Source organism: Megascapheus bottae, chromosome 1 (assembly GCF_031878675.1).
Source record: "Megascapheus bottae isolate mThoBot1 chromosome 1, mThoBot2.hap1, whole genome shotgun sequence".
In the NCBI taxonomy this organism is placed as follows: domain Eukaryota; kingdom Metazoa; phylum Chordata; class Mammalia; order Rodentia; family Geomyidae; genus Megascapheus; species Megascapheus bottae.
The window spans coordinates 31,405,664-31,476,598 of record NC_143509.1 but is presented as its reverse complement, the minus strand read 5'-3'; the positions used below and the strand labels follow the sequence as shown (position 1 = coordinate 31,476,598).

Sequence of the window (70,935 nt, the reverse complement as noted above, 5' to 3'; positions counted from 1 at the left end):
ATTGCATTGAATTTGTAGATAGCCGTTTGCAAGATTGTTATTTTCACGATATTGATTCTTCCAATCCAGGTGGCTGAGAGGGTTTTCCATTTCCTCAATTCTGCTTTAATTTCCTTTTTCAGGGTTTTAAAGTTTTCATCAAAAAGGTCCTTTACATTCTTAGTTAAGATAATTCCTAGGTACTTGATTTTCTTTGAGGCTATTGCAAAAGGAGTTGCTTTCCTGATTGTTGCCGTATTCCTCTCACTGTTGGCATAGAGGAAGGCAGTTCATTTTTGAGGGTTAATTTTATAGCCTGCTACCCTTCCAAAGTTTTGAATCAGCTCAAGGAGCTTGGGAGTGGAGTCTATAGGATTCTTTATATACAGGATCATGTCATCTGCAAAGAGGGAATGTTTTACTTTCTCTTTCCCTATTTAGATCCACTTTATACTTGCTTCTTCCCTTATTTCACTGGCTAGGAATTCTAAGACTATGTTAAAGAGGAGTGGAGAGAGTGAACATCCTTGTCTCATTCCTGATTTTAGAGGGAATGGCTTTAGCTTTTCGCCATGAAGTATAATACTAGCTTAGGTTTGTCATACACAGCCTTTATTATGTTGAGGAATATTCCATGGATTCCTAGTTTCTGCAGAGCTTTTAACATAAAGGGGTGTTGGATCTTGTCAAAACATTTTCTGCATCTATTGAGACAATCATGTTATTTTGTCCCTGCTCCTGTTGATGTGTTGAATTATATTAATTGATTTGTGTATTGAACCAGCTTTGCATCCCTGTGATGAATCCTGTTTGATCATAGTGTATAATTTTTTTGATGAGTTGTTGAGGATGCTTGGCCAGTATTTTGTTGAGAAGTTTTGCATTGATGTTCATCAAAGAAATAGGTCTATAGTTCTCTTTCTTTGATGAATCTCTGTCTGGTTTGGGGATGAGGGTTATACTGGCTTAATAGAATGAGAGAATAAACATTTCTTATAATTTTAAAAGCTGTGGTCTTATGAGGACAATTGTGTGCTTTGATGAAATGAGATCAACGATCTTGGCATGAGATGATTTGAAATGATAGTGGGGACATTCTGTTTGTTTTCTATCTTTTCTTTCCTTGGTACTTCTTGTTCTCTTTTCTTTGGACTTCGTTGCTTCCTCTGCACATCTTTGGGAGGTCCGAGGGGATGCAGCGCATAAGGGGAACAGGGTGGTGAACAATGCAGCATTGGTGCTCCTTGGACATGCACCTAGGGGTGGGAGGGGTAGGGACCGAGGGAAAGGAGGACAATTTATAAAATGGAAGGCAGTGAGGCACAGCGAGGCCCAAATTGGACCAAATTGGCCCGGGTCCACCTCAGCTCTAGGGGACTTCAGAACACCTGTGAGGCCCTACTGAGGAGTCCAGTGAGACCCCAAGCTCTGGGTCTCCCTCTCCTGTGGGGTAGTTGGGGGCAGGTACAAGGCCAGACTCCGGGGGGAGGGGCCGGCGGTTTCTCCCTAATTGCTCTACCCACAGGACTTCAAATCCTGGGCTGACTCGCCCCTAATCCCAGCAAGAGGTGAGGTGGGGGAGGGAAATGGGAAGTAAGACATGAGAAAGGGAATCAATGTTTGTGAAGTAATGCACCTTCTATCTGGTAAATACAATGTAACCCTTATATTAATTACAATAAAAAATACATGAAATAGCTGCCATAAATTGCTACCACTTTTTACTTGATTTTAAAATGTGCTTTCCAGAAAGTTACACTTGGATATGACCAATCAAACAGGACTCTGAACATTCACACAGTGAGACCCAAGGACGATATTCTTAGGAGAGGATCACAAGGGCTCAATAGCTATTTGCATATGATCATGTAAAATGATGCTTAAAAAATTTCCCCTTTTTGGCCGAGAGTTTGGACTAGTGGTAAAAGTGCTTGCCTAGCATGCACGAAGACCCGGGTTCGATTCCTTGGTACCATATATATAGAAAAAGCCACAAGTGGTCCTGAGGCTCAAGTGGTAGAGCTCTAGCCTTGAGAAAATCCAAGGACAGTGCTCAGGCCCTGAGCTGAAGCCCACGACTGGCAAAAAAAAAAACACTTTTGTTGCTGTTTTTGATTTCTGTACCTCTTGTTCTGTATGTAAGTTTACCTGATTTGGACAAGGGAAAGGGGAGAACATAGAAATGGTAGGACAAAGGATGAACTAATTCAGCAGTGACACTCACTATGTTGAGAATGAACTAATGATACAATTCCATGGGGGGTGGTCTGTGTGGGAGGGGGTTGGATGGGTAAAATCTGGGAGAAAAAAGATGTACTCATTACCTAACGAACTCCTCTGTATATCACCATTAAAATAAATTTTTTAAAAAATTTAATCAGTGAAATATGCCTTTCCCTTATATATTGCTTCTATAAGTAATAAAATCACTGTATTAAAATAAAACAAAAATAGACATTTCCTAGTAATTAATGTTTCTCCTTGACTTTCTTCATTCTGACTTTCAGAACCTTGGAGACTAGAAAACAGAGACTAATTGGTCTAATAATTGCACTAATTGTGTTCTGTGCATTGAGCCACAAGGTCAGAAAATTAGAAATAGCCCATTCTACCCTCTTGCCCTACAGATTGCAAGTCAGAATCTAGACTAATCTGTTTCTCTGTCTCCAGGGTGATCTGCTTGAGAAGGCTCCCGAGCCATTCTCTCTTCGAGTCACCTCTGAGAACAGAGCCTGAACTATCATCACAGATGAAACAAGGGAACGTCATGGCTGCAGCAGGACAAAGTACATCTCAGTAAGTCCCAAGGTCCAGTCTGGATGCACAAACTCAGAGGCAATCCTGGCTTTTCCTCATCAGGGCCCACTCAGATGTGAGGGTATCAGGACGTACAATTCAACTCCTATGCTTAGGAAATTTTGTGTCTTTATTGATGTGAAGGCAGGCATTCCTGTCCTACTATGTCTTGGCTATGTAGGCAATCTATCTCACCAAAGCAAGAAATAGGTACGTCTACATTGTCCCCAAAGCCCTGACCTAGTTATGAAGATGAGGGAGATGATGGTGATGATGATAATGCTTTGAAGGTGATAACTATGCTATATAAGTCACATTCCCAGAAGATTACAAGGACCCAGAGTCTGAGATAAGGTAGTTTTGTTTGTTTTATGTGTTTGAATGGAGCTTGTTGCCTTTTTATCTGTATGATTACACTTTCCTCTCTCTATAATAAAAAAGATCAATTTACATTATCATGTTAATTTTTAGAAGTGTAACATGTTTAAGAGAGAGAGAGAGAAGGAGAGAGAGAGAGAGAGAGAGAGAGAGAGAGAGAGAGAGAGAGAGAGAGAGAGAGAGAGAGAGAGAGAGAGTGTGTGTGTGCTGGTCCTGGGACAATGCTGAACTCATGGCCTAGATGCTGTCCCAGAGTTTTTTTTTTGCTGAAAGGTAGCACTCTCCCACTTGAGCTTAAGCTTCACTTTTGGCTAGGAGTATACGGACTCTGTTCCAAGCCAAACTGAGATAAAAAGTAGAACACATTCTTAAGACCAAAACCAAAAAAAAAGAAAGAAAATAAGAAAAGAAAAGCACCCACAAGTCACAAATGCAGTTACATACTGAAACTCTGTCTTCCAAAATCCCCATCCCCTAATATTCCTAAATATTGAGTGAATGCTTCCTTGGTCTGAAAAATCAGAGCATATGCGATTTTCCATCTGTGAACTGTGCCTTCACTTACCTGTGCCCTGAGTCCATCAGCTTAGTACCAAGTAATAACTAATATCTGTAACACAGATTTCTTATAACACCACATATTTCCCATTTGATAATCTACAAATGTAAAAAATTGTGTGAATAATTTGTGGGGTGTGTGTGTGTGTGTGTGTGTGTGTGTGTGTGTGTGTGTGTGTGTGTGTGTATACCAGTCCTGGGGCTTGAACCCAGGACCTAGATGCTGCCTCTAAGCTAGGTTACCCAAAGCTAGCAATCTATCTCTTGAGCTACCACTCCATGCCTGGCTTTTTAGTGGTTAATTGGAGAAAAAAGTCTCATTATCTTTCCTGCCCATACTGGTTTTAACCACAATCCTCAGACCTCAGTCTCTGAGTAGCTAGGGTGAAAGGCATGGCCACCAGTGTTTGGCAAGTCATCATATATCTAAAAAGAGGGGGAATGAAGAATGTAAGTGTGTCTGATTGTAAGATCTTTCACTCTTTCATATAGAACCACCTATAAGCACCATGACCTCTGATCCCTCGATAGTATAATCAAACCAAAGAGCATTTAAGCTGTTCTCAGGATTGCCTTTCACCAGTATACTTCCACCTTCAACAGTGGTTCAGTCCAGGTGAGGCAACACGTACCTCTACTGCCCAACAACTTAGATACAGAAGAATAATTGAGCCCAGGAGTTCAAGGTCGTAGAAAAAAATCTCATATATGTTGATCAAAGTCAGATACACCAGAAACTGAGGAGGAGAATCCTAAGTCCGAGTTCAGCCTAGAATGTATGGCATATTCTAGGCTTTGCTGGCTGCATAGTGAGTCCCTATCTTGAGAAAGTAATATGACATAATGTAAAATTCATTCTTATGAATATTGTTGCCCATCTCATATCTACAGCACCTCGGAACTGTGTGTTTCTCAGAAAAAAAATTGTATGCTGCTCTATTTTATATGCAAAATGTAAATTTCTGTGTAGGGCTGGATGCTATTGCTTCATGCCCCTAATCCTAGCTATTAATGAGGCTGATAACTGAGGATCAGTTATCAAAGCCAGCCAGGGCAGAAAAGTCTCCATGAGACTCTGTCTCCAATTAAATCACTCAAAAACTGGAAGTGGTGCTGTAGTTCAAGGGGTAGAGTGTTATCCTTGAGCACAAAGAGGTTCAGGGACAGCACCCAGGCCCTGAGTTTGAGCCCTACAGCCAACAAAAAATCTGTGTAGCTGTCTCTGAGACAAGACCTGAGAGATAGTTTTGATTGTTTAACTGGGCAAGATGGTCATATATTGGATAGAGTAACGATTCTTTCCTCTTGGGAAAAAATCAATGTAGAAAATTAATAATTGCAGAGAATGTTTCAGACCTTACAACCAAAACCACTTTATCTGTTGCAAATATATTTCACGGATTCATTTGAAAAGTAGGAGGCGCAAATATTTTCTTAAGAGTGGTGCCATCAATTGAAAAAAACTGTAGAAATGAAATCTACTCCCATAAGCAATAGTGAGAGTTCTTCTTTTGTTGTTGTTTCTCTAGTCCTGGGGCTTGAACCCAGGGCCTAGGCACTCTCCCTGGCCTTCTCAAGGCTAGAGCTCTAGCACCAGAGCCACAGCACCACTACCGACTTTTTCCATGTATGTTGTACCAAGGAATTGAACCCGAGCCTCTGTGCATGCTAGGCAAGTACTCTAGAACTAGGCCAAACTCTGTCTGATGACTCTCTCTTCTTTATTTATGTATGGTGTATTCTTGAGTACACCTTTGGAAGGGTTGGTGGGAGGATAGAGAACTTGAGGGAAAAGGGAGGAAAAAATGCAGCAGTGGAGCTCGCTGAACACTGATGAAAATAAACTATACACCTTATGGATACAGATGGGAGAAAGGGACTGGGAGAGAATAAGGGGACAGAAGACAGTGTGTGAAAGGAAATCTACTTGCTACCTGCCATGTGCATTTGTAACCCCTCTGTACATCACCTCTACAACAATACACCATATTAATAAAACAAAAATAAAAAGCTGCCTGGGATCTGGCCGAGTGGTAGACTGCTTGCCTAGCATTCACGAAGACCCAGGTTCGATTCCTCAGTACTACTAACTAGAAAACAACAAAGGCGGTGCCATGGCTCAAGTGGAAGAGCTCTAGCCTTGAGAAAGGCCAGGGACAGTGTCCAATCCCTGAGTTCAAGGCTCAGGACTGGCAAAAAAAAGATTTTTGAAAAAAAGTATTTAGGATGCTGCAAGCTCTTTTTAAAGAATACTTTTTGATGTTTAAAACACAAAGTGATAGCCAGGAAGCCAGTTGCTCACACCTATAATCCTAGCAAAGCCAGCCCAGCAGCAAAATCTATGATATTCTTATTCCCAAGAACCCCACGAAGAACAACAAAGAGCTATAGCTCAAGTGGTGCAGGGCCAGACTTGAATGAAAAAGTCAGGCAAGTACAAGGCCCTCAGTTCAAGTCCTAGTACCAGCACACACAACACACACACACACACACACACACACACATACACACACACACACACACATACACACACACACACACACACACACACACACACATCTTCAGTCCTTTCCTCCCTCCCTCCACTCTTTCTTTCCTTCTTGATGAGACATTCAACCTAGGACATCAAGGTTGCTAGGAAAGTACACTACTATTGAATGGCATCCAAGCTCTGCATTCCATTTCTTTCAATATTTCCTTTTCTTTTACTTTTTTGTTCATCTTGGGGCTTGAACGCTGGGCCTGGGTGTTGTCCCTGAGCTCTTCAGCTCAAGGCTACCACCCTACCCATTGAACCACACCACCACTTCCCTATTTCTTTTTTTTTTTACTCTTGTTATTAAGATGTTGTACAGAGGAATTAACCATTTTATAAGTCAATTTCTGTTCGATTTCTTAAAGGATCCATAAAACAAAACCAAAGGTGTCCATTCTGCTCTGAATGTATAATGCTCTGTAGAAAAACATTTACACCTTTCCCAAGCTATTATACTGCTTAAGTTTAATGTGTATCAGACTTGAAGATTCAGACTTGAAGTCTGAATCATCATCCCAAATTACTGGAATCCAGAAGATAGAGCTTTAAACATGTGACCCCTACCCTGCTGCATTTATTCCATCCATCTCTTCCCTCACACAAGGTATCCAGGAAATATGGAGGCACAGAATGAAACCGCCATCTTGGAATTTCTGCTCCTGGGACTGTCTAATGATCCAGAAGTGGAACCCATCCTCTTTGGGTTACTCCTGTCTATGTACCTGATCACTGTGCTGGGTAATCTGCTCATCATCCTGGCCATCACCTCTGACCCCCACCTCCACACCCCCATGTACTTCTTCCTCTCCATCCTCTCCTTGGCTGACCTGGGCTTCATCTCCACCACTGTCCCCAAGATGCTGGTGGACCTGAGGAATCACACCAAATCCATCAGCTACGCTGGCTGCCTGACCCAGGTGTCCTTTCTCTTCTTTTCTGGATGTTTGGACAATGTGCTGCTGGCTGTGATGGCCTATGACCGCTTGGTGGCCATCGGCCACCCTCTCCACTACTCACTCATCATGAGTCTCCGCCTCTGTGGCTTGTTGGTTCTGCTGTCATGTTTTATTAGTTTTTTAGATTTCCAGGCACACTTGTTACTGGTGTCACAACTTACCTTCTGCAAAAGAGGAGAAATCCGTCACTTTTTCTGTGACCCTTCTGAATTAATCAACCTGGCCTGCAAAGATCCATCTACTAACCACATATTGTTATATCTGTTTGGTGTATTCTTCAGTAGTGGTCCGATTTCAGTGATATTGTACTCTTATATTCGAATTATTTCTGCCATTCGGGGAGTCCAGTCATCCAGTGGGAAATACAAAGCCTTCTCCACGTGTGGCTCTCACCTGTCAGTGGTAAGCTTGTTTTATGGGACAGGCCTGGGGCCTACTTCAGTTCTATTGTCTCTCACACCCCCAGGAAGGTGATGGTGACCACTTTGGGGTATACCGTGGTCACCCCCATGCTGAACCCCTTCATCTACAGTTTAAGGAACAGGGACATCAAGAGAGCAATTTGGTGGCTTGCCTGCAAACCAGCCAATCGTCAATGCCCAGGCTCTCCTTCCTAACCTGCTGGTCAGAATAGACTGCCAAAAGCACACCCCTGATTTTGGAAAGTATGCCTATGCAGCTAGCCTCATTTCAGTCACTCTTATGGGCAACCTTATTTCACATTCCTGCGTGAAGAGGAGAGTTCCTCTCCTAGGGTTGAGACCAACATTGTTCTTGGAAGCCTTAGAGATTCAAGATTTGGTTTGCCTCCATTTGGAGATGGTGGTAGAATGTTTGGAAGATGGGGAGCTGGGGCCATATTCCTCCAAACTTTTACCCTTTCATGGTCTCCCTTACCCTAGAACCTCTTCTTAAACTTTTAGTGAATAGAATGACTTTGTGAATATAATTATGCTTTCATCCAAGGTGTATGTGTTCGTACACTTCTTCTCTCATCCTCTCACTTCCTTCTCCCAAAGTTCCACCCAAATAGTCCTTCGGTGTCTATGCCATTGTATGCTACAGGTTTAGATTCTACTTGTGATTGAAAATGGATGGATGCTTGCTACTTTGCTGAATAGGATGTTCTCCAGACCTGTCTCTTCCTCCAAGTGACCTAATTTTCTATTTCAGTACAACTGAATAAATAATGTTCATATACCAACTAGATTGTCTTTATCCACTCATGGGTTGATTGATCCTCAGGATGAATCCAGCATTGTATATTATGAATAGTGCAGCAATAATCATAAACGAGAAGATACCTGTATTGTTTATACTCTTTCCAATAGAAGACCATGAAGAATTTCATGGTTGACTCATAAGAATTTATAGTGTACAACTATTTTTTTGTGCTGGCAGGGGTTGCTCGTCCTGTGGCTTGAACTCAAGGTCTGGGCACTGTCCCTGAGCTTTTAGTGCTCAAGGCTGGCATTCTACCACTTGAGCTCCATTTCCAACTGTCTATTTCCTTTTTGCTAGATAACTGGAGATATGAATCTCATGGACTTTTCTGGCAGAGATGGCTGTGATCACGATCCTCAGATCTCAGCCTCTTCAGTATCTAGGATTGCAGGAGTGAACCACTGACACCCAGTTCAAGAACAACTCTTTTTTTTAAAGTTATCTGTAAGGGGTTTTGATTCAACATGTATGTTTATGAGTACAATGTATCTTGATCAATGTCACCGCATCTTCACCTCTCCTAATCCCACTTCAAGTTACCTAGTTCTATTTTCACCTAGGTACAGTAAATATGAAGACTGTCTTGCCCACGCTCCCTCTCTTCATTCATCTGCCCCTCCTTCCTTGACCTCTCCCCACCCCAATAAAACATGGTCCAGCATCCTGATACTTATTTCATTAGACTGTTCATAGGACATATAGCAGTGATTCCACCATTAGGCAAGCGAGCCTGTAATGAACTTGTGTATGTACACAGGTTTGTGGTTCAAATCCAGCCTCTGCTCGTGGAAGAAAACATGTATCCTTTGCTCTCTGAACCAGACTAACTCTACTTAACATAATTTTTCCACACGTTCATTCGTTTCCTTACATATGACTTATTATTTTTCCAGATGGGTGAATGAATGCCTCTGTGTGTGTGTGTGTGTGTGGGTGTGTGTGGGGGGGGTGTGTGGGTGTGGCGGGGTGTGTGTGTGTGTGTGTGTGTGTGTGTGTTCATCACACTTTCTTGATCCAGTCTTACATTGGAATGTTTCTGGTCTGTCTCCATAACTTGACTTGGCTATAGTGAATAGTGCAGCAAAGAACATGGCTGTACATGTCTGCTGACTTCCAATCTTCTGGATGACTACACAACAGTGATATCGATGGATCACAGGGTACTTCTGGGTTTAGGGTTTACTTTTTAAATTTTTTGAGTAACTTGCTATCTGCCATCCGCAGTGTTTGCCAAAGTTCTCAAAAGTTCTGTTTCTTGTTAAAACTTTTCATTCAGAGATGAAAGGGAGGATGTTGGTCTAGATGCACTGTACTAATGTATTGACATATCGAACTGAAGCCCCTTTGTAAAATTACTTAAAAATCAAAGGAATAGTAAATTACATTTTAGCTGAGCACCACTGGTTCATACCCAAGTACTAAGTAATCCTAGTTACTGAAGAAGCTGAGATTAGAGTTGATGAGATCCTTATTTCCAGTTAATTATGCAAAAAAGCCAGAAGTGGAGCTGTGGCTCAAGTGGTAGGGCACTAGCTTTGAGCACAAAAGTACAGGGACAGCACCCAAGCTCTTAGTTCAAGCCCCAGGACTGGCATGAAAACACATACGCATACTGTCTCTCTCTCCTCTCTCTCTCTCTCTCTCTCTCTCTCTCTCTCTCTCTCTCTCTCTCTCTCTCTCTCTCTCTCTCTCTCACACACACACACACACACACACACACACATACACACAAACACACACTCGAATGTTTCACTCAAAGATAATTACTATGTCTGCATTCTGCTCTTTTCATAATCAGATACTGAAGATTCTAGAGCAGTCATGGCATAGAAAGGAGAATGCACCAATAAGGAAGCCTAGGCCCTAGCAACTACAGAGGTGTTTTTTCTTCTGAACATTTATAAGCTGTCCTCACTCAAGTTCTTAGCACATACATTATCACCTGGTCAATTCTGCAACTTTTTGACTTATTACTTTTCTATGGAATCAATGCCGTGAATTAATTCATGATATTCCAACTGTGGGAGAGGATTTGTAACCCCATAACTCTGGGTTTGACTCTTGAACTTCTCCCAACAGTGGATATTGAGGATTATCATTCACTAAGAAGGCCTAAGTACATATTGCATATTTCCTCCTTTGCACAGTTAACATTTCTATGTCTCCATGGAGAGGAGCGAGTCCTTAGAGATTAGTGTATGAGCAACAACTTGACTAATGATCAGCATGGTGTGTTGAACTCTGAGGTCAGTTGATTATAAATAATCCCTTCTGCCTTCTTGTCCTCCAATTGTCTCCTCCTAGCCTCATGCATTTCTATCACACTGTCTGTGTGCTTGGTTCTTCACCTGTACAAGGAGACACCTACCTGTATTGTCACATCTTTCTGCCAGCCCCAATCAGTGAGCTTGGAGTAGCTCAGACTAAGCAAGGTATAGGGGCAGAAAATAAATGCTCTCTGGTTGTATCACAGCAAAGATCTAGTGCAACAAGTAAGTGCTATGGGGCATGTGGGACTTGGGAAAGACTGGCCCAACCACGCTTTCATTTCCTGAGCCAAGCCTGGTGGGAGCAGCCAGACAGGAAGGCAGAAGGTATGTAAGGGCTTCAGGTTGGAGGTCTATGAAGTTTATGTTCTCACTTATGGTGAAGGGGTGAGACTCTCAGGTCCTTTGTTTTTTGTCCTGCCTAGGTTATGAGAGCACTTTTTCATCAGAGCAGGTGTCTCTTATGTCCTGTTTGCAGAAAATGTTGGAGGTGATCAGAATTGGAGCTGTGGCTCTAGTGGTAGAGTGCTAGCCTTGAAGAACAAAGTTCAGGGACAGAAAATGTGGAAGAGAGGTAGACCGGGTGATAGGGTCCAAAAAGAAATGTACTCTACGTGACTTAAGTAATTGAAACCCCTCTTTTCATCAACTTTATAATAATGATTTTTTAAGCTGTGGGTCAGCATCCAGGCCCTGAGTTCACCCAGGGATGTTCTATACATCTACATTTGCATCTATCAATATCTATCTATATCTAGCTGAAGATATATAGTAAATACTAGATAGATAGAAGATAGATAGATAGATAGATTGATAGACAGACAGACAGACAGACAATCTGACATTAATCATGGGAGAAATAAAGAATATTTTCCCAGGGCTTCCATATCCCAGCCTGTGAACTTGAGATGTTTTTGTGTGGCACTTGTTTCTCTATACTTGCCTTACCACAGTTCCTTCTCTCCACAAGAAAAAAAGTAAAATATAAACCACCTATTATCTCCATGTCTCATTGTAAGAAAAGAGGTCAGCATCATTATTATCATGATCATTATCATTATTTTATTACCAGTACTGGGGCTTGAACTCAGGGCCAGGGCTGTATCCCTGAGCTATTTGGCTCTAGTCTGGTATTCTATCATTTCAGTCACACCTCCATTTCTGGCATTCTGCAGTTAATTGGAGATGACAATCTCATGGACTTTCTTGTCCAGGATGGCTTTGAGAAATGATCCTCATATCTCTGGTTCCTGTTAGTTATCCTACACACCCAACCCTTCCTTCATTCTTCTTCATTTTGTAGACTATACATTGGATTCACACACACACACACACAATCGTTATGTAGTTGAATATTATTGATTATTCAGGTAGCTAATGACTGACTGTATTATTTTTTTAAAAAAGGAACTATCCATGCTACATTTACAGGATAAGCAGTTCCATGGAGATTTTCTGTAGACCACTTATGCGTGGCATGAGGTAATTTGCTCACTTATAGCTAATTTCTGCAGGTTCTGTCTTTAGCCACATCCATGCACCAGGAACTTCAGGGTCTGAACTGAACAACAGCAGTGAAGCCCAGGAGGGAGTGGAAATGCAGGCAAAACAGAAACACTGATCATGTTTCATTCATCCATCCCGGCTCCCTTCTGTTTCCCCTCTAGTCTCTGCCCAACACTCAGAGCAGTTATTATTTGCAGTCAAAGTGGAGATGGCAGGTTTACCTGCAGGAGTCAAGCTGTATTCTGTGACAGCTCCACCAATTATGGCCACAGAGAGATTGTTGTTTCTGGATGTTCACACAATCTGCCATTGTCCCAGATAGCCCACTACCCCTTGGTGGCTATCTTAAAATTACACTTTCTCCTCTCTTCACCTATCCTCTCCTTGTTTTCTTAATTATCCTTCCTTCCTTCCTTCCTTCCTTCCTTCCTTCCTTCCTTCCTTCCCTTCCTCCCTCTATTCTTCCTTCCCTCCCTCTTTCTGTTCCTTCCTTCTTTCTGCCTCTTCCTTCCTTCCCTTTTATCCCTTTCTATCTTTCCCTCCCTCTCTTTTGTTTTATCCTTCCTTTTTCATTTCTTCCTTCCTTTCTTTCTCCCTCACTTTTTTCCTTTTTTCTTCATCACACTTCTCTCCATCACTATGTCTGTCTCTCCTTTCTTTTCCTTTCTGGTTTACATCTTCTTTTCATGGTTAAGGAATAAATCAAACCCTAGGTGTGATACAGGAGCACTGGATCCCATTGCTCAAAGGATACATATTCCCCTTCCAAAATGTTGCTTACATCATGTGGGCTTTTGAGGGCACAATTCCATATTATCCAACTCATTGCAAAAATCAAATACAAATAGTGGATTCTGAGCTGACAAATCTTACAATATAGGCATATTGTTGATTGCCTTTACATTTATTTATTCCAATAATTGTATATTTTTCATAAGGAGTGCAAGCTTCATGGAACCACAAAACTACATAGGACTAGCACAGTTTCAACTCCTAGGACTCTCTGATGACCCAGAACTCCGGTCTATTCTAGTAGGGCTCTTCCTGTCCATGTACCTGATCACCATGCTCGGAAATCTGTTCATCATCCTGGCTGTCACCACTGACCCCAACCTCCACACCCCCATGTACTTCTTCCTCTTCATCCTCTCCATGGCTGACCTTGGTTTCACCTCTGCTGTGGTTCCCAATATGCTGTTGAACCTGCAGACTCACAACAAATCCATCAGCTATGCTGGCTGCCTAACTCAGGTGGCTTTCTTTATCTTTTGTGGTTGTATGGACAGTGTGCTTCTGGCTGTGATGGCCTATGACCGTTTGGTGGCCATCTGTCACCCTCTCCACTACTCCATCATTATGAACGCCCGCCTCTGTGGCTTCTTGGTCCTGCTGTCATTATTCCTCAGTTTTCTGGATTCCCTATTACATTGCTTAATGGTGTCAAGACTTAATTTCTGTACAGGTATAGAAATTCCCAGTTTCTTCTGTGACCCTTCTCAACTCCTGAAGCTTGCCTGTGATTATACTTCCACCAAAAACCTCTTCATCTATCTGATTGGTGCATTCTTTGGGGGGATTCCAGCCTCAGGGATCCTGTATTCTTACATCCAAATTGTTTCTACTGTTATTAGAGTCCCATCAGCCAGGGGGAAATACAAAGCCTTCTCCACCTGTGGCTCTCACCTGTCTGTCGTGTGCTTGTTTTATGGGACAGGCCTGGGAGCCTACTGCAGTTCAGTTGTTTCAGATGCCCCCAGAAAGATGATGGTGGCCTCTGTGGGATACACCATGGTCACCCCCATGCTGAACCCCTTTGTCTACAGTTTGAGGAACAAGGACATCAAGAGAGCGCTTTGGTTCCTGGTCTACAAAGCAGCCCACTGTCCACATTAAGGTTTTCCATTTTGATCTGTGGGATCAAAGAAACATGAAAACCACCTGTCTGCATTGGAAAACATCTTTGAGATTCACAAGCTTAACTTAACATTCAAATTCTGTCCTGGAGAACTCATGCTATCTTGAGAATATTCTACATCAGAAGTGCATTTAGCAACCGGGTGCCAGTGGCTCACAGCAGTAATTCTAGCTACTCAGAAGGCTGAGAATTGAGAATCACCATTGGAAGTCAGCCCAGACAGTGCAGTCTGTGAACTCTCCTCTCCAATAAATCACCAAACATCGGAAGTGTAGCTGTGGCTCAAACGATGGAGTACCAGCATGGAGCAAAATACTTTAAGGACAGCTCCCAGCACCCTGAGTTCAAGCCCCAGGAATAGCACACACATTCATAAACAGTGCGTGTAGCAAATGGAGTGCCCACTCTTTATGCTGAAGATAATAGCTTGATAGTAAACTTCTAGAAAAATGGCGTAATTATCTACGGAAAGGTAACAAAGTCAAGGCATTCTGTTTACTCAAAGGTGCAGCATGATGCATGCCGACAATAGACACATATATGCTACTGTAACGCTAAAGAACTAATTGGCTTCCATTTATAGTCTCGGTGATTTATTCACACAGAGATGTTGAACTTCTTTGTCTTTATCTTTCTGTGTGTATTTTATTGGACCTGTACACATATTCATTTAACAAGTGTCTTTTTACCTATGTATTCACTAGGCAAATTTGCTCTGTTTTTCAATATTTCAATTAAAGATTGGTTAGAGGAGTTTCAAGCAAAGATTATGTCTGACTATTTTTACTGTTTTTCTAAACTGTTTTGGTTTAACTTTTACTTTTTGAAAACAATATTTTAAGCAATATTATGTCATTTGTCAATTCTTGCCATTATTCTCTGGACACCTTTGCTTTTTAGTTCAGGAATTAATTATACCTGTGTTGATACTTTCAAATGTTTTGATTTCTTCTAGCCCTTCTATAGTGTCAGACGTAGAACCAAGGTTTTTTTTAATTATTTGGATTTGTTTTGTTTATGGTGATAATAAGAATCTGGTTTTACTGTCCTACTTATCTGGCTTTGCCCATGAGTTAAAGGCCTGTCTTCTCCACAACATAGGTTTCCATTCTCTTGCAAGGAAATACAAAACTATACTTGTATTGGCTTATTTCTAGGATATCTTCTATCCATACAGAATGTTGGTTTTCTAAAACATCACTTCTGTTTTGAAAATAATGGTTCTTATAAGGTGATGTATTGAGGGTTACATTTTACATGAGTCAGGGAATTAGTAAATTTCACTTTGAAAATTGTCACATCTTCCCTTGTTTTCTCCTACATTTTCCCTCCCTACACACTCTGTCACCAATTGTAGGTTCACTTTCAGCAGTCTCCAGTGAGTATCACTGCTGTATTTCTTCAATCCTGTCCCACCATTTCTTCCCTGACCTCCCCAGAACACAGGAACTTAAATATAAGAGAAAAGGTGCACAAATCAAAAACAGCAAGCAAGGAGGGGAAGAAAGCAAATTACAAACACCTCTTGTTTCCATTTCTTGAAGCTCATTTCAATACACACCATTTGATATGGTCATATTCACATTGCTTTCTAGTATTTCTGGTCCTCTCCTAAGACATCTCCTTGGTCTCACTGAGTGAATGTTTAGAGTCCTGTACAATGTATCATGTCCAAGTGTATTTGTTTGGCTTTTACCATCTATTTGTGTTGACTTGCAGATATATAGGCACATTTTACTTACAACAAATGAGGAAAATCCTATCAATACCAATATTATTTTATTGTTGAACTAATGTATAAAAGGGTTACAGTTACATTCACAAGACAGCGGTGCATTTCTTCTCACACATTGATATCCCTTCTCATGGTTTTGTTCCCGTTTCCCTCTCCCACCCCCTCCCAATCATCTTGTTTTCCCCCCTTCCCTTGCTTATTTCAACAACACCACAGTAGTAATAATAATAAAAAAAAACACCTTAGTGCTGGCTCAAGAATAGGCTTGAGACCAAACAGAATACAATAGAAGACCCAGAAATTGATCCACAAACCAATACTCACCGAATATTTGATAAGGGAACCAAAAATCACATGATGGAGGAAAGACAACCTCTTCAACAAATGGTGCTCGCATAATAAGTTATACATGTGTAGTAAACTGAAGCTAGACCCTTATATATCATATTTCACCAGAACCAATGACTTTTTAAAAAAATTTAGAGTTCATAAACAAGGGCATATCATTTTATGAATCAAGAAATGAGCAATGGACACAATACTTTTTGAACCATATCTCCCCTTTTGTCACTCCCAGTTTTATCCTCCTGACCCTATCTATAACATATCCAGAATCACGTCTAAATGGATCAGAGAGTTCAATAAGGCCAAATATCATGGAATCTTATCAGGAGGTGTTTGGAAGACACTAGTACTCCAGGGCCCACGTCAAAATTTCCTAAGAGTCAGAATTACAAGAAATCAATGAGAAACTAAATAAATGGAATTGCATCAACCTGAAAAGCTTCTGCATGGCAAAAGATATAGCTAACAAGATGAACACAAAGCCCACAGGATGGAAGAGGACCTTGAGTAGCTATGCATCAGGACTGGAAAAAAAAGATTTATTATCTTCAAACTTGTCATGTTAAGTTGAAACCATTTTCTGGATCTATTGAATGATAATAAAGATAGGAAGAAAGGTTGTTTTTTCTTTCAAAGAAATCCCACTTCCATTGAAAAAACTGTGTGCTTAGTGACTGAGACTCACATCTGCAGCCCTATTATTCAGGAGGCTGAGATCTGAGGATGGCAGTAAAAAGCAGGAAAGTCTCCGAAAACCTGATCTACAACTGATCACCACAAACTGAAACTGGAGCTATGACAGGAATGGTAGAGCTCACTTCTTTTTTTTTTTTGCCAGTCCTGGCCTTGAGCTCAGGGCCTGAGCACTGTCCTTGGACTTTCTCAAGGCTAGAGCTCTACCACTTGAGCCTCAGCACCACTTCCGACTTTTCTCTATGTATGTGGTACCGAGGAATCGAACCCGGGTCTTCATGCATGCTAGGCAAGCACTTTAACCACTAGGCCAAACTCCCGGCCCTAGAGCTCACTTCTTGAGCACAAAAGTTCAGGGGCAGCACACAGGCCCTGAGCTTAAGCACCAGAACACAAAAAAAAATTAGGGTCTGAATTATATAAAAGCCCTGCTACTTAGACATCAGAAGGGGATCATTTGGCTTCCATGTGAGGTAAAGAAGGCCAGAATCTTCTTAGCAATTAACTTTCTCCCTTCCCTTCTCCATGGGGATTAGTGGGTCCTTAACAATGAGGATCCCTGGACCAACTCCACTAATGAGAAGCTCTCTGCACTGAGCTTCCAGTTCAGCTGGTATAAGAACACATTCTGAATCCCCACCCTACAACTGGCTCCTTGGAGACCCACGGTGTGTGTGGCAGTGTGTCCTTCTGCCAGGCTCAGCAGCAGAACCAGAGGACTTCTGTGTGGTCCTGACTTCCTGCCAGCCCGGAGCACGGAGGCAGGCATCTCACACCAAGAAAAAATGACAAGAGTCCTGTGGTCTCCTCTCAGCAAAGACACAGTGCAGCCACGTAAGTGCTACTGGACAACTGGCTAGAGAAGGGACGGCAGTGACCTGGCTTGGTCACCATGCTGAGAGCCCAGCTGGGGTCACTGGACAGGACGATTACCAGGAGGCAGAGTTTATCTCACAGCGCTAGGCTGTTTATATTCTGACTTACAGTAGGGAAGAGAGGTCTCCAATGACTGCACTGTTTGCCTCCCATACTTGTTCCAATTAATCAGACTCTCCACCCAGAGAGGATGAAGGAGCATTATCATATTCCCACCTCTAAAATCATCATGATAGTGTTGATGATCTTCACCATGATGTAATAAACCTTATGTATCCTGGGCCTTCCACATTCATGACTCTCAGATAGCTTTTTCATGGAGTAGGCAAGTGAAAAAAAAATCTGTGTCACTACATGTTCTATGATAAAGATATCCACAGACTTATGATAGGAGGGTTGTGTGTGTGTGTGTGTGTGTGTGTGTGTGTGTGTGTAAGAAAAAGTGTCCTAGAGTTCAAATTCAAGCCCTGGACGCCATCCCTCAGCCTTTTAAGTATATTTTGTATGGTTAGTATAAAGGTTATGTACAGAGGGGTTACAGTTGCATGAGTTAAGAAAAGAGTACATTTCTTTTGTCACATTGTCACCCTTCCCTCATCCCTGAGCTATTTCTCTGAAGGCTGGCACTCTACCACTTGAGCCACAGCCCCATTTCCAGGTCTAAAGGCACAGAGGAGTCTCAAGGACTTTCCTGTCTAGGCTGGCTTTGAACCACCATCCTCAGATCATGCTACATAATAGCTAGGATCACATGCATGAGCCACTGGCAGCCAGCTGAAATTGAATTCTTCTGGTAATGTTTATCATTGTTCTCATATTCAGTAGATGCAGTCAGGTTTGAATCTAGATAACAAGACCCCATGGCCCCTCCCACAGAGCCTGTCTCTTTTCTACTAACTCACTATGATATTTGTGTTCCTGTTGCCATGGGCAATGGTGATGTCTGTGTGTTTCCTCTGGGTGTTTTCTGTACCACCAGGGAGATGTGTGGGTGTCTGGGCTGTAACAATTCCATGAAGCAGGGCTGCTATTACTGGGGGAGCCACAGAAATGGTTCAGAGACTCTGTGTTTCTTCCCTATTGCTCCAAGGTTTTGTCTCTGCTGTTCCCAGCCATCCTCACCCATGATATCATTCCTGGGCCCATCTCTGAAGGATCTCTGTGCTGTGTTACTCTTCATGGACAACAAAAAATCATTATGGAAATGCATACATGTAACTCTCTATATAATATACCTTAGGAAAGTTGAGAACAAACTCTAGTTTTCTGCTTTCACATTTTTTCACCAGTCCTGGGGCTTGAATTCAGGGCCTGAGCACTGTCCTTGGGCTTTCTCAAGGCTCGAGCTCTACCACTTGAACCACAGCACCACTTCTGGTTTTTTGTACATATGTGGTACCGAGGAGTTGAACCTGAGGCTTTGTGCATGCTAGAAGAGCACTCCACCACTAAGCCAACATCCTGGCCCCTGATTCACACTTCTGGAGTTTAGTGTTGGACCTCAGAGGCCCAGATTTCAATGCTGAATGCTTCTGTGACCTGTGTCACCGGTGGGTCCCTGGACAAGTTCTTCACGTTGTCATCTCAATTCTCTCTACTCCTTTCAAATGCACTGAGACCCAGCAGAAAAAAAATCATGACACTCTATGTGACTAAACATGGTGACCGATTCAGAGAATTGGGGAATGTTATTTTAGACATTTCATTATTAAGAGCTTAATTTTATTATTTTATTGCTATTGTTTCTGTTGTGTTTTGATTCTTTCCTTCAGCTATTTCAATTTTTTTAAATTGCTTCTGACTGTCAGAAATAGATTTTATTAAATGGTAGAGCTGGACAAAGGTACACATTTTAGCCAATTTCCTGCCATCTTCCTGGTATGTATATTTGCCTAAGTTTTTATAGGATAATCAGGGTCGGGGTGGGGGGAAGATACGCATAGATAAAAGTGTCTCAAGTGACAGGTTCTTTTCAGAACTGTTCTGAGGTGTCATCAGATAGTCTCACAGTCTGTTTTCTCAGGACTGTTCTTGTGAGGGTCTGCTACAAATGAGTCACTGGAGAATGAGGCACTGGTGCCTTATCCCTTTAATCCTAGCTATTCAGGAGGCTGAAACATCAGAATCATGGTTTAAAGTCAGCCTAGATGGCAAAGTCTATGAGAATCATAGAACCTTTTCTCTATTTAACCACCAAAAGACCAGAAGTGCAACTGTGGCTCAAGGGTAGAATGCCAGCCTTGAGCACTAAAAACTCAGGGACAGTGCCCAGTCCTTGAGTTTAAACCCCAGGTCTGGCAAAAAAAAGAAATGTCTCATGCTTTCTTCTCTGAAAGGTGGACACCAGGGACTTGTTTGGATTCTGAAATTTCCTCCTCTTGTTTAAATGGTGTTTTCTCTCAAGTATTTCTTTCTGAATCTTGGGGTTTTTTTGTGCAGATTGTATCAATTACCTCCCCTGTGGTTATTGGAAATCCCTTGTGCCAGAGATTGGCCTTTTATTCCCAGATGTTCTAATCTTGGCCCAGATTGGGCCAAGACAGGGCAGGTAGATGTCAGCATCAATAAACCTTTTGTCCCAAATCTTTGCTGCGTGGCAGAATTGGTGCTTGTTCTCCTGACACTGTATCTGAGCCTTTCCCCCACCCCTCAAAACAAGTGCTCTACCACTTGACCCACACCTCCCTTTTATTCCTTCCTTCCTCCTTTTTTCCTTCCTGCCTTCCTTCTCCCTCACTCTTTCGTCTTTTATTGGTTAATTGGAGACATGAGTCTCACAATCTTTGCCTGCCTGAGCTGACTTCAAACCATGATCTCAACAGCCTGAGAGCAAGGATTGCAGCTGTGAGCCACCACCAACATCCAGTTTGAAAAAAATAATATATTTATACATTATATATATATATTTCCTATTCCAAGGTTTCTCTCCAAAGGTAGAGAGCAGGCACTTTCTTGTGTTCTTTACACTGGCTGTCTCGAAGTGTTGTTTGGCCTAAGTTCTCTAAGGGGAGGGACAAGAAGGCAATAACATGTAGTAGAAAGTTAATGAAAAAGTTGTTGTCAGAGCCAACTAGAATGGAGGAGTATTAGAAGATACAAGGTCCTTTTCCAGTCTACAAGGTATCACTGGAATGAGTTCCCACATGCAGGGAAATTTTATACTTGAAGTTTATTTATTTTGTTCTCACTTTTGGTGTCTACAAACCTGAGCTGTATAGTAACAGACTTCAGTAAAAGCATATGCACAGGGAAATGTCTCACTCCAACCAGAAAGACAGAGGCTGAGCAAGCTCAGTCCTCTCCAAGGCACGTCCGTATCTCCAGCCACTTTCTCTCTCTCCTTCCTCCCTTCTTCACACCTTCCAATCCTCCCTTCCTTCCACCTCTTTCTCCTTTCCTCCCTTTCTTTCGTTCTTTCCTTCCTCCAGCCCTTCCTTTCTCTTTCCGTCCCTCCCTCCCTCTGTCTTCCTCCTTCTTCCTTCTTTTCTTCCATTTCTCCTTCCCTCCCTTATTTTTTCCTATCTTTCTTCCTCTTTCCTTCCTACTATCCTCCTTCCCTTCCCTCCTTTTCTTCCACCTTTCCATTCTTTCTTTCTTCCATCATTTCCTCCCTCCTTCTTTTGTCCCTGCCTTCCTTACTTTATTCATTCCTCTCTTCCTCCCTTCTCACTCATTCCCGTCTATCTCCCTGCTTTCCTTCCTTCTACCCTTCTTCCCTTCTTTTTCTTCCTTTTCATCTTTCCTCCCTCCCTTCTTTTTTCCCTCCCTTTCCCCCTCAGTTCTTCAAGTCTTTCTTTCCTTTTATTTAGTACTACAGGTTGCCCCAGGGTCTTAGACCTGCAGGATAAGTTGTGGACCACTGAGCTACACTTCCGTTTCTGAAAAGATCCACAGAATCAACCCACAAAGGCAGCTGCACCCTGTGTGTAATCGTCTGAAAAAAACACACAGTGAAACCTTACTTTAATTGTTTCAGTGCTCAGGTCTGACTAACTTGTTTTAGAGTTTATTTTTATTTTTATTGTAGAAGTGATATCCAGAGAGTTTGCAGCTACGTAAATCAGGTAATAGTACAATTCTTTATGAACCGTGTTTCATCTTCCCCCACTCTCACCCAGTTTTTCCTTCCCATCCCCACCCACAAGATATACAGTTCATATTCCACACAGTGTCTAGTTAGTGTAACTGGTGTATTTGTTCAACTTGTTCTGTGCCCTCTATGCACCCAAATACAAGCAAACTAACAAACAAAAGGAAAAGAAAACAACAATGGCAATTAAAAATTATCTCATTTCCTGGGATGACATAGAAAAAAATCCTATTAAGTGAAGTAAGCCAGACTGAAAGGAACATAGGTTCAATGGTTTCCCTCATTTGTCATAATTAGTAGAAACCTTGGGCTCTCCTAGCAGAGACTTCCAATAGGGCAAAACTTAGATACATAAGGCCATATAGGATGAGGCTAAATGAAAGGACCTCAGGGATATGGAAATAAGACCCATATAATGTGTGACTATTGTTCTTAATGTACTATGTTATTTCTCATCTCTTTTGTTGTCCTTGGTTATCTCATATTGTTACAGTATCTTTCCTTGTTATCTGATATATTGTATATATGCTTATTTGTTTATTTGAAATGGAGTAGGGAAGGGGGAAAACAAGATGAGGAGAGGGGTGGGGGAGAGGGAAATGAGGACAAAATCATGAGAAAGGGTGTCAATGTTTGTGAAGCAATGCACCTTCTATCTGGTGAATATAATGTAACCCTTCTATTAATTACAATAAAAATATATTTAACAATTATCTCATTTCCTTTTCTGGGAGTTCATTTCATAAAATATTATTTTATATGATCATATGCATATACCTGTATGTGCCTACAAATCAACAAGTAAACTCTCTATGTATGCATATAATTATATATATATATGTATATATATACAGACACACATATATACATACACATAGAGACACACACACATGGGGATATGATGAATTATGTAGGATCCACTGAAGAAAGTTTTGCAGACCATTACCTGGTTGCATGCATACTTCTTTATTTATTCCAATAATCTATCCTTTCTTCAAAAGGTGTCCTAGGAACATGGAGCCAGAGAACTTAACGAGGATCCCGGAATTTTCCCTCCTCTTCTCAGAGGATCCAGACCTGCAACCCATCCTCTTTGTGCTATTCCTATCCATCTACCTAATCACCATGTTCGGAAATCTGCTCATCATCCTGGCCGTCACCTCTGACCCCCACCTCCACACCCCTATGTACTTCTTCCTCAGCAACCTCTCCTTGGCTGACATTGGATTCATCTCTACCACTGTCCCCAAGATGCTGGCGAACCTGCAAACTCACAGCAATTCCATCAGCTACGCTGGCTGCCTGACCCAAGTGGCCTTTTTGGCTGTGTTTGCTTGCTTGGACAGTCTACTCCTGACGGTGATGGCCTTTGACCGCTTGGTGGCCATCTGTCACCCTCTCCACTACCCCATCATTATGAATCCCCACCTCTGTGCCTTTTTGTTCCTTCTGTCATTGTCCATCAGTCTCTTGGACTCCCTGGCCCATTGTTTGGTGGTGTCCCAATTTACCTTCTGTACAGATGTAGAAATTCCCAATTTCTTCTGTGACCCTCCTCAGCTCCTGAAGCTGGCCTGTGATTACACATCCACTGCAGACATATTCGTCTTTCTTATTGCTGCAGTCTTTGGTGGGCTCCCTGTCTCAGGCATCCTGTACTCTTACGTTCACATTGTTTCTTCTGTCCTCCAAGTCCCATCAGCCAGTGGGAAACACAAAGCCTTCTCCACCTGTGGCTCTCACCTATCTGTCGTGTGCTTGTTTTATGGGACAGGTGTGGGAGCCTACTGTAGTTCAGTTGTTTCACACGTCCCTGGGAAGGTAACAGTGGCCTCAGTGATATACACAGTGGTCACCCCCATGCTGAACCCCTTCATCTACAGTTTGAGGAACAAAGACATCAAAAGCGCCCTTCAGAGCCTGCTGAGAATAATACAGATATATATATATGAATATATATTCATCTCATTTTGGTTTGTAGATCAGGGAAATCTGCAAAATCCAAGAAATTAGAATTGTAAACATACGTATGAATTTTGGTGGTTTCAGTGATGATGATGGTGGTGGTGGTGGTGGTGGTGGTGGTGGTGGTGGTGGTTGTGATAGTGATATTGCACGTGTGAACATTGCTTTATTTGAGAACACCTATACTTTGGATCTTGAATGTTTCCTGAAGTCTGTCATATTCAAGACTTAGTCTACTGTCTTGCAAACATTACAAAGTAAATGATCTACAGAGCAACAACTGCAGGTATGCTTGAGGAAGGAAGGTATTTTGTGACTTGTGGGACTGAAGATGGTCAAATGTGCTCAGAGAGCCAAGGTCTTCATCCTGGTACCTCTCTTCATTTTCTTTTCAAGCCTAGGCCTTGATAGCCCATTTTCAGGCACCTGTGGCTATAATTATACATGTGGATTGCCTTAGTTATGAAAAATGAATGTCACTTCCCAAGGACAGTAGTCAGTACCCAGGACTGGAAAAAAGAACAATTTAAAGAGAGACTTCTCTGAAGAGGAAATAAGAGTGGCCTATAGACACATGAAGAAATGCTCAACATCTCTGATAATGCAAATGAAAACAACTTCTCTTCCCACTGGCCACACCCACAGGGCATAGAGTGGCGCCTTGATTAGCTGGAGAGATCTGTAGCCAGCTACCCTCTCCATTTTATAGGCAGGAGTTGGGTCTGAGGCTCAGGCCATCCACAGCCAGCTCCATAGACCTTCCAGGCCACGCTCCATCGGAGCCTTGGTCTTCCCCTGGACAGGAGGATGCCTCCACATCAGAAGACAGCCACTGCCATCCAGGGAGTTTCAAGCTGCCAGGACTCCTCGCCAGCTTGTGTGCTGAGGAGACTCAGACCTTGGCTCTCAGTTCTTAGGCTGAACGCGGCAGGCTGATCCGTGAAAACTTCTCTGTGGAGACAAAGACAAGCAACACCTGTTATCCTGGGATTTGCGCAAAGAACAGTCCAGGTGGAAACCCAGCAATCTGAACAGCGCACTGAAAGGTGACCCAGAAGCTGAACATGGGTGGTGGATAGAGATCTAACCTTCCAGACCCTCCATCTGGAAATGTCAGGGAGAACCAGCCACAGATCCACAGACAGAAGCCCAGGGATCAGAATTCCCAGTTGAAGACTGTTCTTATGAGAAAAGAAAGAGGACATGGTTATAAATCGCCAGCAGCTACACGGCAAGCCATGCAACATGGGCAGAAGACCAAAAACTTCGCAAATAATCCAGGTTGGAACTCGGACTTAAGAAGTCCTCGCTTACTTTTGAAGTCTCCACCTAGTCCGAAGTATGCTGGAGCCAAATTTACTATGGTGCCCTCTCCAACTGTTCTCCCGATGCCACCCAGCCACTGGGTTCTCTGTGCTGGAATCCTTCCCATAAGGAAGCAAAGACTTCCCAACTGAAAACCTGAAAGTGCAGGCATACTACATACTCTTGAGATGGAGCCACAATTGTAAATGCTGCTTGACCTGTCTCAAATTTCCTTAGAGAATGAATTTGTGAAAACTGCTAATGATGTCAAAGCATAGGCTCTCTCATGTTTTAATGTGCACTGTGTAATAGTACCAGTGAGACCTCAGCTAACGAAATGATTCTACTTGGAAGTAAGTGCTCTCAATGGAGTAATTGGCAAGTTAAATTACTGAAGATTAGATTGGGAGGAATGTTAAAGGAATTATTCATCTTTCTACTGGGAGAGATAACAACCTACAGTTTGCGGATCAAGTTGACTTGTAAAAATATACAAAGAAGGGCCAGGAGTTTGGTCTAGTGGTAGAGTGCTTGCCTAGCATGCACCAAAACCGGGGTTCAATTCCTCTGTACCACATACATAGAAAAAGTCGAAAGTGGTGCTGTGGCTCAAGGGGTAGAGCTCTATTCTTGAGAAAAGCCCAAGGACAGTGCTCAGGCCCTGAGATCAAGCCCAGGACTGGCCAAAAAGAAAAAATGCACAAAAAACAGCGATTCTTATCTATAATCTATAGAAAATGTGAAATGGAGCTTGGCTCAGGGTTGGGCTGAAGAGCTCAGGGACAATACCCAGGCCCAGGGGTAGGGTGGTAACCTTGAACTGAAGAGCTCAGGGACAGTGCCCAGGCCGAGTTCAAGCTCCATGACCCACAAAAAAAAAATTGAAGACATTTGTACCTTGTTATCTGATATATTGTATATATGTTTATTTGTTTATTTGAAATAGGATAGGGACTGTATATATAAAGGTAAAATAATATTTAATACAGTGATAAAATACAAGTAATAAATGTTATAATTTGAATGTCTTATATATATTAAAATATATTCAACAATAAAGGCTATAAATATGTAAATATCATTGTTTATTACTTATTCATATTATAAAATATGTAAATGTCACCGGAAGTAGTGCTGAGGCTCAATTGGTGGAGCTCTAGCCTTGAGAAAGTCCAAGGACAGGGATCAGGATCTGAGCTCAAGCCCAGGACTGCCAATATATATATATATATACATATATATATGTTTATGAACATACTGTATACATGTGCTACCGATTACATATTTATTATGGCAGCATTGGGTTTTTTACTCAATTCTATTGAGTAAAATTCCAAATTAATGTAAAATGGTACATGTTAGCTCTACATTTGGAACATTATAGAGGTTGAGACAATCACAAAAACAGGGCTTCTACACTATTTACCATAGCAAAGATAGGGAACCAACCCAGATGTCCCTCAGTTGATGAGTGGATCAACAAGATGTGGTATTTGTACACAATGCAATTCTAGCTGCTCTCAGAAAGAATGACATCACCCAATTTGTTAGGAAATGGAAAGACTTAGAAAAAAATCACATTGAGTGAAGTAAGCCAGACTCAAAGGAAATAGGGTCCATGGTTTCCCTCATTTGTCATAATCAGTAGAAACCTTGGGCTCTCCTAGCAGAGATTTGCAATAGAGCAAAACCTAGATACATAAGGCCATAGAATATGACACTAAATGAAAGGACCTCTAGGATATAGAAACAAAAGCCATAGAATGAGTTATTGTTGTCTTTAATGTACTATGTTATCTCTCATCTCTTTTGTTCTCCCTTGGTTATCTTATATTGTTACAGTATCTGACTATGTTATCTGATATATTTTATATGTGCTTAATTGGTTATTTGAAATTGGATAGGGAAGGGGTTAATCAAGATGGGGGAAGGGTGGGAGGAAATGGGAACCATGTCATGAGAAAGGGTATCAATGTTTGTGAAGTTATTCACCTTCTATCTGGTGAAAATAATGTAACCCTTCTATGAATTACAATAAAAATATATGAAATAAAAACAGAAAAAAACAGGGCTTCTAACAAAGGTATAGTCACCCACTTATTCTGGTTGCCTGATTTAAGAAAGAAAGAATTGGAATTTTTCTGGGCACGGTGGATCATGCCAGTAGCTACTAAGCATAAGATCTGAGGATTAAGGTTAGGATTCTACCAACTGATCGATACCTCCAAACTCTCCTTGTATTGTTAATTTGCCTTTTTTATTTTTTTATTAGAGAATTTACTAACGTTGATATTTACATCATATTTTAAATGACAAGTTTAACAAACAAGTGTTCAAGGAGGGAATCTCTATTTAAATCATTGGGACTTAGTATTTAGAACTTAATCAAAATTAGGCTAAGGGTTTGTATGTCATAGAAACATATTAATTTATGAAATAAAACATTATGTCTATAGAGTCATAGGTTTTTTGTCTATATAGTTATGTTTGTATTTCCATTACCATGTCCATAGCTTTGGGTATGCAGTTGAGTCCTCGCTCTTGTACTCTTTGGATTTAATAGCCACATATTAAGGGTACCATGCGCCTTTTGTTCCTTAGGTCTTGACTTGTTTAAGTCAACATGATTTGCTCTAGATTCATCCACTTCCCTGCTAATGCCATTATTTTATCTTGTCTATTGGCTATGTAGAATTCCACTGTGTATATATACCACATTTTCTGTATCCATTCATCTGCAGTAGGGCATCTGGATTGTTTCCATCACCTGGGTATTGTGAATAGTGCAGAGATGAGCATAGCTGAGCAGGTGTCCTTATAATATCCTGGGTCATGATGTTCAGGATAGATGCCCAGAAGTGGTATGGCGGGATTATAGGGAAGGTCTTTAAGAAACCTCCACACTGCTTTCCAGAGTGGCTGAACTAGTCTACATTCCCACCAGCAGTATAGTAGGATTTCTTTCTATATACAACCCCACCAGCAACCGTCATTGTCTGAGTTCAAAATCTTGGCCATTCTTGTTGGGGTAAGGTGGTATCTTAGGGTTGTTTTTATTTGCATTCCCTTTATGACCATAGATGATGAACATTTTCTCATATGCTTTTCTGCCATTTTAATCTCTTCTTCTGATAAGTCTCTCTTTAGTTCCCTTGCCCACTTAGTGAATGGTTTATTGCATTTTCGTTGGATTAGTTTCTTGAGTTCCCTGTAGATACTGGATATTAAGCATTTGTCAGATGTATTGTTGGTGAATATCTTTTCCCAGTTGGCTGGCTGTCTCTCTACTTTTGCAACTATGTTTTGATCTGTACAGAAACTTTTTATTTTTAGGTAGTCCCATTTATTGAGTCTCTCTCCAATCTGTTGTGACCCTGGGATTCTGTTCAGGAATCTGTTGCCTGTGCCTATGAGTTCCAGTGTCTCTCCCACTTTATCATGTAGCAATTTCACGGTTTCCGGTCTGACGTTGAGGTTTTTGATCCACTTTGAGTGAATGCTTGTGCATGGCGAAAGGCTAGGGTCAATTTTTAGTTTTCTGCATGTGGCTGCCCAGTTTTGCCAGTACCAATAATTGAATAGACTGTGTTTGTTCCACTGTATATCCTTGGCTCCTTTGTCAAATACAAGTTGCCTATAGGTATATGGTTCTCTTTCTGGGTCTTCTATTCTGTTCCACTGATCTTCTGGTCTGTTTTTGTGCCAGTACCAAGCAGTTTTTGTTACTATGGCTCTATAGTAGAGTTTGAAGTCTGGTATTGTAATACCACCAGCATTGCTCTTTTTGCCTAGAATTGTTTTGGCTATTCTAGGTCTTTTCTTGTTCCATATGAATCTTTGGATTATATCTTCTATTTCTATAAAGAATGTCTTTGGGATTTTGATGGGGATTGCATTGAATTTGTATATCAATTTTGGCAGTATAGCCATTTTCACTACGTTGGTTTTCCCTAGCCATGAGCATGGGATGTCTTTCCATTTCTTAGTGTCCTCTTTAATTTCTTTCATTAGGCTTTTATAGTTTTCATTGAATAATTCCTTTACATCTTTTGTTACGTATATTCCTAAGCATTTTATTCTATTGCAAATGGGATCATTTTCTTTTTTTTCAAATTACATTTATTTTTATTTTTTTTCATATATTTTTATTGTAACTAATAGAAGGGTTACATGATATTTGCGAGATAGAAGATGCATTAATTCACATACATTGATACCCTTTCACATGTTTTGGTCCCTATTTCCCTCCCCCCACCCCCCCTTCATCTTTTTTTATTGTAATTAGTAAAAGGGTTACATGATATTTGCCAGATAGAAGGTGCATTAATTCACATACATTGATACCCTTTCACATGTCTTGGTACCCATTACCCTACCCCCCGCCCCCCACCTGTCTTGGTTCCCCCCCTTCCCTATCAAATTTCAAATATCCAAGTACAACTAAATTCAATATATCAGATAACAAAGTGAGATACAGTAACAATATGAGATGACCAAGTGACAGCAAAGGAGATGAGAGACAACATAGTACATTAAGGACAACAATCGTTCATTATATGGCTTTTGTTTCAATATCCTGGAGGTCCTTTCAATTAGCTTCATACTATATGGCCTTATGTATTGGGATTTTGCTCTATTGCAGATCTCTGCTAGTAGAGCCCAAGGTTTCTACTGATTATGACAAATGAGGGAAACCAGTGAGCCTAAGTTCCTTTGAGTCTGGCTTACTTCACTAAATATGATTTTTTCTAAGTCTTTCCATTTCCTAACAAATGGGGCAATGTCATCCTTTCTGACAGCAGCATAGAATTCCATTGTGTACAAATACCACAACTTGTTGATCCACTCTTCAATTGAGGGACATCTAGGTTGGTTCCATATCTTTGCTATGGTGAATAGTGCTGCAATGAACATTGTTGTGCTAGTGGATTTAGTATGCCCTTCTTTCTGGATGATTGGGTAAATGCCAAGTAGTGGAATTGCTTGGTCATAGTGGAGTTCTATGTTTAGCCTTTTGAGGCACTGCCACACTGCTTTCCATAGTGGTTGAAGGAGTTTGCACTCCCACCAACAGTGTAGTAGTGATCCCTCCTGGCCACATCCCCTCCAGCATCTGTTATTATTCGTTTTCCTGATCCTGGCCATTCTAACTGGAGTGAGGTGGAATCTTAGAGTTGTTTTGATTTGCATTTCTTTTATGACCAGAGATGTTGAGCATTTCTTCATGTGTCTATAGGCCATTTTTGTTTCTTCTTCAGAGAAGACTCTGTCTTTAAGTCTTTGGCCCATTTTTTAATGGGATGGTTGTTACTTTTAGTTTTGGAGTGATTCAATTTTTTGAGTTGTTGATATATTTTAGATATGAGGCCTTTGTCCGTTGTTTGGTTGGTGAAGATTTTCTCCCACTCTGTAGGCTTCTTATTTAATTTACTAGCTATGTCCTTTGCCATACAAAAGCTCCGCAGTTTAATGCAGTCCCACTGCGTTAAAGAAAGAGATAAGGGAGGAAGCCATAGCTGAACAAGACGAAACCATAAACAAGGTGATAAGTGACAAAGAAGAAGCCATAAAGGAGGCCATAATAAAAGTTTTTCAAAGAAAGATGGATGAATTCATGGGATCATTTTCTTGATTTGGCGTTCTGCTTGTGTATTGTTGGTGTACAAGAAGGCTACTGATTTCTGAAGGTTGATTTTGTATCCTGCCACTTTGCTAAAGTGGTTTATTAATTCTAGAAGTTTGGGAGTGGAGTTTGTTGGGTCACTCAAGTAGAGGATCATGTCATCTTCAAATAGGGATAGTTTAATTTCTTCTTTCCCTAATTGGATCCCTTTGATGTCCTTTTCTTGCCTTATTGCTCTGGCTAAGGGTTCCAGCACCATATTGAAGAGAAGTGGAGAGAGTGGCATTCCTGTCTAGTTCCTGATTTTAAGGTGAATGGTTCCAGTCTTTCACCATTTAGTATAATACTTGCTGCAGGTTTTTCATATATGGCTTTCACTATTTTGAGGAATGTACCTCTTATTCCTATTTTTTCTAGTGCTTTCAACATGAATGGATGTTGTATTTTGTCAAATGCCTTCTCCGCGTCCAGAGAAATTATCATATGATTCTAATCATTAACTGTATTGATATGATGTATTACATTGATTGCTTTGCGAATGTTAAACCAGACTTGCCTCTGTGGGATGAAGCCCAATTGATCATAGTTATGATTTTTTAATTTGTTTCTGGATTCTGTTGGCTAATATTTTATTGAGGAGTTTTACATCTGTGTTCATTAGAGAGATAGTTTTCTTTTTTTGTTGGGTCTTTCCCTGGTTTGGGAATGAGAGTAATATTAGCTTCATTAAATGAGTTTGGTATTGCTCCTTCTGTTTCTATTTCTCGGAAGAGTTTTAAGGGTATAGGTGTTATTTCATCTTTAAATGTCTTGTAGAATTCCGCAGTGAATCCATCTGGACCTGGGCTCTTTTTGGTTGGCATTTCCCTGATTGCTTCCACAATTTCGTTGTAACAAATTGGTTTGTTCAATTTGTTTACCTCATCGTTGTTCAGTGTGGGTAGCTTATATTTATTTAAGAAATCATCCATTTCTACTAGATTTTCTTGTTTCTTTGAATATAGGCCCTGGTAGTACCTATCCATTATGGGCTGAATTTCTTGGGAATCAGTTGTGATTGTTCCCGTGGGGCCTCTATTCTTGTTTATTTGAGTCTCCCCTTTCCTTTTTTTGATTAATTTTGCCAAAGGTCTGTCTATTTTGTTGACTCTTTCAAAGAACCAACTTTTTGATTTATTAATTTTGTGTATAGTAGATCTTATTTCAATCTCTGATATTTCTGATTTTATTTTTGTTATTTCTGTTCTTCTAGTTGTTTTGGAATTAACTTTTTCTTGCTCCTCTAGGTGTTTCAGTTTTTTTAATGTGCTCTTCTTCTGTCTTTTTAATATGTGCTCCTAGTGTGATAAATTTTCCTCTTAGAACTGCCTTTGCTGTGTCCCATAAGTTCCTTTGTGATGTTTCTTGATTGTCATTACATTCAAGGAAGTTTTTAATTTCATTTCTGATCTGATCTGTTACCCAGGAGTTATTCAGAAGTGTGTTGTTCAGTTTCCAAGTGATTGAATGTTTTTTGACTTTGACTGCATTGTTCAGAATTAGTCTGACTCCACTGTGGTCTGATAGAATGCATGGGATTATATCAGACCTCTTGTATCTGCTTAAGTTTTCTGTATGAACTATTATATGATCTATTTTGGAGTGTGTTCCATGTGTTGCTGAGAAAAATGTGAAAAGTTTCGCCGTTGCATGGAAGGCTCTGTGTATATCTGTTAAGCCCAGCTGGGCTATGGTTTCGTTTAAGTCGATGGTGTCTTTGCTTAATTTTTGTTGGGTTGACCTGTCATTTGTTGAGAGTAGTGAATTGAGGTCTCCCACTATGATTGTGTTTCAGTCTATCTTGTTCTAAAAGTGTTTGTTTGACGAATTTGGGTGCTCCCGTGTTGGGGGAGTAAATGTTTATAACTGTAATATTATGGGCATGGATTGTACCCTTTACTAATATACAATGGCCATCTCTATATTTATGTACTGATTTTACTGAGAAGTTAATTTTGTCAGAGACTAAGATTGCTACTCCTGCTTTTTTGCATGGTGCATTGGAGTGGAAAATTCGTTTCCATCCTTTCACTTGGAATTTGTTTCTGTCTTTGGCAGTGAGGTGGGTCTCTTGGAGGCAACATATGGATGGGTGGTGTTTCTTAATGTAGTCTGCTGCACTGTGTCTTTTGATTGGATTGTTCAGCCCGTTCACATTTAGAGAGATTATCGTCAGTGTCCATTGTTGTTATTTTTTTTACTTCTTGGTTTCTTTTCCTCTCTTTTTTCCCCTTTTGTGTTTAGTGAATTATAGATATTCACTTCTTGATGGGGGTTCTTGATGTTCTACAATTTGTTCTCAATTAGTATTTTTTGTAACACTGGTTTAGTGTGCATGTATTCATAAAGCTTCTCTTTGGAGTGAAATATTCTTGTTTCTCCCTCAAATGTAAATGCTAGTTTTGCTGGATATATCAGTCTGGGTTGGCAGTTGTTGGTCTTCAGGGCATCAATGATGTTTTTCCAAGCTTTTCTTGAATTTGGGGTTTGCATGTAGAGATCTGCTGTAATTCGAATTTTCTTCCCATTGTAGTATAGCTCCTTCTTTGTTTTTGTAGCATTTAAGATCAATTCCTTGGTATTCAGGTCTAGATGAGTTCCTTCTAGGATCTTGCCTGTTTGGAGTCCTGAAACCTTCAATAATGTGAGTATTTTCCCTTTTGAATTTGGGGAAGTTCTCTGCTATGATTTTGATGAATACAGGTTGCATTCCTTTGTCCTGAAATTCTGCGCCCTCCTCAATCCCTATTACACGAAGATTAGACTTCTTTGCTGCATCTGCCAGTTCCTGGAGCTCTCTCTGGTGGATTCTGACTGATTTTTCCAAGGTGACTATTCTCTGTTCCAGCTCCTGTGTTTTATCTTTCGTTCCTGATGTTCTATTCTCCATCTCCATCAATCTGCTGCTTAATGCCTCCATTTTTGCTTGAAGTGTGAACACTGAGCTGATCATGTCTGCTCTGAGGGTATTAATCTTTTCTTCCATTTCTCTTTTGAATTCGAGGAGCTCTTTGGTGATTTCCTGCTTATGTTCCTGGAATTGTTTCTGGAATTCTGTTTTAATCTCTTTAGTCATGTCCACAATCATCTCCTTGAATAGGGTCATGTTTCGTGTCTCTTCAGGTGTCGTTTCTTGGGATGGTGACATCTCTCTCATCCCTTCACTCTTGTTTCCTTTTGGGCTTTGCGTGGGACTTTGATTATTTACATGTCGTAATTCATTTTGCACTCTCCTAGGCATTGAGAACTGTTGTTGTAGTTCACTCTGTGGTCAGTAGGTAGTGGTCTTTACTTGGATTGGGACCGGTGGTACTGGGTATATGTGAATACCTGCGGTTCTCAGCCAAATTGATTCCTCGCTGACTAGGTCAGAGTTTGCAGTTTTTGCAGGTGTTCTGGCCTGTTCCCAGAGGCTGTGTGCTGCTGCACGACTAGCTCTCAGCCCAACCAGTGACCTCACAGTGGGCCATGGGATGGATCTGTGAGCTTCAGTCTCAGCGTGCTGGGTAGACGGTTGGTTTTCCTGTGTTGCTTCTAGGGGCAAGCCCCCGGCCAAGGGTCTGGGGTTTGGGAGTTTCCAGGGGCTCTCAGCAGTACCAGCAGGTGTCTGCTCTGTTCCCAGGGGCAGGGCCCAGCCAAGGATGTGGGCTCCAAAGGTGGAACCTCGCCTTTCTGATTCTCAGAAGTTGAGCTTGGCTACTGGTCTGCCCCTCGGTTCCCTGCTGTGTTTTCACTGCTTTGTCAGAGAGTCTGTGACTGTGGGGGGCCCCTCGGTGCTGTCTTGCTCAGGATTCCCATCTGGAGGATGCCCCGCTCAAGATTTGAGGGGACAGATGCCAGCTCCTATTTTCCTGCACACCCCACCCGCTGTTGTAAGTCAGGGTCTCAGCGCCCCCCACTCTCCAGACACAGTGGCCTGGGAGAGGAACCTGTTGGGCGGGTGGGAGCTGGGACACCTCCGACACCCTTGGTGGGGTGCTAGGTCTTAGCGTCTGCCCGCCTGTCAGTCTCCAGTCAATGGCCTGGGGGAGGGGGCTGTTGAGGGAAGGGACAGGATTCTAAATTCCTTGCCCCCTTCCTCCTGCCAGTCTTTCTCAAGCGGGGTGGAGGGGTCTGAGTTAAGTTCTATTGCTTGGCACAAACTCTGCTTTCCCAATTGGTTTGGGGACCCGCTGGACTACCCCTGGGCTACCCGCTGCACTACTCACACCTCTGCGTTCCGTCTGTGGGTGTTCCACGGTGGTGGAGAATCATTCACTCCCCTTGGATCTCCGCCGCCACCTGTGTTCCACATCTGGGTTCCGCTGCTTGCTGTTCTGGTTCCGCGTCTGGGTTCCACTGCTTCTGCGGCTTGCTGGCCCTGTCCTATGCTGGTTCCTGCAGCAGTTGGGGCTGCCCAGCCCGGCACTCTTTGCCGCCACTTTTCGCTGTTAATTTGCTTTTTGAAATTACTTTTTAGTAGCTGGGCAAAGAGCTTTCAATTCAACATGACGGGTAGTCATGCATTATGATCTGTGTCATCCCTTCCATCATTCTCCCCCATCTCTCCCAACCCCACAGCACTTCTCTACCTAGAGAATTCCATTTTTACTGATGTATATCGTTTTTAGTTCAGTAGCTATCATTTGGGAAAATGGTTCTTTACTGATTTTAGCATATATTCTGACATCCATTGTTTTTTGTTTGCTACAAAATTTTCTTTCTTTGCTTCACATAGAAACCAACCCTTAATGCATTTCAGTTATGCTCACATTCATAAAGTTATGAATATAAGCAATCACTGAGAAAAAATCATGGCAGAATATATGTTTTGTGGCAATAACAGCATTCATCCACTCTATTATGTGATCACTATCATCTGGCTTTTTGCTGGTAATTAGAGAAAAGAGTGTCATGGACTTTCCTGCCCAAGTTGGCTTCAAATGTCAACCTCTTGAGTAGATGCAATTAAAGGAATGAGCCACTGGACCCATCTATGTATCCTTACTTTTATTTTGCCATTCCTGGGGTTTGAACTCAGGGCCTGGGTACTGTTCTTGACCTTTGGCTGGAGGCTATCACTCCACCACTTGAGCCATAGCACCTCTTCTGGCTTTTTCTGTGTATGTGGTACCGAGGAATTGAACCCAGGACTTCATGTAGGCTTGGCAAACACTCTACCACTAGGCCAAACTCCTGGCTCCGCAACCTTACTTTTGACAGTTTTAATCAAGTGAATCAGAATCATCTGATTTGGGGGGGTATGAAGGGGATGATGGCTTTTCTGTTCATGAGCTATAAATACACACTTCAATTTTTGTAGTTTGGTATCTTAGTTCTTGTAATTGAGTTCTTTGAGCCACCATATATAAGTCCTATTTCCACACCGAAAACAGGACTCCAACAACTTCGTATGGATAATGACATCAGAAGATTTCTTGGCTTTCCATATTAATATTCAAACTCATTAGGGCATTGCTTTGTGTTTGGAAATGCAAGGCACATGACTTAAATTCACACAATAGGAGAGAACTGAATGATGCAAGCACAGGACCTCAGGGCTCAGTACATCAGCCCTATCTTTACCTCTGGGATGAGAATGCTGCTAAAACAGCTGCTCCCCTGAGGCTTGTACCCCTGGTGTGACACGGCACACCAGAATACATGAGCCAGGAGGTTCAGGCTGGGCCACTTCCACTCACTAGTACTGCCGCCCATCATACAGACACACATGAGCTCCCCAGAAAACGGTCCTTCTTGGCTAACTGTATTTTGAGTCAGGGCGTCAGTCTCTGTTGCTCAAAGGTACATCACCCGACTTCATTATCAAGGTGAGACATTGGATTCTGCCTGCCAAATAACCAACATTGTTAACTGGCTGAAGGCCTTGAACTCAGGATCTGGGTATTGTTCCTGAGCTTTTGTTCTCCAGGCTACTGCTCTACTACTTCCAGATACAGCTGATTTTCTGGTGGCAAATTGGAGGTAAGAGTCTCACATTTTCCTGCCAAGGCTAGTTTTGAACTACAATCCTCAGATCTCAGGCTCCTGAGTGACTAAGGTTACAGACATGAGCCACCAGCACACATCCACTAATCTCCTTAATGTTACAGCCACAATGGCTGACTGAGGCTGTCACCCCAATTATCAGTGGGATTCCCTGTGACTTTGAGAGGATCATGATGAGAAACCTCTCCCTCATGTCTCTCCTGTCCACGTGACATGTGATTCCAGTATGTGTACCCCACACTGTGTGTGGGCCCCAATACTGTTGTGTTTATTTGCATATGTGCTCATATTCCGTGTTCCTGTATGTGTCCTGTGACTGCATGTTTGTGGATGCATCTTCAGCACCATGCCTTTGTGGTTTGTGTAACTGCACCCCAGTTTGTATGGCTGCCCCAAGACTGCAAGTTCATAAATGTGTCATGAATGTTGTCATGTATTCCGAACTCACTTCAACTTTTGTTGAGTTTTTGGAGAGCACTAGTTGGTAGGGTTGCAATATGAATACTCAGAGACTGGAAGGAAAGAAAATCAGGATCCATTACGTACCAAGAAGTAACAGGAGGTTGTGAATGAGGAAGGAGAAATGGGTATGAAGTAGATATATGGCTGTTGGACACATTTATGAAAATAGACTTTGGACTTCTGGAGAAAAATCTCCTAAGAAGGGTGAAGATAAGGAGGAAATAGGAATGAAAGGGCAAAAATTAACATAGCATGTTATACACATCATAAGGCTCTTTCATCATCCATATATATGTGTGTGTGTGTGTGTGTGTGTGTGTGTGTGTGTGTGTGTACATGAATACAAATGGTGATAAATCCTCAGTGACCAGGTGAATTAATGGAAATTCTTTTCTAACAATCCTGACCTCTAACAGTGCCAGAGAGATGTTATTCAAAAACCAGATCTTTCCCAACTGAGGCATCTACTGGCCTATGAATTGTATTGTATGGAAACTAGAAATAAAACATTTATTTCAAGATTCGATATCCTGGGCTTCTCAGAGGACCCAGATCTGCAACCAATCTTCTTTGGGCTGTTCTTCTCCATATGCCTGATCACCGTGCTCGGGAATCTGCTCATCATCCTGGCCATCAGCTCTGACCCCCACCTCCACACCCCCATGTACCTCTTCCTCTCCATCCATTCCTTGGCTGACATTGGATTCACCTCTACCACCATCCCCAAGATGCTGGTGAACCTTCAGACTCATAACATATCCATCAGCTATGCTGGCTGTCTAAGCCAAGTGTCCTTTTTTAGTCTTTTTGCATGTTTGGACAGCATGAATCTGGCCATGATGGCCTATGACCGCTTGGTGGCCATCTGTCACCCTCTCCACTATGCCATCATCATGAACCCACGCCTGTGCAGTTTCTTAGTCTTGCTGTCATTATCCTTCAGTCTTTTGGATTCCCTGATACATTACTTGATGGTGTCACAAGTCACCTTCTGTACTCATATAGACATTCCCAGTTTCTTCTGTGACCCTTCTCAACTCCTGAAGCTTGCCTGTGATTATAATTCCACCAAAAACATCTTCATCTATCTGATTGGTGCATTCTTTGGGGGGATTCCAGCCTCAGGGATCCTGTATTCTTACATCCAAATTGTTTCTACTGTTCTTAGAGTCCCATCAGCCAGGGGGAAATACAAAGCCTTCTCCACCTGTGGCTCTCACCTGTCTGTCGTGTGCTTGTTTTATGGGACAGGCCTGGGTACCTACTGCAGTTCTTCTATCTCTCACAACCCCAGGAATATGATGGTGACCTCTTTGGGGTACACCATGATCACCCACATGCTGAACCCCTTTGTCTACAGTTTGAGGAACAGGGACATCAAGAGAGCTCTTTGGTTCCTGGCCTACAAAGCAGCTCACCGTCCATACTAAGATTTTCTATTTTGATCTATGGGTTCACAGAAGAGCAAAACTTGACATCTTCATGTGGAAAATATCTCTGACACTCATCCGCATGACTTACAGTATGATTCTTTCCTAGCACATTCATGCGATCTTGACAATATTCTAAGCCAGACACTGGTGGCTCACGCCTGTCATCCTAGCTACTCAGAGGGCTGAGATCTGAGTATCACATTTGGAAGCCAGACCAGGCAGGAAAGTCTGTGAGACTCTTATCTCTAACCATTAAAAAGCCACCAGAAGTGGAGCTGTGGCTCAGTGGTAGAGCACCACCCTTGAGCCAAATGGCTCAATGACAGCATCACCCAGACCCTGTGTTCAAGCCCCAGGACCAGAACACACACACACAGACACACACACACAGACACACACACACACACACACACACTCACAAAAAGTGCATTTGACAAATGGACCATTTTTTCTTTGTGTTAGAGATACCATTTCATCCTTGCTATATCCTAGGAAGGGGGTATAAATGTCTATGGAAAACATCGCCAAGTCAAGGCCCCTGTCTATTCAAAAGTGTGTTGTGATGCATGCAAATCACAGACACATTTGCACCTTCTGAAGTACTGAAGAACTGACTGATTGCAATTTATTCTCTGTGATTTATTCACACAAACATAGTGATCCTCTTTCTCCATATCCTTATTGTGAATTGTCTGTGTAATTGATTTTTGTCCAGTTAAACATGTAAATGTCAGACAAAGGTTATGTCTGACTTTGTGGTTGTTTTATTGTGCTATTATTTGTCATTGTTTTTAGTATTACTTTAATGCACATTACTTTGCTGTTTTTAGTATTACTTTACTGTACTTTACTGTACTTTAAGTTCCTGTATTCTCATTTGTCAATCTTGCCATTATTTTCTGTACAATTATGCCTTTTAATTCAGGAATTAACTGCCTGTGTTAATGTCTTTAATTGTGTTCCGTTTTTCTAGTGGTTCTATAGTTATAGGCCTTTGATCAAGATCTTTCAGCCTCTTGGATTTGACTGATTTATGAAGAGATATATGAATGAACTTTAAAAGGATGCATGATTTTCATGATATGTGGAAGCTAAATTTAGCTTGGAAAGTTGTTAAGTAAATATGTTGTATGGTATGTAAGTAGCCAAGTATATTAACTGAAATATGACAGATTCAAGGTAGACTTCAAATAGTGTCATTTCACAGATGGGCAAGGTCAAAGTTCAGCAAAATAAAACACCAGGAAGCTGGGACTTTAAAAGGATGGAGAGGGATCAAGGGGAAAATGGTAGAAATGAAGAGGAGAAGAGGGGAAGAATTCAGAAAAGAATCCAATGTATGTCCTACAAAATTAAGAACCGGGAGAGAAGGGGTGGGCAAGGGGGAGATAGGTAAGAATGTTGAAAGGGATAACGTGGATCAAGACATATACTCAAATAAACTGCTCTGTTAAATGGCAACTTTTTATACGATGATGTAAAGATTTTTAAAAAGCAAAGAAGAAAAAAGAATATAGCTGGTTTTCTCAATGTCCTATGTTAAAGCCTTGGTCTTCATTAAAAAGTGGTTGTACTATTTTGCCAAGAAACACACAACTGTGTCTGTATTGGGTTATTTCTGAGATATCTTTTCTATCCAAACAGGAAGTTGGTTTTACAAAACATGGCTTCCTTTTAAATCTCAGAGTACATGCTAGGCGAGCACTGTTTCACTGAGCTAAGTCCTCAGCCCACAAGCTTCGCACTTTGTAGATAGACGCCTATGTTTCAGCAGGCTATCAAACTTCCTACTAAGTGTTTCAAACTAAATAGTTGTGTACCATAGAAACACCCATTACTTTGGAAGATAAAGGAGAATCTAAACTGTTCAAAACAGTGGAGAACAGGCGTTACTGACACCGGTAATTTCCATCTCCAACAGAGAGCCAAAGAGTTGAAGTTTTCCTTGGAGTTATACATAGCATAGACAAGGAGGAAAACAGATGGAAATTGCATTCATTTCAAAACATAAAAGGAACTGTGTGTATTCCATATCTGGGTTCAGAGAGTGAGGACTCTCCAGGTTGACCTGTTCTGTGATAGCCAGGGGAGGTAGCCAGGCAGAAGGCTGAGGTCTGAGGATCACAGTTGAAAGCCAGCCAAGGCAGGGAAGTGTGTGAGGCTCTCATCTCCAGTTAACCAACCAAAAGTCAGAAGTGGAGCTGTGGCTCAAGTGATAGAGCACTAGCCTTGAGCAAAAATGTTCAGGAACTATTCCCGGAGCCCTGGGTTCAACTACAGAATCTTCACAAAAAAATGAAAACAATCAAATGTACAATGACAACATTCAATGGAAAGAGTGACAATGGTCAGTGTGCATTGGACTCATAATCTGTCTTGTGGAACTGAAACCCCTTTGAACAACTAATTGAAAATGCTGAGAAAATATAATTTGTTCTTATTGCTGTCATGTTGAATTGAAAACCCCTTTGTACAACCACGGAAAGCTAATAAATGGATAATGATTTTTTAATTTCAAACTGATTTTTAATTAAAAAAATTTGTATCGGGTGCCAGTGGCTCACACCTGTAATCTTATTCATTTATTCTGGAGACTGAGATTTGAGGCTGGCAGTTCAAAGCCAGCCCCAGCCAGGAAAGTCTGTGAAGCCCTTATCTCCAATGAATCAACAAACAACTGGAAGTAGAGCCTTGGGCATAAGTGCTAAAGTGCAAGTCTTGAGCAAGAAAGCTTAGACCCAGCACCTTGGTCCCGAATTCAAGCCCCAGAATACCACCAACTTTAAATATGGTGTGTAAATTTTATAAAATCCCTGCAACTTAGAAATCAGAAGAGGGCATCCTTGCTTCCTCCTGGGGTTAAGAATGCCCAGATTTTTCCTAGCAATTAATTTTCTCCCTACAGATTAGCAAGTCTCCAGTAATTAAGATCTACAGTCTAACTCGACTAATGAGCAGCTCTGAGCCTTGAGCTTCCAGGTCAGCTGGTATAAGAACCCATTCTTCTTCCCTGCCCTATAACTGGCAGTGTGTCCTTCTGCCAGGCTCACCTACAGAACCACAGGACTCCTGTGTGGTCCTGACTTCCTGCCAGCCCTGAGCACAGAGCGGAGCAGCTCACACCAAGCAAGAGAGAAAACGACTAGGTGTCCTTTGGTCTCCTCACAGCAAGAACCAGTACAGCCCAGTAAGTGCTACTGGACACCTACCTGGCTGGAGGAGGCACAGTGGTGACCTAGCTTGGTCACCATGCCGAGAGCCCAGTTGGGGTAGCTGGATGGGAGAGGTACCAGGAGACAGAGTTTCTCCCAGCCCTAGGATTTTTGTATTCTGATTTAAACAGTAATAGTGTGAGGACTCCAATTACTGTTCTGTTTGACTTCCATACTTGGTCCAAGTCATCAAAGAATCTCTCCCACCAAAGAAGAATGTGGGAGCGCTGTCATATCCCCACCCCACACCCAAAATAATGATGATGATGACATCAACCATGATGTAATGATGTAACAAACCTTCACCCAGACCTTCCACGTTCCAGACTCTCAGCTCATCTTCATCATGGAGTAGACAAAACAAAAATCAGTGCTACTGCATCTTCTCTCCATGATTGAGACAAGAGAACCCACATATTTTTATCATCATGACAGTTTAAGAGAATGAAGTCTGTGTGTGTGTGTGTGTGTGTGTGTGTGTGTGTGTGTGTGTATGCCAGTCTGGCGTTGAATCTTAAGTCCTGTGTACTATCCCTGAGCTTTTGAGAAAATCAATCTGTTGCTTGTCCTTGCTGTATGAGCTGCAGAAACTTAGCTGGTATTACAAGCAGAGCCACAGAAAGGGTTGGCACAGGAAAGTTCTGTGTGTCTGTTCCCTTTTCTCTGTGATTTTTGCCTCTGCTGCTCACAGCCGGCTTTGCCCTGGGATATTGTCCCAGGGCTATCTCTGAGAGATCTGTCTTGTGTGTTACTCTGGGCAAATGACAGAAAAGAATTCTATAAATATATGCATATATATCTATGTATAATATATTTTAAGAAATTAAAGTACAAGGGCTGAGAGTTTGGTAGAGTGCTTGCCTAGCATGTACAAAGACACAGGCTCAATTCCTCGGTACCACATACCTAGAAAAAAGCCCCAAGTGGTGCTGAGGCTCAAGTGGTAGAGTTCTAGCCTTAAGAAAATCCAAGGACAGTGCTCAGGCCCTGAACTTAAACCCAGGACAGGCAAAAAAAAAAAAGATATTGGAGTACAAAGTCAAGCCCTCTGCTTTTGAACTTCTGAAGTTGGGTGAAACATGAAGTCCTTTGGTTGGAGTTTAAAGGCCCAGGATTCCATTCTGAATGTTTCTGTGATCTGTGTCACCCAGGGGTCCCTAGCATATTCTCTGTGCCAACATCTGAGTTGTCTCTGCTTATTCCAACTGCACTGTGCTCCAGATGGGAAAAAAAAAATCATGGCACTGTATGAGACTAAATGTGATAGATGAAGAGAATTCAAAATGTAAATTTGAGACATTGTTGTTATTAATACTTCAACTCACATCTCCTGTCATAGGTTATCTTAGATTAATGAAGGCTTACTTTTTATTCTTTTATTGCTAGTATTATTACTATTAATGTTTTGTAGTACTTTCCTGCAGCTATTTAAAATTTTTAACTGTTTTTGAATGTCAGAGATGAGAGATTTTATTAAATGGCAACCCCAAGCCATGGGTACACAACATTCCAATTTCCTGCCATCTTCATGATTCATATATTTGTCAAGTTATAGGGGATAACTTGGCATAGTTGAAATACCCCGAAGTCACAGGTGTTGTTCATATGTGGTCAGAAGTGTAACCAAGGGGTCTGACAGTCTGTTTCTCAGGTCTTGGTTACTCGTGAGGCTGAGATCTAAAGATCACTGAGTGAAGCCAGCTTAGGAAAGTCCATGAGACTCTTCATTTAACTGCCAAAAATCCAGTAGTGGAATTATGGCTCAAGTGGTAGAGTAAAGCTTAGGGTCTAGGCCCTGAATTCAAACCCCAGGTCCAGTACACACACACACACACACACACACACACACACACACACACACACACACACATACACCTATCCCAAAATAGGTCCTGATGATGAATTGTGTAGATTCTCTTTGTCTTTATCACGGACAAATGATGTAACATAGATTTAAATTTGTCAACTCCATGAAGAAAGTGAGCTGAGAGTCTGGGACTTAGAAGGATGAGGAAAATGTTTAACACCATCATCATCATCACAATTTTGAGAGGGCAGAGACATGATTTGGGTGTTGTCCCTGAGCTATTTGCTTGAATTTTCTTTGTGGTGATTAATTGAAGATACAAGTCTCATTCTCATGAACTTCTCTGCGTGGTCTGGCTTTGAACTGTAATACTCAGATCTCAGCCTCCTATTACAGGCTGAGCCACTGGTGCCTGGCTATGGACTATAAATACAGATAGATAGATAGATAGATAGATAGATAGATAGATAGATAGATAGATAGATAGATAGAATAGAGAGAATATATATATATATATATGTATGTATACCTTTTTTTGGCCTATCATGGGGCATGAGCTCAGGGCCTGGACACTGTCCCTGAGCCTTTTTGCTCAAGGCTAGTTTTCTTTTTTGAATCACAGTGCCACTCCCAGTTTTCTCATGGTTAACTGAAGATAAGACTCCTACAGACTTTCCTGACTGGGTTGACCTCAAACTCCAGTCCTCAGATCTCACCCTCCTGATTAGCTAGGAATACAGGCATAAACCACCAGCACTCAGCTCTACTTTTTAAAAATCTAATTATTATAAAAAGTCATTCTAGCTGGGAGTTTGGCCTAGTGGTAGAGTGCTTGCCTAGCATGCACAAAGACTTGGGTTCGATTCCTTGGTACCACATACATAGAAAAAAGCTAGAAGTGGTGCTGAGGCTCAAGCGGTAGAACTCTAGCCTTGAGAAAGCCCAAGCCCAGGACTAGCAAAAAAAAGTCATTGTAGAGGAATTATAGCTACATACGTCAGGTAAAGCGTAAATTTCTTTCCCAAACTCTCACCCAGTTTTTCCTTCCCCTTCACTCCAAGTTATATAGTTTATTTTGAATACAGTGTTCAGTTGAGTTCCATTTCTTAAAAAGAGCTATACAACTTAAGACGAAGAGAGTTTGGAGGGGAAAACTGGGAGAAAATAAGAGAGGCAATGACACTGTTCAAAAAGAAATGTATCTGTTACTGACTTAAGTAACTGTAACCAACTGTACATCACTATTACAATGCAAAATATGAAATATTTTTTAAAAAGAGCTAAGGCACCAAATGACTCCTTCCACTTTGTGAAAGATGGAAGGACACAATTAAATATGTTCAAATCTACTGCACTGTGCAAATCTAAATAGTTTGTTTGGTATTCCTTGAAAGCAACATATATATTCTGGCTTGCCTCTAATAACTCAATCATTTCCTTCAACAGTCCTGTCTTTCTTCAAGGTGACTTGGCCACATGGAACCACAGAATTCTTCAGCTGTCATAGAATTCTTCCTCCTGGGCCTTTCAGATGATCCAAACCTGCAGTCCATCCTCTTTGGGCTCTTCCTGTCCATGTACCTGATCACTGTGCTCGGAAATCTGCTCATCATCCTGGCTGTCACCTCTGACCCCCACCTCCAAACCCCCATGTACTTCTTCCTCTCCATCCTCTCCTTGGCTGACCTTGGCTTCAGCAGCAGCACTGTGCCCAAGATGCTGCTAAACCTCCAGACTCACAGCAAATCCATCAGCTCCACTGGCTGCCTAATGCAGGTGGCCTTTTTTTCCTTTTTTGGTGGTCTGGACAGTCAATTACTGGCAGTGATGGCTTATGACCGCTTTGTAGCAATCTGTCACCCTCTGCATTACTTACTCATCATGCATTCCAGGCTCTGTGGCCTCTTGGTTCTGTTGTCACTGTGCACTGGTCTCTTAGATTCCCTGGCCCACTGCTTGATGGTGTCACAATTTAACTTTTGCGTGGATGCAGAAATCCCCAGTTTCTTCTGTAACCTTCCTCAGCTCCTTAAGTTTGCCTGTGATTATGTGGCTAACAACAATCTGCTCCTCTTCCTCTTTGCTGCAGTCTTTGGTGGTCTTCCAGTCTCAGGCATCATTTATTCTTATGCTCGTATTATTTCCTCCATTCTGAACATCCCATCCACCAGCGGGAAATACAAAGCCTTCTCCACCTGTGGCTCTCACCTGTCTGTCGTGAGCTTGTTTTATGGGACAGCCATAGGCGCCTACTGCAGTTCTTCTATCTCTCACACTCCCAGGAAGATGATGGTGACCTCTTTGGGGTACACCATGATCACCCCCATGCTGAATCCCTTTGTCTACAGTTTGAGGAACAGGGACATCAAGAGAGCTCTTTGGAGGCTGCTGAGAATGACTGCCTAATATATATATACTTGGGCCATCTTGGTTGGATTTGTGGATCAGAAAATTGGGCAAAACCAAGCACTTAGAATTGGAAGCATGCTTGTCAGTTTCTGTACTTTTGATGGTGATGGTGATGGTGATGATGATGATGATAGTGATGATGATGGTGATATTTCACGTGTGAATGTTGCTTCATTTCAGAACTTCTCTAGTTTGGATCTTGAATGTTTCTCAAAGCCTACTTCAAGACTAGGTATTTAGTCTGTAGCTTTATGCAGAGGTAGTGAAGCTTTTGAAGACAGGAAGTTAGGACATTGGTGGAGTGACCTCAAAAAGAAAATGGTGAAACTCTGTCTCTTCTTTCCCCTTTTGTTTCCATCACTGTGATTTTATCAGCCTCCTCTTTTTTCTTTTTCCTTCCTATTTTTATTTATTTTTTTTCCAGTTCTGGGTTTGAACTCAGGGTCTAAGCACTGTCCTTGGGCTTTATCAAGTCTAGAGCTCTACCACTTGAGCCATAGCACCACTTCTGGCTTTTTCTGTGGATGTGGTACTGAAGAACCAAACCCCGGTCTTCATGCATGCTAAGCAAGCACTCTACCACTAGGCCAAACTCGTGGCCCTTCCTTCCTTTTTTCCTTCTTTTTCTTTGTTACCTCTTCTTTGCTTTTCCTCTTGGATTGGCTTTGAACTATCATTTCCTAGATTTCAGTCATTTCAGTAGCTAGGATTACAAGCTGAGCTCCTGGTGTTCAACCAGAGCTCTTTCTGCTCTGTTTTTTTTTTTCATCCAAGAACATGTATTTTCTGTTCTCTATGCTGTTTATTTTTCCTTTTTTTGCTCTAAACATCATTTTCTATTACATTGTAGTTTGAGGCACAGAAGGGGTCTGATTTTTTCATTCAGCCTTTTGTCATTCTTTCACCAGTGGGCAGTGACTGTCATTTGTCTCCTTATGCCATTTAGTGGCCCAGTTGCTTTTTCCCATTGATGGTTCTATGTCACTATGTCCTCTTGGTTATAACTTTCACCTTTTCAGTTACCAATTGAATGCTCTATGGAGCGATGTCTTTATGGAGATAGGTGAAATTCTATTTTCTTTTCTTGATCCATGAGTCAATAAATGGTCACTTGAGGAGTGAATGTGTGTGTGAAATTGTGTTACTGAAGATGGCTAAATGTGCTCAGAGAGAGAAGTTCATCATTGTGGTATTGTGGTTCCTCTGTTTCCTTTTCTTTTTCTTTCCTTTTTTTTGTTTTTTGTTGTTGTTGGCGGTGGTGGTGGTTGTGGGGCTTGAACTCTGAGCCTGGGTGCTGTCCCTGAGCTGTTCAGCTCAAGGCTACTATCCTAACCTTGAGCCACAGCACCACTTCCAGTTTTCTAGTGGCTCACTGGAGATAAGAATCTCAGTCTTTAGTGTCCAGGGCTGACTTTGAACCTCAATCCTCAGACCTCAGCCTCCTGAGTAGCGAGGATTACAGGTGTGAGCCACAACCCCCAATTTGTTTCCTTTTCCTGTAGGCTTTGATGGCCAATTTTCAGTTAGTGTGTGGCTGTAATTGTGCTTGGGGGTTGCCTGAATCATCATAAATTTCTTTTTTCCTTATTTCCTCTTCCAAAGAGAACCATTTTCCAAAGAAAATGCATGCCATTGTTTTAATGGAAGCTCATCCTCTTCTCTTTTCTTTTCTCTACTCTTTCCTTTCTTTTCCCTTTCTTTTTTTCTCTTGTGTTCATTCTTTCCTTCTTTCCTTCCTTCCTTTCTACTCAGAGAGATTGTACTTTGCCGGGCCTACCGGCAGCAAATTGGGGTTCCTGAAATAGGGGGCAGGGACTGGAAAAAATAGAAGAGAGACAAACACATCAGGTCCGGGAGGTCTGCAGCCCAGGCAAAAACTGCCGCCCCCGTTTATTCTCAACTCAAAGCTTATATCCCTTCTTGAGACCAGGGCACTGCCAGGTGTTACATCCAGATGGTTAATCAGGGAACTGTTGGGGGTTACATTCATATGGTAAATCTCAGATCAATTGAACAGGAGAAGGCCAAAAAACAATAAGACAATCAAGCAATTATCTGATGCAAATCAAAGTACAGTTTGATTCCACTCTTGCTCCCAACAGTACTTGGATTTAAATTCCGGGTCATATTCTTATGATGCATATTCTCTATCTTGAGATCCCTGCCCCTAACCCTGTTTTAACTTTGTTAAGATTAGTTCTTGCTATTTCTGTCCTTTGACAGTGCTGAACCTGAGTTCTCAATGTGCTGTCTCAGCTCTCTGAGAAGACACTCATTTCAGGCTACTGTAATTCCCTCAGCCTTAAGCCAAAGCACTCAATTCCACCAAGAAGGAACCATAATACCCAGAGTCCACTTCAACCTGCAAGCCTGACTCTGCACACCTCACAGGATCTATAATGAAACTCAGAGCAATTTAAAGGCAAGGGATTTAACATCTTTAATGTTTCTTGAACTACAATACGATTTTATCCTCACTTCAAAAAACATAAGTTGCAAATATTGCAATTCAAGAATACCCTTAAGATACAAATAACCCACAGACCATAGCAATTGAGCCACACCACACACCACAACACACACATCTCATGTCCTGGGATTCCATGTCTGACTGAGAGATCCTGCTGTTTTTGGTCAGCAAGCAGCTGAGGGATGTGAGTGATAGCCCATAGGGCTAGCCTGGGGAAAGGTTAAGAAGCTGGATGCCTAGACTCATTTGTGCAGATTGGGTTCTGCCTTCCTACTATCATAATTTGCAAAAATTGTCGATTGAAAGATCGACAATTACATCATTTTTTTATGGGATGGGAGTTTGGCCTAGTGGTAAAGTGCTAGCTTGCCTTGCATGCATGAAGACCTGGGTTCGATTCCTCAGTACCATTTACATAGAAAAAAGCCAGAAGTGGTGCTGTGGCTCAAGGGGTAGGGCTCTAGCCTTGAGAAAGCCCAAGGACAGAGATCAGGTCCTGCTCCAGGCCAGGCAAATATATATATATATATTTTTTAATAGATGACATACTGAAATGAACCCCATTGTAAAACTAATGAAAGGTAATAAAATGTTTCAACTTTCAAACTTGTTTTTTACTTCAGAATATTAGTGCTGTGGGTAAATGGCTCACTCCTAAGACTCTAGTAAATCAGGATGCTGAGATCTGAGGAGGGTAGTTCAAAGCCAGCCCAGCCAAAAACTCCTGCGAGACCCTCCCCAGAACAGAGAAACTTGCACACAGGACAGAAGGTACAGAAATCAAAAGCAGCCAAATTTTGAGCTCTATTACAAAGCCATAGTACTAAAAACTGCTAACTATTGGCCCCAAAATGTCATAAACACACCAAATCCAAGTACGCAAAGAACCAATGGAACAAAATAGAAGACCCGAAAATGATCCTACAGAGTCACCTGACATTTAATAAAGGATGAAAGAAAGACTTCTTCAACAAATGATGCTGGCAGAATTGGTTATGCACAAGGAGAAAAATTAGCTAGATCCTAATATATTGTGGTACAGAGGGGTGATAGTTTCAGGAATCTAGAAATTGAAAAAAAGTATTGATGCTGAGTATCAATAGCTCACATCTCTAATCCTAGTTACTCAGGAGGCAGAAATCTGAGGATGGCAGTTCAAGGTCAGCACAGCCAGGACAGTCCATGAGCTCCTTATCTATAATCACCGAAAAGCTGGAAGTGGAGATTTGACTGAAAGAGCAGGGCATGAACCTTGAGCAACAGAAGTTCAGGGACAGCACCTAGGCTTTGAGTTCAAAGCCCAGGACACCTCCCCCACAAAAAAAAGAGTTCGTGTCTGAATTTCATTAAATCTCTCAAACTTTGAAGGCAGAAGATGATAACTAGCCTTTCTCCAAAGGTGAAGAAGGTCATTTCAGTCCTAGCAATTAATCCTCTCCCTTTTCTTCTCCATGGGGATTAGCCAGTCCTTAGCAATTAGAATCCAGGGACCAGCTTGATTAATGAGCAAAGCTGGGCATTGAGCTTCCAGGTCAGATGATAATGAACCCATTCTGTATTCCCGCCCTACCACTAGCTCCGTGGAGCTCCATGTTGTATGTGGCAGTGTGTCCTGCCAGGCTCACCACAGAAACAGAGGATTCCCTTATCCTCCCGTCTTCTTGTCAGACCTATGCACAGAGCTGAGAATCTCACAGGAAGCAGGGGAGAAATAGACGAAGTGTCCTGCGATCTCCTCCCAGCAAGGATTCAGTATAGTCCAGTAAGTTGCTATGAGATACCTGGATGGACAAGGGAGGATGGTGATCTGGCTTGTCCACCAATCTGAGAGCCCAGCGGGGGTAGCTGGATGGGAGGATTTACCAGGAGGCAAAGTTTACCTCACAACCCTGGGACCTTTAATTCTGATTTTAATAATGGCATGAGTACTGTTCCTCATGTTCTGTTTGCCTCCTGCACTTGTTGCATGTAATCAAAGAATCTGTGCCACCAGAGAAGGATGCAGGACGCTATCAGGTCTTCACCCTGAAAATCATGATGATGGTGGTGGTGATGATGATTAACCATGATGTAATAAATCTTTAATAGGCCTTCCATGTCCCAGACTCAAGGCTTACTTTCTTCATGGAGTGGCTGATTTAAAAAAAAGAAAATCCCTGTCACTACAACTTTTCTCCATGATAAAGAAAACACACACACTTCATCAACATGACACATACTAGGATAGGATAAAGTGTGTGTGTGTGTGTGTGTGTGTGTGTGTGTGTGTGTGTGTGTGTATGTATGCCAGTCCTAGAGCTACATCTTAAGTCCTGGGCACTGTCCCTGAGTTTCTTTGTACATGTTTTATGGTTACTATAAAGGTTATGTACAAAAGGATTGAAGTTGCTGCATGTGTCAGGTAAAGAGTACATTTCTTGGCCAGGAGTTTGGCCTAGTGGTAGAGTGCTTGCCTAGCATGCACGAAGACCCAGGTTTGATTCCTCGATACCACACACATAGAAAAAAGCTGGAAGTGGTGCTGTGATTCAAGTGGTAGAATTCTAGCCTTGAGAAAGCCCAAGGACAGTGTTCAGGCCCTGAGTTCAAGGCCCAAGACAGGCAAAATAAAAAGAGTACCTTTCTTTTTGGACAGTGCAATCCCTTCTCTTATCCCTGAGCTTTCTTATTCAAGGATGGCATTCTGCCACTTGAAGCTCCACTTCAAGCTCCTTGCTGGTTAAATGAAGATAAGAACCCATGGGAGGCCGGGAGTTTGGCCTAGTGGTTAAAGTGCTTGCCTAGCATGCACGAAGACCCAGGTTCGATTCCTTGATACCACATATATAGAAAAAGCCGGAAGTGGTGATGAGGCTCAAGGGCTAGAGCTCTAGCCTTGAGAAAGACCAAGGACAGACGCTGAGCTCAAGCCCAGGACTGCCAAAAAAAAAAAGAACACATGGGACTTAGCTGCTTGGGTTAGCTTTGAACCACAGTTTTCACATCAGACCCCTTAGTGGCTAGGACCCCACGCATGGACTCTCAGTGGCCAGGTGAGAATTGATGCTTTTATATAATGTGGTATTATTGCTCTGATAGTCAGTAGATGTAGTCAGGTTTGAATCTAGCCAGCAAGACTCCTCCATCCCCCACAGAGTACCTGTCTTTCCTACCAACCCAACCTGATTTCTGTCCCCGTGTCTTTCCCTTTGGGTGTTCCCTATACAAATGAAGAGCTGTGTGGGTGTCCTGGCTGTAGCAGCTGCAGGAAGCAGGGCTGGTACTGCAAGTGGAGCCACAGAGAATGTTGCCACTAGGCTAGTTCAGAGCACATGTGTCTCTTCCCATCACCCCGAGATTTTCCCTCTGCTATTCATGATCATGTTCACATTGTGATTCCATCCTCAGTGATCTCTGCTGGGTGTTACTCTGAGTCAGACAACAGAAAAAAGATAGATAGATAGATAGATAGATAGATAGATAGATAGATAGATAGATCATATGCCTTAGGAAATTTGATTACAAACTCTAGCCTCTGCTTTAAAAACTTCTAACATTTAATGAAGCATTCAACAAACCCCTTGGTTATAGCACAAAGGCCCAAGATTCCATTTTGAAATTTACTGCGGCCTGAGGTACCTGTGGCACCGTGGACAAGTTCTTTGTGAGGTCATCTCAGTTGTCTCTGCTTGTTCCAACTATACTGAGCTCCAGTGGAAAAAAAGTTGTGACACAGCATGTGACTAAACATAATACATTCAAAGAATTGGAAAGTATACTGTAGACATTATCATTCATATGCTAACAAGGTTGGCCTACCCTTCCATTAATATCTGCATGTTTATGTTTCCCTAGATTGCTAAAAGCTTTGTTTTTATTATTTCATTGCCAGTATCATCACAATAGCTGTTCTCTACAGCTATTTTTGTTTTCTTGCTTTTTGAATGTCAGAGCTAGGTGATCTTATTGAATGGCAGAGTCAGGCCATGGGTAAACAGCATTTTAGTCCATTTCCTACCATCCTCCTGCTATGTGTGTTTGCCTTAAGTTATATGGGATAACTGGGGACCAGTGGTGGAAAGGTAGGTATAGATGAAATAGTTCCAAGTCACAAATGCTGTTCAGACATGATCAGAGGTGTCACTGGGTGTTCTGTTTTCTTAGGACTGATAGAGGTTTTGTTACAAATAAAATCATTGACAACGAAGCCATGGTGGCTTACGCCTGTAAACATAGCTATTCTGGCTGAGGTCTGAGGACCATGGCGTCAGCCAGCCTAGGCAGGAAAGTCTTTGAGAATCTTTTCTCCATTTAAGCATCAAGAAGCTAGAAGTGGAACTGTAGAGCAAGTGGTAGAATGCCAGCCTTGAATAATAAGAGCTCAAACACAGCATCTACGCCCCAAGTACAAATACCAGCTCCCCCATGAAAAAAAATAAAATAAAAAATGTCCCATGCTGTATTTACTTTCTGAAAGGTGGGCACTAGTGACTTGTTTGTATTCTGAAAATTTCTCCTCGTGTTTGAATAGATTGTCCTCGAAATTATCTCTAAATATTTGTGTCTTTCTGTAGATTTTATCAATTACCCCTCCTGGGGATCTGCAATTTCCTTGTCTCAGAGATTGGCAGTTTTTCCCCTAGTTGTCTGGTCTTGGCTCATGGCACAAATAGAGGACAGATAAAGTGCCAATCAGCCTTTGCCCCAGTTATGTGTGTGTGTGTGTGTTTGTGTGTGTGTGTGTGTGTGTGTGTGTGTGTGTGTGTGTGTGTCTACGCATGCGTGCATCAGTACTTGATCTAAGGGCACTGTCCCTGAGATTTTTTCTAAAAGCTGGTGCTCTACCACTTCACCCATGGCTCCCATGTTTTCTCTCTTTCCTTCATTCCTCCCTTCCCTCCTCCCTCCTTCACTCCCTCCCTTCTTTCCTTCCTTCTTTCTCTCCTCCTTTCCTCTGTCCCTCCCTCTTTTTCTTCCTTCTCTTTCTTCTTTTGTTGGATCATTAGAAATTTTGAGTTTCACAGTCCTTCCTGCCCAGAATGACTTCAAACCACCATTGTCAGATCTCACCCTCCTGACAAGCAAGGATTACAAGGTATGAGCCCCACCAGCATCCAGCTTGGAAACAAATATTTCTTAATCCATGGATTCCCTCCAAAGGAAGAGAGCAGATATCTTCTTATGTTCTCTACACTGCCTGTCTCAAAGTGTTCTTTGCCATAAAGTCTCTAAAAGGAATGATGTAAAAGCAATAACATGGCATAGAAACCCAAGCAAAAAGGAGTGGTGATACGCAGGCAGAATGGAGAAATCCTGGAAGACACAAGGATTTGGTTCCAGTCTGTGTTGCATCAATAGAATGATTGCCCACATGCAGGAAAACATTACAGCAAAAGTTTCCTTATTTTGCTCCCATTTTGGTGTCTACAAACCCCAGCTCTAAATGCATATGTAGTAGGAGATGCCTGTCATATGTTGAGAGGCTCTAAAGAACCACAGTACTCTCCAAGACCCTGCCTCACATCCATTCAGTTTCACTGTCTCCTTCCTGCCTTCCTCCCCACTCTTCCTCTTTTTCTCCTTTCCTGCCTTTCTTTCCTTCTTTCCTTCCATCCTTTCATCGTTCATCACTCCTTCCCTCCCTCTCTCCTTCATTCCCACCCACCTTACCATTCTTCCACTTCTCCTTTCCTCCCTTATTGCCTTTCCTGTCTTCCTCCCTTTTCCTTTCTCCCTCTCCTTTTCTTTCTTCTACCCTCCTTTCCTTCCTTTCTTTATTTCATTCCTGTCTTCCCACCATTCATCTGTTCTTTTGAACCACATCTCCCCGTCGCTCACTGGTTCACTGTCTGCTGACTTTTCCCTCTGGTACTCACCCACAAGATGTAAAGTTCTTTTTCCACATAGAGTCTAACAAGTAATTCTGTGGTATTTCTTTACACTTTGTTCTACCTTTTCTAGGCCCCCTATCACCCTCCCAAATACAAACAAACAATTTAAAAAAAAAACAGAAACAGCAACACCAACTGAAAGAATCACTTGTTTCCTCTTCTTGGAATTCTTTTCATAAAATACTATTATATGTGTTCAAATACACATATGCCTATAAATCTATAAGTAAACACACTGAATGATTAAATACACACACAGGGAAATGATAAACTCTATACACATTCTCTGAGTAGATTTTTTTAGGTACATGAATGCAAAACACAAGCAATTACCTGCTTACATGTACACTCCGTTACTTGAACCAATAATCTACCATTTTTTTTCAAAAGGTTCCCTAGCCACATGGAGGCACAGAACTTAACATGGGTCTTGGAATTCTCCCTCCTGGGCCTCTCAGAGGATCCAGACCTGCAGTCCATCCTCTTTGGGCTCTTCCTGTCCATCTACCTGATCACCGTGCTCGGAAATCTGCTCATCATCCTGGCCATCAGCACTGACCCCCACCTCCACACCCCCATGTACTTCTTCCTCTCCAATCTCGCCTCGACTGACATTGGATTCAACAGCAGCACTGTACTTAAGATGCTGGCGAACCTGCAGACTCACAGCAAATCCATCAGCTACGCTGGCTGCCTGACTCAAATGGCCTTTTTTGTTTTGTTCGGCTGCTTGGACAGTCTACTCCTGACCGTGATGGCCTATGACCGCTTGGTGGCCATCTGTCACCCTCTCCACTACCCCATCATTATGAATCCAAGATTCTGTGGCACGTTGGTCCTTCTTTCATTGTCCATCAGTCCTTTTGGCTCCCTGGCCCATTGTTTGATGGTGTCCCAATTTACCTTCTGTACTGATGTAGAAATTCCCAATTTCTTCTGTGACCCTCCTCAGCTCCTGAAGCTGGCCTGTGATTACACATCCACTACAGACATATTCGTCTTTCTCTTTGCTGCAGTCTTTGGTGGGCTCCCTGTCTCAGGCATCCTGTACTCTTACGCTCGCATTGTTTCCTCTGTCCTCAAAGTCCCATCAGCCAGTGGGAAACACAAAGCCTTCTCCACCTGTGGCTCTCACCTGTCCATTGTGTGCTTGTTTTATGGGACAGCCATCGGGGCGTACTGCAGCTCTGTGTTTGCAGACGCCCCTGGGAAGGTGACAGTGGCCTCAGTGATGTACACAGTGGTCACCCCCATGCTGAACCCCTTTGTCTACAGTTTGAGGAACAGGGACATCAAAATAGCCCTTCAGAGGCTGCTGAGAATAACAGTCTAATATATATACTTAGGTCCTCTCATTTTGGTTTGTAGATCAGGAAAGTCTGCAAAACCAAGCACTTAGAATTGGAAGCATACTTAAAATGTTTCATAGTATTAATGATGATGATGATGAGGACGATGATGACAACAACGATGATGACGACAACGACGATGTCGACATTTCATATGTGAACATCGCTTTATAGTTTGGATTTTCAATGTGTCCCGAAGTCTGTATTTTTAAGAGTTGCTCTACTATCTGTAGCAATCTACACAGGTGGTGGAACCTTTGGAAAATGGGGTCTTGTGAGAGGAAGGAAGTTAGGTCACTGATGAAGTGACCTCAAACAGAGCATGGGAAAACCCCGTATCTTTGTTTCCTTGTCACCGTGATGTTACCAACCAATTTTCTTTTTTCCTCTTCTTTCATTTTCTGCCTTCACTGTTACTTCTTTCCAGCCCTCCTTCCTTCCTTTTTCTTTCTTTCTTTCTGCCTTCCTTCCTTCTTTTTCTTTTTCGTCCTTACTTTCCTGCTTGGGTTGACTTTGAACCATAATCCTCTAGATTTCAGTTTTCTAAGTGCCTAGGGTTACAGACAAGCCATCAGTGGGTAACCATAGTTCTTTCTCCTCGAGATTACTTTTTCCTCCCACAATTCTTTCCTCTTCTTTATTCTGTTTGCTTTTCCTTGCTTGCTCGAAATACCCTTCTCCATTACTTTGTGGTTTGAAGCACAGAAAGGGTCTGATTTTCCATTCAGCCTTTGGTCCTTCTTTTAGTGGCAAGCAGTGAATGTTCTCATGGCCTAGGACCCAATTATCATCTTATGGGTCTTAGTGATGTGACTGCTTTTTCCCATTGGTGATTCTGTGTCACTGTGACTTTTCAGGTGTCATGTTCATCTCTCAACCATTACAGAGTGAATGATCTACAGAAAAGTGACTACATGAACATAACTACTATGTTTGAGGAAGGAAGGCATTCTGTGAACTTGTGTGACTGAAGATAGCCAAATATATTCACAGAGCAAAGGATACCATCCTGGTACCTCTCTTCATTTCCTTCTCCAGTGTAGGCTATGATAACCTATTTTTTGTGACTTTGTAATTGGCTTTGTGTGTAATTTGACAAGTCATTATAAATGAATCCTCTTGTACCTGTGGATTTCCTGAGGCAACAGAAATAAAGTCAATTGGACCTGTGGCTCACCTGAATCATGATACATAAACTTCACATTAAACTTTAGTCATTTTCCAAACAAGAATATTGGAACTATTCCAAAGAATATGCAAAAAGTCATTTTGGAATCTCTCCCTTTATTCCTTTCTTCGTTTCTCTTTGCTACCCTTTCCTTTGCATTCTTTATTTCCTCTACTCCTTCCTTCCTTCCTTCCTTCCTTCTTCCCTGCATGATGATGTACTTGGCTTTATATTCTGCGTTATTTAAGCCAATGCTCTCTATCTAGAGACCTGCTTCTAATCCTGTTCTTGCTTTGCCTCTTTTGGGTAAATTCTTTCAATTTCCTAGCATAGACCTTGCAAGATGATGATCTAATTCGGCTTCTGGCAGAGATAAGATTTACAGCTACACTCTACCATACCCAACATTCTCTTTAACTTCTTTATCAGCTGGGCTGTGGCACTTCACTCAGGAAATGGACACTGTTTAGGAGCTGTTTTGTTAGCATTCTATGACTCAAGCCATAGCTCCACTACCGGCTTCTTGCAGTAAATTAAAGGTAAGAGACTCATGTGGACTTTTCTGACCAGGCTGACTTTAAACTGTGATCCTCAGATCTCAGCCTTCTGAGTAGCTAGAGGTACAGGCATGTGTCACCTGTGCCAGCCTTCTCTCTCACTCAGTACACCTCAACCTCCTCAATACTTAAGATTACAGTAGGAAACATTGGTGACTGGCTCTTCTGTACCATTTTCAATTAGCATTATTTTATTTGGTCCTATGTGAACCTCTGTTAAGACTACCTTCAGGTATATACTAATTATGACAAATGAGAGAAACCATGGAGATTATATTTTGTTGGGTCTGGCTTACTTCACTTAATAAGATTTGTTTCCAAGTTTTTGTACCATCATGAAGCCATTCGGTGTTGATCTCCACCTTCTAGCCTTCTACTCTGGATATGCTGACATGAACCATCTCAATAAAGTGACTGAAATAGAATTCTTATACCCTAGGTGACAAGGGAAGAAATACAACTTAGATTAGCTGACACCTCCCCATATATCTTCATACAAAAGACACTCTTTTTTTTAATTTCACACAAGCATTTATTTCATTAATAATAATGAAAATAAAATGAAAAATTCACAGAAGTGTCACACTAAGTTAGCAAAAGAGATATGTTTATTAGTAAAGAGTAGATTCTCAAAGAAAACAAGTTCATTCAGAAGAGATTCTGTACTGCCTTTTTTCCTCTAACATTAATGAGAGTGGCAAAGGAAACAGAGTCCCAGACAGAATCAGCCAGATGATCTCTTTATTTTAAAAATATGAAATATTTCTGGGTACCAGTCTCTCACACCTCTACATCTTAGCTACATAGAGGCTTCTTCTCTACAAATCAAATACTGAAAAGCCTGAAGTGGAGCTGTGGGTCAAGAAGTAAAGCTAACCTTGAAAGAAATTTCTCAGAGCAAACACTGAGACCCTGCGTTCAAGCACCATAATTGGCACGCACAGAGAGAGAGAGCGAGAGCGAGAGAGCGAGAGAGCGAGAGAGCGAGAGAGCGAGAGAGCGAGAGCGAGAGAGAGAGAGAGAGAGAGAGAGAGAGAGAGAGAGAGAGAGAGAGAGAGAGAGAGAAACCAAGAGTAAACTAGAAAGTTCAGACGGACATGCTTTTCTGCCAGTCTGAGCACTGTCCTTGGGCTTTCTCAAGGCTAGCACTCTACCACTTGAGCCACAGCACTACTTCCAGCAGTTCTATGTATGTGGTACCGAGGAATCAAATCTGGGTCTTCATGCGTGATAGGCAAGCACTCTACCACTAGGCCAAACTCACAGCCCCGAGAAGGGCACACTTAATAGAAACAAGTCCCAGAAATTGCTTCACAGGATACAATGGTTATTAAGTATCCTCAGAGTAAAAGAACCACAGAATGCAATTCACATGAGTTTAAAGATGAAACCAAGGGGCCCGGTAGTATTGCCTAATGGTAAGACTGCTCTCTTAGCATGCACAAAGCCCTGGGTTTGATTCCTTGGTACCACATACACAGAAAAAGCTGGAAGTGGTGGTTTGGCTCAAGTGGTAGAGTGCTAACTTTGAGAATGCCCAAGTACAGTGGTCAGGTCCTGAGTTCAAGTCCCAATACTGGCAAAAAAAAACCCAAAAGAAAAAAGAATGAAACCAAGGACAAATAGAGCCCAGATACTCAATGCACCCATGTGACAAAGGAAGAGGAAATCCTGAAATGAGTCTAGTGATGGGCATTTGAGATGGGAGAGAATGATAAATGGAGTGACCTGCAGCAATAAACATATAAATAGACGTGCTAGATTGTAGCCTTTATATATGGTATTCAAAGCGTAGAATAATTAAATACAATCAGATGGGAACCATTCTTTTTACATATATATATATATACATATATATATATATATATTGCCAATCCTGGGCCTTGAACTCAGGGCCTGGGAACTATCCTTGGGCTTTCTCAAGGCTAGAGCTCTACCACTTGAGCCACAGCATCATTTCTGGCTTTTTTCTATGTATGTCATACCGAGGAATTGAACCCAGGTCTTCATGCATGCTAGGAAAGCACTCTACCACTAGGCCAAACTCCCAGCCAGGAACCATTCTTAAATAGAACCACAGCTTTACCTACTATGTCATGATCACTATCTTTTCAATAACCTTTTGGCTAACACTACAGCACAAAATTTTTAGGCTAAAATTACAACCTCTGTCTCAGTCTCTTCTTTCTGGGCAAATGGAGAAGAAAAAAGTATTATTTGAGAATGACACATCAAACATGACCTCATTTAACCAAAAGCAAATTTAAAATGTTTCAGTGTTTACACCATTTTGGTTTGGCAGGACAGGTTGATGGTTCACCAAGATCTCTATTCATTTTAATCCACTCTTGACTCCCAGATCCAAAGCCATCCAGTTACTGAGTTTCCTGAAGGCTTCTTTCATGTCTCTGTTCCTTAGACTATAGATAAAGGGGTTCAGCATCTGTGTCACTACAGAATACATCACAGACGCAACTGCATTCTTCCTCCGGGATTCCACAAATGCAGAGCTGATATACACCCCAAAACCTGTCCCATAGAACAAGGAAACCACGCATAGATGTGAGCCACAGGTGGAAAAGACTCTATACTTTCCTCTCGAGGATGGCATCCTCAAGACCGAAGACACGATGTGTACGTAAGAGACAATAATTCCGCAGAAAGGAACCCCAGCGAAGACACTAGACGCTGTGTAGATCAGGAGATTATTGGCAAGGGTGTCAGAGCAGGCCAACTTGAGGATCTGAGCGAGCTCACAGAAGAAGTGGGGGACTTCCAGGTGTGTGCAGAAGGACAGACGGAAAACCATCAGAGTGTGGAGCAGGGCATAGGCTGTGCTCATGAGCAGAGAGATGAGTACCAACAGTACACAGAAATGGGGGTTCACGATGACGGGATATTTCAGCGGGTGACAGATGGCCATGTAGCGATCACAAGCCATCACTGCAAGGAGACAATTTTCTAAGCTACCAAACAGCAATACAGAACAGACTTGGCAGAGGCATTTCATATAGGTGATGCTCTGGTCCTGAGTATGAATGTTCACCAGCATCTGGGGGACGGTGGCTGTGATGAAACAGATGTCATTGAAGGACAGGGTGGACAGGAAGAAGTACATGGGGGTGTGAAGGTGGGGGTCAGAGCTGATGGCCAGGATGATGAGCAGATTGCCAAGCACAGTGATCAGGTACATGGACAGGAAGAGGCTGAAGATGAGGGGCTGGAGTTCGGCGTTGTCTGTGAGTCCCAGGAGAAGGAATTCTAAAATATCCGTTTGATTAATCAATTCCATTTAGACATGAATCTGAGGGGAAAGATGGAGTAAACGGTAACTTATTATGTTATGCTCAACCGTAGCAGCAGCAAATTCGAAAAATGGGAGATGTATTTAATTTTTTTAATGTAATGGAAGAAGTAAGACTTGGAGGTGCCAACTCAAGATTTATTACTTAATGTCTCCTGGCTCTGTGGACCTGCTGCCTTTGCTGAAGCTAAAAACAACAAAGGATACTGAGTTTTGAGAACCTATTATGAAAAGAAATCTTCATTCGCCTTTTGAATTAAAATTAATCAGCTACTCCCTCTCTACTCAATCACTGTGTCTCACTCCCCATTAGGAAACAATTTTTATTAAATGCCACCTCTGTCACATGCATTTTGCCCAGTGTTGAGCATAAAACAAACTATAAGCCATTCATATTGTTTTTTAAGCATCATTTGCTACTTTCACATTAATTTACAAATCAAGAGCAAATTAATTAAATATGCCTTCTAGAGTAATGGGTCCTTCCTGGATCCTCAAATTTGTGCCTCGTGAGTAACTAGGATTCCAGTCTGGCCACTGGTACTTCACATGACTTAATTTTGATTCATTTCTGTGATATTTGACATAAAATTTCAAATCTTTACATAGTTAAAAATACATATTGATAAAAGTTTCATCTTTTTATTGAAAAAATACATATGGAGTGGGCACTGGTAGCTATGAGCCTGTGATTCTATCATTCAGAAGGCCGAGATCTGAAAATCGTGATTCCAAGCCAGCTTTCCCAGGAAAGTCCACGAGGCTTTTACCAAGAGGACAGAAGTATCACTTTGGCTCATGTGTCAATGCCCTAACTTTGAGGAAAATGATCAGGAACATCACCCTAGCCCTAAGTTCAAGCTCCCAGATGGCACAACACAATTCCTTTTCATCTATGTGATACATATTCCATGTATAAGTATATATGTGTTATTTAAACTCCATATTGCATTTACACATGTTACACATAACCTAGGCCTGTCTGGGGAAATATTTTTACCTGTATAGGAAACTGAATTTTCTGTTTCTTCAATGGAAATTTTGTTGGATGAATTGATTTTCTTGACTGCCATCATCATTTTGCAACAAGGAGGCATCTGTCTCCACACTAATGTGTTGTTTCTCAGTTGTACCTTACTAAGTGGTACGGGAAGCCTGGGGGATGACTTATGACGAGAAACAAATGGAATGAAGGCACTCAGAGCAGAACTATAACTGGTGCTTTGTTATCCCATCAGTAAATTTATATGGCAGTGTACTGTTCACTTGGCAGCAATATGTTATATCAGTCACGGAAAAACAATGAAGAAAGAGATCCATAATTAATAAGCACCCATATCTGTATGATAAACTGCCAACTTGAGATGGGTACTGGTAGCTTCTGCCTGTAACACAGTACTCAGCAGCCTGAGAACTCAGAATCACAGTCCAAAATCAGCCCACGAAGAAAGTCCATATGACTCTTATCTTCGATAAACTAGTAAAAAGCCAGAAATGGAGATGTAGTTCAAGTGGTAGAGCACTAGCCTTTGAGGTGAAAAACCTCAGGGACAGTACCCAGGCCCTGCATTCAAGCACCCTGGATGAACACAAATACACAAAAAGCAAACATGAATATCCATGTGGTGAAATTATTACAAGGAAAGTTTGGGCTGTGTGAAGAAAAATGAGAAGATAGTTCAGTGATAACCAAAATGCATTCGAGGTGAATACAGAAGAAAATACATTAAAGCTAAAATTCATTAAACAGAATCAGATGTCTGAATTCCATCTGACTTCACTTCCAATATAGTAACAAAGAGACCACATGTTACCTGGCAGCTTCGGGAAAGAATGATATCCGGGGGCTGTCTCTTCTGCATAGTGAGCATAGAAGATACAAATGCAGGATGCATTCATAGACTGGCTATCTTAAGAGTCCTGGTCAGCAATTACTCCAATACAGATTCCTCTCTAGGGCAAGGCTGCTGAGTTGTCTCATGCTTACCTTTTACAGACTCTGGGTCCCTACAGACCCAATGTCCAAAGCTCCTTGTTAGAAAACCAGTGTTACCATCATTCAAATCCCAGGAGAACAATGTCCTTGTAGCCCAAAGACAGAGAAGCGAGAAATTCAAGATGGCCACTCCCCTGACTCAGAAAGCCTTACATCATCCAATTTTCCCCATTCCTCCCCTTCAGTGCCATCTTTGAAACTGCAGGCATATGTCACAATTTTTCCCTATGAAATTCCAAAATAGAATTTGGGGCTAAACTGAAGTTTTCAATAGTGTAGAAGCATCCTCAGACACAAACAGGATTAAGGCAAAAGATAGTGACCAACCTGTATCATTGACAATTTTCCTTTAACCCTGAACTCCTCTGGCATAAATGTTTGAAAGAATGTGTACAAGTACCCGTTTCTGTTCATCTGTCTCTCTCTTTCAATGTGGCACCATGCCTGAGGGATCTCTTGTGCCTTTTGGACAGTCTCTTCCTTTTGGGGGGATGCCTGGATTGAGAATTTGATCCTCAGCTGGAGACACTTTGGTTGGACTGGCATGCCTTCCATCTACTGCCCCCTCCTCTCTATGTCCTTACCCAGGAAAGGAGAGGTATTCTCATGGATACTTCCCTCCCCATCCACAAGGAGTCCTCCCTCACCATCCTCCAGACTGCTCACACTCTCCCCTCCCGAGTTTCAGTATCCAGTGTGTGGGTGCGAGAAAGAGATTTGATGGTGAGAATAAAATCATCAGTCTGCACCAGAGATAGGTGTCCAGAGAGGGAATTAGTGGCTGAGAGAGATGACATGAGAAAAGCTAAGGAGGAGGTGTTTCGGCAGCAGTGGTGGGAGTGACCTCAGAGACTGGGGTCATTTTGCAGACTCACAGTGAGGTGACTGACATGTGATTAACAATTGCAGTTTGGAGCGTGTGATTTCTGGTGAGGCTACATGCTATCCTTCAGGAAGAAGAGAGGAGGAGCTATTCCCTTGGTTGGAACTAGCATCAAGCAGAACCAAGGGCAGGAAATGTAGTCTAGTGGTAGAGTGCTTGCCTAGCATGTAAGAAATTTTGAGTTTGATTCTTCGGTACCATAGACACAGAAAAGGCCAGAAGTGGAGCTGGGACTCAAGTGTTAGAGCACTAACCTTGAGCAAAAAGTGTCCAAGGACCGTGCCCAGGTGCTGAGCTCAAGCCCCAGGACTGGCAAAATATAAGAGAGAGGATCTAGATTGTTCAAACAATGAAAAGCATTCATTAATGGCACACGTGATTTATAACTCCAGCGTAGGTGCAAAGAAGAAGAGATTTGAAGTTCTTTTTGAGTGATACATTGCAAAGGAGGGGGAAAAATGGAACTTGCATTTCATTCTTCCTGTAAAATAAACTGCATATATTCCACATCTAACTTAATGGGTCAGAAACTACCCCAGCTAAAATGCTCAATGACAACCAAAAGTGGAGTGGCTCACGTCTGTGATCCTAGTTACATAAGGGGTGAAGATCTGAGGATCACAGTTTAAAGCCAGCCCAGGCAGGAAAAGTCTATGAGGGTCTCATCTCCTCTGTGACATTCTCATCTCCAATTACCCAAGGAAAAGCCAGTGATAGAATGCTAGCCTTGAGCAAAAATGTTCAGAAACAATGCTGAAGCCTGAGTTCAAAACACATTGTATATGTTTACTTCATTTTTTAAAAAGTGAAGTAAACATATACAATGACAATACTCAATGTGCATATATGTATCATATATATGTATTATATAATTAGCTACCTCAGGATGGGGGGGAGTGACACGAGGATAATTGCAGAGAAGAATGATGGAGGGGATGACAACAGTCAAATGCACTGTACTCATAAGCTAACTTGTGGAATTAAATGTTAAAAAAAAAGATGCATCGTTTTCATAGTGACCATATTTAATCCCGACACCCCTTTGTACAACTGTTGAAAGATAATACAAGGCCAAACTTTTTAAATTTTAAAATAATTACGTGTTAATTGAAAAAAAAATCATCAATGCTTTCTGCCAGTGCCTCATACCTATAATCCTAGTTCTTCAGGAGGCTGAGATCTGAGGATCACAGTTCAAATCCAGCACAGACAGAAAAATCTGGGAGGTCTTTATCTCCAATTAATCCCCAAAATTCAGAAAGTGGAAATCTGACTTAAGTGATAAAACAAAAGCCTTGAGCAAAAATGTTCAGTGGTAACACCTAAGCTTTGAATTCAAACCACAGAATACCACCAAATTAAAATTATATAATGTCTGAATTTTATAAAAATCAACTTAGAAATCAATAGAGGGCAATTTGGTTTCTTCCTGAGATAAAGAGGGCCAGACCTGTCCTAGCAATTAATTCTCTCCCTTTCTTTCTCCATGGGGATTAGAATGCATGGACCAACTTGACTAATGAGCAGCTCTGAGCATTGAGCTTCCAGGTCACCTGGTATAAGAATCCATTCTGCTTCTCCGCCCTACAAGTAGCTCCTTGGAGATCCATGGTGTGTGTGGCAGTGTTGGCAGTGTGTCCTTCTGCCAGGCTCACCAGCAGAACCAGAAGATTTCCTGTGTGGTCCTGACTTCCTGCCAGCACTGAGCACGGAGCTGAGCATCTCACACCAAGCAGGGGAGAAAACAACTGGGTGTCCTTTGGTCTTCTCCCAGCAAGAACCAGTGCAGCCCAGTAAGTGCTACTGGATACCTGGCTGGAGGAGGGACGGTAGTGACCTGGCTTGGTCACCATGCTGAGAGCCCAGGAGGGTCACCAGGAGGCAGAGTTTACCTTATAGCACTAAGATGTTTAATCTGACAGTAATGGCATAAGGACTCCAATTGCTGTTCTGTTTGTTTTCCATACTTGTTCCAAGTCATCAAAGAATCTTTTCACCCAGAGCCGATTGCAAGAGCTCTGTCATGACCACACCCCATACTCAAAATGATGCTGATGATGATGACGATGATGATGATGATGATAAAATTTAATCTTTACCTAGGCCTTCCAGTGCCACACACTCAGATAAATTCTTTCCTGGAACAGGCAATTAAAAAATAAATCTTTCCTAGCTACCCAGGAGGCTGAGATCTGAGGATCAAGTTTAAAGCCAGCCCCGGCACAAAATTCCTGAGACTCTTATTGCCAATTAACCTCTAGAAAATAGGAAGTGGGACTTAGTTCAATGGTAGCATAGTAGCCTTGAGCTGAAGAGCTCAGGGACACTGCCAGGCCACTTCAAGCCCCATGGCCCACAAAGAAAATCTATATGACTACATTTTCTTCCCATGAGGGAGAATAGAAAACCACATATGTTATTATCATGAAACACTTTAGGATAGGTGAATTTCTGTGCGTATATGTCTGTCTATCAGTCTGTGCATGTGTATACATGTGTACTGGAACTGGGGTTTAAACTTAAAACCTAGGTGCCTGATTGAGCTTTTTTAAATGGTTTTAATACTCATTACAAAGCTTTCATACAGAGGGTTTGCCATTTTGTTGGTCTTTTCTGCTGCTATTTTTTAAAATTTTTCATTGTATTTGAACATCAAAAAAAGGAGATTAAATTTACTAAACGACAGAGTCAGGCCTTCCTGGAATGTGTATTTGCCTAAGATTATATGGGATAACTGGGGACCTGGGGCAGAAAGGTATAAATAAATGAAATAGTCTCAAATCACAGGTGCCATTCAGACATGATCAGAGGTGCCATATCGTAGTCTGACAGTCTGTTTGCTCATGACTAGTCTTGTGGGGGTTCTGTTACAGTACAAATCATTAACAACCAGCCACAACCAGCCTAGGCTCTGATTTCAAAACCAGGCCAAGCACAAAAATAAAACTTAAAAACGTTGCATGCGGTATTTACTTTCTAGAAGGTAAGCACCGATGACTTATTTATATCCTGAAATGTTCTCCTCTGGTTGAAATAGTTTTCCTCTAAATTATGTGTTTCTGAACATTTGTTTCTTTCTGCAGATTTTGTCAGTTACCTCCTCTGTGGCTTCTACATGTCCCTTGGCACTGTTTTCAAGAAGCTCTGGTCTTGGTGAATGTCAGGAGGGAAAACAGATAGGCAGGTAGATGCCAACACTAATAAATTTTCCCAAATGCTTTATTGTGCCAGTATTGGGATGGGGCTTGATCTCAGCTCTTCCTGAGCATTTTTGGGGTCAAAACTACCACTTGATCCACAGCTCCTCTTCCTCCCTTCTTATTTCTTTCCTTCCTCCTTCCTTCTTTCATTGTTTCTTTTTCTTTTTGGTAATAAATTTTTATTTAGTGTTAAAACCATTTCACATCTGATCGTTCTTTTTCCGGTTATTTTTTATTTTAATTTATAGAGGGGTTACAGTTATATTCACCAGATAGAAGGTACATTACTTCTCACACATTGATACCCCTTCTCGTGTTTTTGTTTCTTTTTCTTTCACTCTTTCCTCTTTTGTTGATTTCCTGGAAATGGGAGTCTCACAGTCTTTCCTGCCTGGGCTGACTTCAAACCACCGTCCTCAGATGTCAGCCTCCCTGAGTAGCAAGGATTACAGGCATGAGCCCCCACCAGCATCTAACTTGGAAACAAATATTTCTTACTCCAGGGGTTCTCTCTCCAAAGGGAAAGAGCAGGTATTTCCTTGTGATCTTTACACTGACTGTCTCTAAATGTTCTTTGGCCTAAGGTCTCTAAAGGGAATGATGTGAAGCAATAACATGAAGTAGAAACCCATGAAGAAGGAGTTGTAAGAGTCACCTAAAATGGAGAAATACTGGAAGACACAGGTCTTTGTTCCAGCCTGCTTTGCACCAACAGAAAAGGTTTCCACCTGCAGGCAAACTTTATACTTAAAGTTCATATATTTTTGTTCTCACTCAGCTGGCTACCTATCCCTTCTGAAAAGTAGCAGAATGTGTAAAAGCATATGAGAGGAAATGTTATGCACTGACCAGGAAGACAGAGAAGCTGAGGAGCAGTGTCCTCTCCAAAGCCCGTCCTCACCTCCACCCAGTTTCGCTGCCTCCTCCATGCCTCCTTCCTTCCTGTCCTAAATGCTTTCTTCATCTTTCTCCTTTCTTCCTTTTCTTCTTTCCTCCCATCCTTCCTTCCTCTTTCCCTCCCCTTCTAACTCCCTCCCTCCTTCCCTTCTTTCCTTCCCTTTCTCCTTTCCCCCCTCATTTTCTTCCTTGTTTTCTGTGCTGTTTCCCTCCCTTTTCCTTGTTTTCCCCCCTTTCTTCTCTCCATATTCCGGACCTCCTTCTATTCCCCCCTTTCCTTTCTTCCTTTTATCCCATCCTCCATCCCTTCCTCCCTACCTTCTTGTCCTTCCTTTCTTCCATGTAGTACAAAAGGTTTGCCCCTGGGTGTGAAGCATGCTGAACAAGATGTGGACCACTGAACTACACTTCCATTTCTGAAAAAATCCACAAAAATCAACCACAGCTGCCACAGCCCCTCCATGCGACCCTCTGGAAGAAAGAATTAAACCATTCCTCAGCCATTTCTATGCTCAAGTCTGCCAAAGACACACAATTCATTGGTGGCATGTATACTATTTTAATTGTTCCAATAATCTGTCCTTTTGTCAAAAGGTTCCCTAGCCACATGGAGGCACAGAACTTAACACGGGTCTTGGAATTTTCCCTCCTGGGCCTCTCAGAGGATCCAGACCTGCAACCCATCCTCTTTGGGCTCCTCCTGTCCATCTACCTGATCACTGTGCTCGGAAATCTGCTCATCATCCTGGCCGTCACCTCTGACCCCCACCTCCACACCCCCATGTACTTCTTCCTCTCCATCCTCTCCTTAGCTGACCTTGGATTCACCTCTACCACCGTCCCCAAGATCCTGGCGAACCTGCAGACTCACAACAAATCCATCAGCTACCCTGGCTGCCTGACTCAAATGGCCTTTTTTGTTTTGTTCGGCTGCTTGGACAGTCTACTCCTGACCGTGATGGCCTATGACCGCTTGGTGGCCATCTGTCACCCTCTCCACTACCCCATCATTATGAATCCAAGATTCTGTGGCACGTTGGTCCTTCTGTCATTGTCCATCAGTCTCTTGGACTCCTTGGCCCATTGTTTGATGGTGTCCCAATTTACCTTCTGTACTGATGTAGAAATTCCCAATTTCTTCTGTGACCCTCCTCAGCTCCTGAAGCTGGCCTGTGATTACACATCCACTACAGACATATTCGTCTTTCTCTTTGCTGCAGTCTTTGGTGGCCTCCCTGTCTCAGGCATCCTGTACTCTTACGCTCGCATTGTTTCCTCTGTCCTCAGAGTCCCATCAGCCAGTGGGAAACACAAAGCCTTCTCCACCTGTGGCTCTCACCTGTCTGTTTTGTGCTTGTTTTATGGGACAGCCATCGGGGCGTACTGCAGCTCTGTGTTTGCAGACGCCCCTGGGAAGGTGACAGTGGCCTCAGTGATGTACACAGTGGTCACCCCTATGCTGAACCCCTTTGTCTACAGTTTGAGGAATAAGGACATCAAAAGAACCCTTCAGAGGCTGCTGAGAATAACAACCTAATGTGTGTGTGTAGATAGATATAGATGTAGATATAGATGTAGATATAGATATAGACATAGATTCACTTGGCTTATCTTGTTTTGGTTTGTAAATCAGGAAAGTCTGCAAAACCAAGCACTTAGAATTGGAAGTACACTTGTGAGTTTTGGTAGTGATGATGATGATGATGACAATTGTGTTTCATATATGAACATTGCTTCATCTGAGAACTTCTCTACTTTGGATCTAGAATGTTTCCTGAAGTCTGTCATGTTCAAGACTTGATCTACTGTCTTTTGCGATACTCAAACGTGGAAGAACCTTTTAAAGATGGGGCCTTGTGAGAGGAAGTTAGGTCACTGGTGAAAAGACCTCAGTGAGAACATGGTGAAATCCTGTACTTCCGCTTTTTCCCTTTGTTTCCTTATCACCATGATGGTATCTGGCCTCCTTTTTCTCATTTTCTCTTCTTTCTTCCTTCCATTTTTATCTTCCTTCCTTCCCTTTTTCTTTCTTTCCTGCCTTCCTTTTCTTTTTCTTTTTTTCCTTCTCTTTTTATTTTCCTTCTTTTCCATTCTACTTGGATAGGCTTTGAACTGTAATCCTCTGGAACTGATGCTCAACCACAGTTCTTTCAGCTCAAGAATTTCCCCCCCAGAACACTTTCCTCTTCTTTATGCTACTTATTTTTCTTTGCCTACTCCAAACACCCTTCTTCATCACTGTATGATCTGAGGCACACTTTCACTCTTTTATCTCAAGTCTGGACCCAAAGTGCAAATATCCTATCTTTACTTCCCTAAACAGGATTACAGGCATGAGCAGTGCATTCAGCCTGCCCTTTTAACAATCATAAAAGCCCCCCATTAGCTTCTCATCACTTAACTGCACATGCCTGACATTCGTTGAGTTTCTTGGGCCTGTGACACACACCCACAACTTAAGCACAAATCCACCTGTCCTTTGACAAGTGCTACACCTGAGTTCTCAATGTGCTGTCTCAGCTCTCTGAGAAGACACTCATCTCAGGCTAGTATAATCCCCTCAGCCTTAAGCTACATCACTCAGTTCCACCAAGAAGAAACTTCAATACCCAGAGTCCACTTCAACCTGCAAGCCTGATTCTGAAGACCTCATAATATCTGTAATGAATCTCAGTGACCATAGGTCTGTGGGTTCCTTTCTGGGTCTTCTACTCCATTGGTCCTCAGGTTTATTCTTGTGCCAATACCAAGTTGTTTTTCATTACTATGGCTTTGTAATAAAGCTTGAAGTTTGGTATTGATATTTCTCCATTATTGTTCTTGTTAAGAATTGGTTTTTGTTACAATGGAATACTACAATGCTGTCAGAAAACGATATCACCCCATTTGTAAAGAAATGGAAAGATTTAAAAAAATCATATTAAGTGAAGTAAGCCAGACTCAAAGGAACATAGGCCCAATGGTTTCCCTCATCTGACATAATCAGTAGAAACCTTGGGCTCTCCTAGCAGAGATTCACAATAGAACAAAAGCTAGATACATAAGGCCATATAGTATGACACTAAATGTAAGGACCTCCAGGATAAAGAAACAAAAAGCTATGAGTGATTGATGTCCTTAACATACTATGTTATCTCTCATCTC

General features: G+C 41.9%; 7 protein-coding genes and 2 pseudogenes across 8 annotated transcripts; 8 read left to right on the top strand and 1 right to left on the bottom strand.

Annotated features, from left to right (window-relative positions):
• Positions 1–6,864: 6,864 nt before the first annotated feature.
• LOC150068855 (olfactory receptor 7E178-like) lies at positions 6,865–7,820 on the top strand (annotated as a pseudogene).
• Positions 7,821–13,151: 5,331 nt separating this feature from the next.
• LOC150068854 (olfactory receptor 7E24-like) lies at positions 13,152–14,093 on the top strand. The gene has a single exon (XM_090329292.1). The coding sequence runs from the start codon at positions 13,152–13,154 to the stop codon at positions 14,091–14,093; it is 942 nt and encodes a 313-aa protein (XP_090185418.1).
• An 8,742-nt stretch (positions 14,094–22,835) lies between these two features.
• Positions 22,836–23,867, top strand: LOC150068853 (olfactory receptor 7E24-like). Its single transcript, XM_090329288.1, has one exon. It carries the CDS (start codon positions 22,869–22,871, stop codon positions 23,865–23,867), a length of 999 nt encoding a protein of 332 aa, XP_090185414.1. The 5' UTR covers positions 22,836–22,868.
• A 1,016-nt stretch (positions 23,868–24,883) lies between these two features.
• Positions 24,884–25,284, top strand: LOC150068852 (proline-rich nuclear receptor coactivator 2-like; annotated as a pseudogene).
• A 12,440-nt stretch (positions 25,285–37,724) lies between these two features.
• LOC150068851 (olfactory receptor 7E178-like) lies at positions 37,725–38,666 on the top strand. Its single transcript, XM_090329280.1, has one exon. The coding sequence runs from the start codon at positions 37,725–37,727 to the stop codon at positions 38,664–38,666; it is 942 nt and encodes a 313-aa protein (XP_090185406.1).
• Positions 38,667–45,164: 6,498 nt separating this feature from the next.
• On the top strand, positions 45,165–46,094 carry LOC150068850 (olfactory receptor 7E178-like). Its single transcript, XM_090329277.1, has one exon. The coding sequence runs from the start codon at positions 45,165–45,167 to the stop codon at positions 46,092–46,094; it is 930 nt and encodes a 309-aa protein (XP_090185403.1).
• Positions 46,095–54,276: 8,182 nt separating this feature from the next.
• Positions 54,277–55,770, top strand: LOC150068849 (olfactory receptor 7E24-like). Of its 2 annotated transcripts, none has more exons than XM_090342040.1 (2): positions 54,277–54,294; positions 54,814–55,770. In XM_090342040.1, the coding sequence occupies exon 2, from the start codon at positions 54,841–54,843 to the stop codon at positions 55,768–55,770; it is 930 nt and encodes a 309-aa protein (XP_090198166.1). In that variant the 5' UTR covers positions 54,277–54,294; positions 54,814–54,840. The 2 variants fall into 2 exon arrangements, with proteins under 2 accessions (XP_090198166.1, XP_090198158.1); XM_090342032.1 differs by lacking the exon at positions 54,277–54,294 and adding an exon at positions 54,624–54,643 and having other exon boundaries at positions 54,801–55,770.
• A 4,073-nt stretch (positions 55,771–59,843) lies between these two features.
• On the bottom strand, positions 59,844–60,809 carry LOC150068848 (olfactory receptor 7G1-like). Its single transcript, XM_090329270.1, has one exon. The coding sequence runs from the start codon at positions 60,801–60,803 to the stop codon at positions 59,844–59,846; it is 960 nt and encodes a 319-aa protein (XP_090185396.1). The 5' UTR covers positions 60,804–60,809.
• Positions 60,810–67,207: 6,398 nt separating this feature from the next.
• Positions 67,208–69,328, top strand: LOC150068847 (olfactory receptor 7E24-like). Its single transcript, XM_090342017.1, has 2 exons — positions 67,208–67,245; positions 68,374–69,328. Exon 2 carries the CDS (start codon positions 68,399–68,401, stop codon positions 69,326–69,328), a length of 930 nt encoding a protein of 309 aa, XP_090198143.1. The 5' UTR covers positions 67,208–67,245; positions 68,374–68,398.
• Positions 69,329–70,935: the final 1,607 nt, after the last annotated feature.

Excerpts from the sequence above, each read along its gene's own strand:
- LOC150068854 (XM_090329292.1), top strand. The coding sequence starts at position 13,152 with ATGGAACCACAAAACTACATAGGACTAGCACAGTTTCAACTCCTAGGA.
- LOC150068853 (XM_090329288.1), top strand. The coding sequence starts at position 22,869 with ATGGAGCCAGAGAACTTAACGAGGATCCCGGAATTTTCCCTCCTCTTC.
- LOC150068851 (XM_090329280.1), top strand. The coding sequence starts at position 37,725 with ATGGAAACTAGAAATAAAACATTTATTTCAAGATTCGATATCCTGGGC.
- LOC150068850 (XM_090329277.1), top strand. The coding sequence starts at position 45,165 with ATGGAACCACAGAATTCTTCAGCTGTCATAGAATTCTTCCTCCTGGGC.
- LOC150068849 (XM_090342040.1), top strand. The coding sequence starts at position 54,841 with ATGGAGGCACAGAACTTAACATGGGTCTTGGAATTCTCCCTCCTGGGC.
- LOC150068848 (XM_090329270.1), bottom strand. The coding sequence starts at position 60,803 with ATGGAATTGATTAATCAAACGGATATTTTAGAATTCCTTCTCCTGGGA.
- LOC150068847 (XM_090342017.1), top strand. The coding sequence starts at position 68,399 with ATGGAGGCACAGAACTTAACACGGGTCTTGGAATTTTCCCTCCTGGGC.